At 38.0% G+C, this 72089-nt stretch overlaps 4 protein-coding genes and 1 long non-coding RNA gene across 6 annotated transcripts in view; 2 read left to right on the top strand and 3 right to left on the bottom strand.

The window, feature by feature from the left end:
- LOC139115377 (prostasin-like) overlaps nt 1–9371 on the top strand; it is a 9674-nt gene extending 303 nt beyond the window's left edge. The window contains exons 1-8 of the mRNA XM_070677446.1: nt 1–6; nt 609–693; nt 1131–1304; nt 3367–3657; nt 4652–4826; nt 5156–5424; nt 6510–6652; nt 8443–9371. The exon at nt 1–6 is cut by the window's left edge and continues 303 nt beyond it. Coding sequence (XP_070533547.1) covers nt 1–6; nt 609–693; nt 1131–1304; nt 3367–3657; nt 4652–4826; nt 5156–5424; nt 6510–6652; nt 8443–8523 — 1224 coding nt within the window. The 3' untranslated portion in view covers nt 8524–9371. The remainder of the gene's footprint in view (nt 7–608; nt 694–1130; nt 1305–3366; nt 3658–4651; nt 4827–5155; nt 5425–6509; nt 6653–8442) is intronic.
- Nucleotides 9372–22373: 13002 nt separating this feature from the next.
- On the bottom strand, nt 22374–25735 carry LOC139115375 (uncharacterized). The gene is made up of 3 exons (XR_011548112.1): nt 25522–25735; nt 23456–23529; nt 22374–23049 (listed from the first exon to the last, which is right to left on the bottom strand). It is a non-coding gene; the product is annotated as an uncharacterized lncRNA (long non-coding RNA).
- Nucleotides 25736–29276: 3541 nt separating this feature from the next.
- On the top strand, nt 29277–36812 carry LOC139115374 (acireductone dioxygenase-like). The gene is made up of 4 exons (XM_070677444.1): nt 29277–29540; nt 33323–33442; nt 33844–34023; nt 35537–36812. Exons 1-4 carry the CDS (start codon nt 29421–29423, stop codon nt 35657–35659), a joined length of 543 nt encoding a protein of 180 aa, XP_070533545.1. The 5' UTR covers nt 29277–29420; the 3' UTR covers nt 35660–36812.
- Nucleotides 36813–40743: 3931 nt separating this feature from the next.
- LOC139115373 (alpha-tocopherol transfer protein-like) lies at nt 40744–61001 on the bottom strand. Of its 2 annotated transcripts, none has more exons than XM_070677443.1 (6): nt 60920–61001; nt 51550–51689; nt 49584–49958; nt 47275–47468; nt 46482–46592; nt 40744–44088 (listed from the first exon to the last, which is right to left on the bottom strand). In XM_070677443.1, the coding sequence occupies exons 3-6, from the start codon at nt 49945–49947 to the stop codon at nt 43834–43836; spliced, it is 924 nt and encodes a 307-aa protein (XP_070533544.1). In that variant the 5' UTR covers nt 49948–49958; nt 51550–51689; nt 60920–61001; the 3' UTR covers nt 40744–43833. The 2 variants fall into 2 exon arrangements, with proteins under 2 accessions (XP_070533544.1, XP_070533543.1); XM_070677442.1 differs by lacking the exon at nt 60920–61001 and adding an exon at nt 54373–55250.
- Nucleotides 61002–63488: 2487 nt separating this feature from the next.
- On the bottom strand, nt 63489–70463 carry LOC139115372 (uncharacterized). The gene is made up of 5 exons (XM_070677440.1): nt 70009–70463; nt 67856–68146; nt 67583–67674; nt 65855–66200; nt 63489–65138 (listed from the first exon to the last, which is right to left on the bottom strand). Exons 1-5 carry the CDS (start codon nt 70409–70411, stop codon nt 64729–64731), a joined length of 1542 nt encoding a protein of 513 aa, XP_070533541.1. The 5' UTR covers nt 70412–70463; the 3' UTR covers nt 63489–64728.
- Nucleotides 70464–72089: the final 1626 nt, after the last annotated feature.

The raw sequence follows: 72089 nt of genomic DNA, 5'->3' as shown, positions 1-72089 counted from the left end.
TCTGAGGTGAGTATACGTAACTAAGGCCCATGGAGGCACTCATTTGAAGGATATACACATATGTATAGCTGTTTTGACCCCTTTTTTCGCGTCACTTAGGCTTTTGGGAAATTTTGATCAAATGTACTTGTAGACATTTTGACTCAGTACACGACATTGACATCCCAGATTTGCACTTTTGACCCATCATTTTATATAAAATGTAGAGTTTTGACAGTGTTTGGCCAAATGTTGACTTTTAACACCCCATTTCAAAGAAGAATTGTTTGAATTTGTGGTTTGTAGTTCTAATTCAAGTGACAGTGTTTCACCTTTATCAAATTCAGAGCCAAATGTCCCATACTGGGTAACCATTGTAGTTTTTATGTCATAATCGATATGAAAATAAATAAAAATATGAGTGCGACCTCGACATGCTGCCAGATTAGAGAATTCGGCAGAAACATAAAATTGACACGAACATCGTAATACCACTGCATCTGCTCTCCCTTGTGGTATGTCCAAATCAAATACAACGATGGGTTTTAAGGAGAGAAAACGCTGAAAAACCGAAACAAAAATGAAAAGATCGATGTTTTTTCCTCTTAGTACATTTTTATTTATTTTAGGTCAAATCAGTCGACATGACCATAAGGAATAATGACAGGCCGATGTCAGAAGTCAATGTCCGCCAAACAAGGGATACCGATTGCGGTAAATATATCGTATAATTTAAACTTGCACAGAACGCATTTCTGTTATAGTATAAGTCTAGGAGTTTTAGCTATGATTTACAATGTATCCAGAAGTGTACTTCCTGTCGGAGCATGTCGATGAAGTGTCAGAGGAATCGTATATAGAACGAGAGATTCCGGAACGCTGTGGCAGAGACAAACAGACAACGAGACTGTAATAACAGTACTGAGGTAGAAGACTGTAAACTACTGACAGTATATATACACAGAAAGATGCAAAGACAACGTTTTTCTCTTGCTTTTTACGTTCAAATTGACATGCTAGAACGGCTATAAAATGATTCCGTATTCTGTTTGACACCCAAGTAAGGAACTTATGTTTTTCTCCATACCGGCTTATAACTCTAATCCGATCAAAAGAGTTTTGATGCTCCCTTTGTGACTGATGTCATGCAGGTTCACGGCCTCTCAAAGAAGGTCAATCGAAGGACGAACTGTATGCAAGACTTGACTTCAAATTAGAGGAAATTGGAATTTTTCAGAAGATAATCAACTATTGGAAAGCATTTTGGATGGAGTCATCGTATGAGGACTGCGAAGAGGAAGCCAAACGAAAATTTGCAGTCACAGGTAAAATGCATCGTGTAAATACAAAGGAGCTGAAATACAGTAGAATTGACGTCATTTTTCACGACTGTTTTGCCTTTCAAACACTACCCTGGACACATGCCAATGGCGCCTCGTAAACATCGACACAAACATGCCCCAGCACATTCTGAACGTTTCGATTGTGCGGCGCGATCGATTAACCTCTCGAATATCCCGGATTGAAGTTGCTTGAGGTTGCTAACGCAACTAATGTTCGAAAGTTTTTTTGCAGTGAACACCCCAAATTTCTGTATGTATTTTATGCTTACGGTAACTTCGTTGCGTTATTGTTCAGCTAAAGCGTGAGAAAAGATTCCTTCACGTTGTCAAGTAACCAGACTTTACTGATGGCAGCACTTTTTCAGGTATTCAAACAAATTAATTGAAAAAAATTGTATATAGGCCTATACGAGCACCGAGTTGTAACAGTAGGAAATTCGGAACGGAATTCGATATAATTCACTATATACCGTGCAATTGAAGTCATTCTCAGATCAAAAGGATAAATTTGTGGCACAACGGTTATCAGGGAATCCAAGTTTGTCGTGTTGAGATTTAGGTCACAAACACCGCCAGGGAAATGAAGGAGATCAGAGCTTTCAAAAAGTGAAGGTACATTTGGAGGGGGACTTTAAAATGCCATTGGACTGATAGGGGAAAAGCTGCCGTTTGGAATTATCATACTGGACCAATATCAACAAAAAGTAACCAAAAATAAATTAACAAATTCCCAGTTGTATACTTATTGTACACAAATATTAAAAACAGGTACATTCGCACGCCAATAAAGGTTTGCATGAATCACATGAAATTTAAACTGCATGCTCAGTCCGGCCACTTCACGCCGTCAAGGGAGTATTGCTTCTTTTAGTGTAGTATCAACATATTGCTTTAGATTACAGTGAACTCACCTTTAGCACATTATTTGGAATGCCCCTCCCTCAAACCAGCGAAGGAAGTTAACACCCTCCTCTGATTTTCTTTACAAAACACACATAATGTTAAATAACCATGCATGTAAATACCATGTTTAATATAGTATTCTGCATGCCATCCATCATTCAGTGGGGGTAGTCATCTACTTCACTTTTTTTCCCAGTGTTTAGCTTTGCATTTTGTACTAGAAACAGTCGCGGCGGACCAAATATATAATTCATATTCGAGGGAGACTTCAAAATTGCCATCAATTGGAAGGGAGACTTGAAATTTTGGGGTTGTTTAGGAGTACATCAAAAACTAGGAGAATTATTTTCAGATTCTTCTTCTCCCTCCCACCCAGGTGTTTGTGAGTGCATCCTAAATTAACATTTTCAGCAACAGGTAGAAAGGGGAAGGCTTAAACTTACACAACCAAACCACGAAGTGAATGAAAGCACTTGTTTTAAGGCGTAAGCAAAACATTTCAGCTAAAAAATAAAAATAAAAAGTGAAAGTTTGCCTGTCATTAACGTTTGCTTTAAAATGGAATTAAGAAAATGACGTGCGCTTTCTACAGCAGAAAATGTCCGTGTCTATATAATCAAGAATGCTTACACAGCTGTGTTCTCAACATGAACTTTAATCGTCATCTTGCTGTGTGCCGCATCGTTTCGGCGTCACTACGTTCACAGAGCCCAGGTTTTGCTGTCGTGTCAGTAGTTGCATTAGATCCTGTGACCTCAAAGTACACACAAACAAAAACCCCGGCCAAAGTAAAAAGCTATGTCTTCGTATCATTTCTGTGAAAGACTTTGGATGAGAGACAAACCTCGTGGAACTTTTTGGCCCTATTCATTGAAATAACGTTCTACTCATTAATTTAACCCTTTGAGCGCTGTAATTCTCTCCCGCCAAAATTTTAGTGATTTTTTTGGACCAAATAGACATCACATTTCATTGGCTACAGTTTTTTCTCAAAATTTTGGTAAAAATATGAGAAATATTGACTGGGCTTTATTTATAGAGGGGACAAAAATAGACTTTGGCGCTCAAAGGGTTAAACAACGGTAATTGTACCATTATTGGAATCATAGACTTCATGAGTTATTCTAACTGATTTCCATAGATGTAAACCGCGATGATCGAGCCAAAGCTTTCGTTCAAGCCCTCTGGTCTTACCGTGTCACAAGAGAATACGACACGGCGACGGCAAAAGGCTTCGGCGATGTTCGTGAGATAAACATTGACGACCCAGGACCACTTTGGAGACAAGTCATGAACCTTTATAATAATGAAGTTGGAAGATGTCTGGCATCTAATCAGGACAGTACTGATGAGGACGTCGACATTATCTACAGCGCCCTTGAGTCAGGAAAGCTTCAAACAGATAAAGTGGAACTTAAGGACCCTCAGCCAGGTGAATATCCGAAAAAACTATCATCGATGTAAAACACAATGTAAAACATACATTTTGGCTAATTATATTGGTGATGCTGACCTCAGAAAAATGAAATTTTAATGACTTCCTTATACTCATGGAATAATCATAATCAGGGGTCATCATGACATTTTGGTAAGAGAGATGAAATTACTTCAGATTTTCCGGCATTTAAAATTCAAAGTGGCAGCCAATGCCTGTCTTACCTCTACAGGGAAGAAATGGGACTGACTTGCAGCGATTTGGCAGCTGTCCCATTGTTTGGCAGAATCTTACCGTCATAATTGACTAATGCAAATAAACTCCCTAAGTTGCTGTGAATAGTGACAATCGACTAATCAGATATAACCTTGCAAACACGCTGCAAGTCAGCCGAAAAACTGTGTGCTGTTTTGAAAAAAATATGCAGGAAACTACATTCTCCGCAGCTTTGCAAATAATCCTTCCAGGCTCTAGATTAGCAAATGAAGCTTCTTGTTTGTATTGATCTTTTAAAATTGAAGCAGACTTCCGTCACGGAAGTACATAGCTGTAGCTTTTTGATAACGCTTTCAGTATTTCGTTCTTGTAGAAGAATCATATTTTCTTCTTCCAAATTCCTCTCTAAATTCATATGAAATATGAGTCTAGAAAGTACAACACATTGAGTACCAACCATATGCAATCTTATGTGAAATCTGGTGAAGACTAACATACCCTTGTAAATAATAACACAGAATATTACACACATACAGGCTGTGTCGAATAGGTGACTATAAGCACCTCGACAATGTTGGTCGGAGTAAGTTCGAGAATCTGCTTCTAGCAAACATATGAAAAATTATGGAAAATAATTCAAAAGTTGCAGCTAATTATCAAGCTCGTAAAGAAATGCAAAATCTTAATTTCCTGCAATTTGCACTCACATCAAAGATTAATATCGGTTTTGCTTATTTTATTTAAGAAAGTACAACATGTAATCGTTGTTCTGCAGATTGCGGCACCGTTACCGTGGCAAGGTCTCGTATTGTCAATGGTGATGACGCAGACGAAGGTGAATGGCCATGGCAGGTCGCTCTGAAAGATACCGCCTCTGGAATAGTCTACTGTGGAGGAAGCCTTCTTACACAAGAATGGGTTGTCACTGCTGCCCATTGTGTTAAGGGAGAGTAAGTAAGACTCACTTCAAGCCAATAAACTATAGATGACTGAAGTTTAACTTGACACTCTGGATTTCTATCTGTTTTGTAGTGACAAACGAACACTAGTAGTGAAATTGAATATCTATTATCACGATTTCTTGGTATACTGACATTTTCATGATATCGATGTATACGTGTTAAATTAACAGTTTGTCACAATTATCTTATTATCTAAACCTGCCATCCAGCTAGATAAATCTGCAACACAGAAATAACTCAGTAGGGATAAACATTTCATGAAGAACAACGCTTTACATTTTAATCATTCAATTTCGCCAACTACTATCATTAAACAGGCAAGAATCTGCAGTTCAAGTATATCTTGGTACAAGGAACAGGAGACAACCAAAGGAATTACGATCTGTCGATAAAATTATCTTTCACCGAAATTATAAGCGATGGTTCTGGTACAATCATGACAGCGATATAGCTCTACTGAAACTGAGTCAACAAGTTCCAATCACCGACTTCATTCGCCTGGCATGCTTACCTCCGAAACAAATGATTTTCCAACCTGGAGCCTCCTGCTATGTTACCGGATGGGGACTTCAGAGTAATAGTTCAGGTGGGAGACATTAGTCAAGTAAAACTCTAAAACAAAATTTTGCCAAGAATTGTAACAATATCAGTTCTGCTAAGATGTAAAGGAAGGTCAGTGCTCATGAAAACTCTTGCAAGCTCAAAAAAATCTGCAAGTTTTATGATTCAATTATTGCAAAAATCATCATTTAAAAATACCCATATTCATGGTATTCTGCAAATCGCAGCACCGTTCAGATAAGCAGTCTTTTATTACGTTTATTTGATTGTTTATTATTTACTGCGGTGTGTTTTTTCATAACAGCACGTTGCACAGATAAAAAAGTAAATTTCCAGAATAGTCCAAAGAAATACGTTGATTGTCAATACTGCAAACACAACGGCTGAGTGGGCAAAAAGTAAAAAAACAATATTAATCCTGTATTATAAATATTAAGCAAGCAATACATTTTACCATCATGATTGAAAGAATCATATTCTCGAATAGCGAATCCAACCTGCAAGATTTGTAAATATCGCAACATAGTTTAAAACACTGTAAACATTCGAAATGCATGCACTTTATCGTATATTTTGGTTAAATTCAAACCAGAACTTCGTCGTTTGATTTTTGTCACGATAAAACTTTCGTTTATTCGGGGAAAAGGCACAGGGTTAAGGTCAAGTATAATGGCTTTCTTTTTCTTACCAGGCCGGTGTAGTGTAGCTAACTATGAAGATCCCACTAAAAAGATATAATCTATTTTGGGAAAATGAAAGCTGTTGAACTGTTTCCGGTTTTCGTCGAATACAAGATTTTTTTATGAGAGACATCAGCGTGCTGACGATTGCACTTTTTCAAGAAAATCAATTTATCCTCTTAGATTGTCATGTTCCAGATTTTACGATTTGAGTTAATTGGATCTATGGCCCAAACATTTGTATAATTGTCCCTGAATTTTTTTGTATCTCTTAAAGAAGAGCAATTTAATGTTCCCTAAGATTAATATGATGAAAGGCTTCAAATTTGAAGTGAACTTGAAACTTTTCTTTGGAGACCAAATCAGAAAACAGAAGGCACTCTTCCACATTTTTACGTCAATGGAATATAGTAGATGTTTTCATTTTCAGAGAAGCAACCTGATATTCTGCAAAAGGCAGAGGTTCCAATACTTGCAGACAGTGAATGCAGATCGAAGTTTGGCGAGTCTTCTTACTCTGCTGGCATGATATGTGCCGGGTACACAAAAGGAGAATACAAGGGCAGTTATAAAGTGAGTTTAATAATAATAATAATAATAATAATAATTATAATATTTATTTCTTAAAAAACGCCTTCCATGTAAAAAAGACATCTCAAGGCGCTGTACAGTACTGTGAGTTGATAAAATGTTGCAACAATCTAAAAAACTCTAAAAATAGCATTAAAACTTTTCTAAAAATAAATGTGTTTTAAGTCCAGACTTAAAAACATTAAAACTTGTCGAACTACGAAGATATAATGGAAGCCTATTCCACAGCCGTGGTGCACAGATGGCAAAAGCTCTATCACCGTAAAACTTTGTATTTCAAACCGGTTGATACAAACTGAGTGAATAATTCGTGGTTGACCGAAGGGTTCGACCCGGAGCACGGACATTTAAAAGTTCTTTCAAGTATAACGGGGCCGTATCATGCAGACTCTTGTATGTTAAACATAAAAGCTTGTACTCTATGCGCTTGTGAACTGGAAGTCAATGCAGGTAATGCAATACTGGTTGTATATGAATTGATTTCTTAGCTTTTGAAACAAGACGTGCTGCAGAGTTTTGAATAAGTTGCAATTTCGTAATCTGATACTTTGGAAGTTTCTTAAATTGTTGCTTCAGGTTTTGCATTCTGTTTTGCAATTTCGGCGATATCTTGATTATTCAACTTCTATCAAACCTGTTTTTGAAATTTATGGCCTTTGCGGAAGAAAGAGTTCAGTGGTCTATAAATTTAAGCCGACATGTTAATGTGTTTCTGCCAACTAAACTCACGCCTAGTTCGCCCCACCCGTACTGAACTTTAACGCTAAAATTGTGCGCGACTTCAATGGTTTCGTGCAATCCAAAATTGCTTCTGCAAAATGTTTCACGGAACAGTTTTGAAAACGCGATCACATACCTGAAAGACTGTCAACGCCTTAGTGATTAGTATGTCGCATCATCGTGACTGAGTACAAACAAGGGTCATTGCGAGCGTCACGTTTCGAATGTCGCTATATAGTACGAGAGGAAAAAGTTACATCCCGATTCCCGAAGTTCATATTATTTTAAAATTGGTGATGATAATTTTACATAATACAGTATCACAAACATATGTTGTCTGTCCGTTCATTTGTCGCATTGTTTTGACCGACTCAAAAGTTTGAGAACCGTGTTAATATGATGAAATCATTGTACAATTGTACAATTATTGACTAATGAACTTTTCGAGGCCTGGATTATGCGTAGCCTGTAGCACAAAATCTAACAGCCACTGATGGTGGGAGAACTTCCACATCTGGACAAGTACAAATAAGACATAATCGATATGCAGGTTTATAACGTTTTCTTCTGCTGTATGAATATATTTCTTCCTACCTAAACCTTCCTACCTACCTACCTACCTACCTACCTACCTACCTACCTACCTACCTACCTACTTATCTACCTACCCATCCACTAATCCACCTATCCACTCTCCCAGAGGACTTCTGAAAGCCATCCATGTAATAACAAGAAAAAACATGGTTTTTTTTTTGCATTTGATAGGTTTATATCATGACACTGTTTACATATCAAATGTTAGAGTGCTTGTTGTTTTCGATACAGATTCTTGCTGACTTACGAAGCTGGCTTCAAATTGGTAAATAACATGTACGGGGTTATAGAAACAAAATTGAAAGTTGATCATACCTTGGTCTCGATCTGTAGCTATTCCTCTTCCGTGTCGATCTCTTTTCACTATCGTCTTCCCTTTATTTCCGAATCTTTTGTATCTTCTCTCCCTATCTACCCTGTCTCATTCTCATATGTTGGCACATTCCGTTTTGTTACAGGGTGACAGTGGCGGACCATTGGTTTGTCAAATGGAAGACGGTAAATGGTACTTGGCTGGTGTTGTAAGCTATGGTCACTGAGATGCCGAAAAGGTTTTCCTGGCGTTTACGCAAGAGTTACTTCTTTCAGATATTGGATAGACCAATATATTTTTTAATCGGTCACAGTTTACACTTAAAACATGCAGTGTCTCTTTCAGAATGTAACCAGGCAGTGCTTCAACGTAACTATTTTTCCACTAAATTTTATCATTAATCATTGTACATTTTCAAAAGTGAAATCGGTCCTGACACTCAGTCACTTGAATGTTTATTTTACTTTCGAGGAAAAAATACAAGAGAAACTAAAAGTAAAAACGTTTCGCTGTTTCAATTTAAGGTAGGATGTGCCTCGAAAGTCAAAGACTTAAACTTTTGCTCAAACTTTCCTTAAGGAATCTTTCAACCATTGTCTTTCAAAATCAAGAATAAAATCGGGGGTCAACGAGCAAATTTTGGTACTAGAGAAACAAATAACCCAAGATTTTATACCGATATTTAAAATTCAAAATGGCCTCCGTCCTTCTGTTAACAATATGGGGGAAAGCGTAATTTTCGATTTTAGAAAAACTAAGCCGTTTAAAAGTTCCTACACCAAGAGCTTTAAAACGAATCCCCACAAGTGGTATACCAGAAAAGAATTTTAAAAGTTTGAGAGTCCGAATATCTCAGTGTCCCCGGGCGCATTCTACCTTAATATCGCTGTCGGTATGTGATATGGTACGATTCAAATTAAAATATTCTGCCGTGGCTGTTGCACAATAAAATTCTTTTCAATACCTTTGTTTTTAAGAAAGTCGATTATGTAGTTAGAATGTAAAAATATAACACACGATTTAATGTTTTCTTTAAATTTTATTCTGTTATTTTGCTTGTCTATTTCTATTTTACTCACAAGAGTCTGTTACCACGGTGCCGTATATCAACGCGAGATATATACTTTTTACGATCATATTCTCAGTACCACATGCACAAATTGGGTACATTTCGCTGACAGTACAGACAATTTTCTGTCTGAAATTAAATTCAGGAATGTGCTTGATGATTTAAGATCAGGCTAAACGAGGTATGTGAACTTGGTGACTTTAATCGATAGGTCCGATTTAAGTTCACTAAAGAAGGTTAGTTCGCTTTTGAGATATTCCTCCAGTATAGAAGTTTACATTGTACTCGTTCTATATGAGCGGTTCAATTTCAATTGCAGTAATGTTAATTTTAAAGTCACTTTTTTCTGAGTTAAATGTACCCGAATGTTTTAATATGCATAATAAAAACACTTCAATACACTGACGAAATGTGATCCAAAGATCTGGTTCTACTCGAAAAAGCAAACGCATCGCCACGTATATATAGTTCGACATTATATCATGGTTCACTGAAAATAAATACGCGGATAGCTTAATTTTGTACAAAATGACAAAACAATCATGTGTCTATTTTGGTTATGGTTATATTGGGGCAGTGGAAGAGGGTGAAAAAATTCTGACGTAACGAAGTATATACTGTGGAAATAAAAAAAAACAAACTTGAAACATATTGACATATTGACATATTGACCCCTTCTGTCAAATTCTTTAGACTTTAATTCAGAAAGCAGTTGATAAACAGGATCAATCCTCGTGTTACATGTTGAACTAATTGGATCCTCATATTTTTCAAATTTCTAAAAAATGTTAGGTGTCCTATAGTTGAATGTCGCAATATTGCAAATTACTCATACAAACAATGGTGTAACTTCAAAAGAACAGCTGATGAGCTTACACTTGCAGATTAAACCGGCATTACTTCACCATCCAATTATCCCAAATTAATTCCTATAGGGTTAACAATTTACAAGCGAATTTGTGAAGAGCCCGCAAGTTGCAGAAATTGAATCTACCAGGACGAATGTAACGTGCCAAATTCATCATTGCAAATTAAGCATGTAGACTTTTGTACTCCTCGATCTCTCGTCAGAACGCCATTGACCCCTTTTTGTAAAGTTATATTAAATCGTATTTCAGGATATTCTTTTCTAAGACTGTCTGAGTAAATTTCGATTTCTATATTTCGTTTGCTGTATGGGATCAATGTAAAACCTAGGTCAATATCTGATGACATTCAGTCGCCAAATGTCGAGAGACTAGACTACCTACATAACTCGAAATTATTTGTAAAGGTAGTGTTAAGTTTTTGTTTTTGAACAAAATGCTAGAGTGATCATGGAGCGATCACGTGCATGGCAAACCTAATCAGCTAGTTTATCATGAAGTCATTTGCAGTACAAGAGCCTGATTTCATAATTGCAAATTGTTCGCATGGGGGCGTACATCAAGATGGGAATGCTTGTAATAGAAGTTTTGATATGATATAAGTGTGGGTATTCATCTAATGTGCCTTATATTGTATTTTTTAAACTGGATAATTCCATAACACAATTGAAGTATATCATCGTATCAGTATGTTATAATAACATTCTGGCGTAGAGTGTTTCATTTTAAAATTGAATCACATCATTCCCCCGCTACAGTGTTACATTGGCGAACTGCAGTATTGCATATGCGCCTTTTTGCAGGCATTCTCCGCCCCCTATTTGTGCAATGAAATCTTCCTCAACGGTCGCGCACTGACATTCATGCATGCGCAGGTAGCGCAGCCTCACGTACATCAGCCAGAGGATATTTTGAACTCTTAGTCTACTCTCATTTCAAGTTGTAGTTGCGCGACTGCTTTCAGCTCTGAAAGCAGTCTCACAATTACAACTGTATGAACACATTATTCATAACCTCAGCCCTCAATATCCGTGAACTGTAATGTAAGTATTTTATGTATTTTTTTTCAAGTGCGTCTGTTCCATCTGTAAAACCAGATATGAACTGAAAATGCTCACGTGTTTCATTATATATTGCATTTATGTGCAAGTTTGAACCTTTGCTACATGCTTTGCTACATTTAAAGAGTTATGATCAACACAATGAATTCACCACAGATCAAATCTAAAGGTCATTAAGTATTCAAATATGTAATTAGCTGAAATAAAAATAATTAATTTCTTTGAGTACTGTCATTGTATCACAATATAGCATGTGTAATTACCTTTGGTCAAGTCCTTCAAGCTCTATATGCCAAACCGTGAAAGCTTGTTAGCTATTTATGCAAATTATGAATTAGCTGACATGAAAATGCAAAATGACTTTCAATACTGTTATAACCTGGTATAATGATCAATGTACACAGCATGTTTCGCCAAATGTTATCAAGTAAATGCCAGTATATATCCCTAATTTGGAAGGTTCATTAAATATGCATATTGGGATTGGCTGAAAAAAATGTCAAATGACTTTCAATAATCTTGTATCATAGTATCTTTAATGTACATAGCAAGTTTGCCAACTTTGGTCAAGTCAAAACAGATAAATATCGCTAATAAATGCGGGATATCGGACCGCAGGCGGGCGAAGATTGCATTATAAGCGCGCCAACCCAAACTCACTGCATGGACATCACATTTACGAAATCGAAGTCCAAAGTCAACTACGTCATTGTTAGAATAAGAGAGGTTTTCCATCACACGGGAGCATACCACAACAAATTTTGCACAGATGGCGTTGCACTGGCATTGAAAAAGGGTGCATGGGAGCATGGGAACGCGGGCAGTTTCCCTCGCTATGGGTAGGAAATGCATTGAGCAAGACACACTTCCGGGTTCGCAAAAAAACGAGGATCCCATTTACGGGGCGCTCAAATATAACTATTTGCTGTGATACATAGCAGAGGCGTATATGTTTGTGATGCTGAGAATAACATCAGTAAATAAATGACGGGTTTAAAAGTTGACGTTTTTTGCGATGAAACAGACTTCTGAAGGTAGCTCGCTTGGGGAACACGTCATCCCGGCCGCTGTCCGCTTTGACCCCAGTAATTCACACTGGTTTTGGTCGGCCCCAGGTACCCAAGTCACTTCGACCCCGTCACACTTTTGCCTACATGTCCACGGAGACGATTCAACATATTCCACAACAAAGCCAAGACAAAAATTGAAAATATCAATAAAATGGCTTCACAAAGGCTGAAATACACGATACTCGATGAAGTATGAAGTTTATGAAATGAAATCAAAATTGACAACACAAGTGTTTGTCTCGGGTAATACCACTGAGGTTGAACTATTCTACAGACTGTTTTTTCCATACAGTGCAGTATTTGTCAGTGACAAATTAATCTTTGCAATACATTTTTTTGCGATGAGCTGGAAATTTGATTAATATCGAGTTAATGTACATAAATATTCCGTTATTTACTGGGACACGTTTATTTTCTCGATCCGCTATCTGCGGACTACGTGCTGAAGTACATTGACTGTTCATGTCAACGATCGTTTCTCCCTCTGCAGAGTTTCTGTATCCCGTTCAACAATACTGTACCTCGATCACACGATAGTGACGCTATGTAGCTGTGCAGTATTGAATCATAAAATGGCCACCTCGTCTAACAGTAACACGTATTGTGGGATTATCGTACGGAAAAAAGACTGCAAAAGTAAGACTTATGAATCTTCATCAGAATTGAACACATCATGATTGTACACGAGTATCAACCGTGAATGCACGTTGAGCTCGGCAGTTACACAAGCATGGTACGCTACATGCGTAGCCCTACGAGTATGGCGACAGTGTCCGGCTTTGGCTACGCCGGGGGCTACGCGCCTGCCGGAGGTGGGAGGCGGCGTAGCCAAAGCCGGACACTCTCGCCATACTCGTAGGGCTAGCTACATGCACTGCCGCGATGCCGATCGTATGCATTCCAAGGCCTATCCCGGAATTTGTTTCACAAACAACCTCAAAGGAGAGCAAACATACTTCTATGGACAATGACGAATACGTTTCTTGGCGAAGCAAAATCAAAACAGTGCAGAAGTACATGAAGTAGGTCATGGCCTTGGACTCTGTGCACGAACCTGATTGGACACTTCAATACCTTTGACCCAAAGTAATATTATTCATCAGCACTTCCATGCCATGAGGCTAGGTAGAGAACGTATTAGCCCTGCGTACGATGCTGTGTGTTCCGCTACAGCTAATAATAGCCCCGCTCACCACAGCCCTGCAAAGACCCGTACGTAGAGTTGGTGACTTCAAATCCATTTTTGGACTTGACGTAAAAAGCCAAATTACTGCCGAAATTCAGCGTTCTTGGGCCCAAGTCGTATCCCTGCCTACCTCAGCTACTCGATCGCTTCCAAAAATGCCAGTCTTTTATTCTTTTTTCGTAAATAACCGTCGATGTCGGCAACTCTCTCGCTAGCCCTGCGTACGTACGCAGTGTACGCTGTGTGTTAGGAACGCACACAGGGAATGCACAGCGTACACTGCGTACGTACGCAGGGCTAGCGAGAGAGTTGCCGACATCGACGGTTATTTACGAAAAAAGAATAAAAGACTGGCATTTTTGGAAGCGATCGAGTAGCTGAGGTAGGCAGGGATATGACTTGGGCCCAAGAACGCTGAATTTCGGCAGTAATTTGGCTTTTTACGTCAAGTCCAAAAATGGATTTGAAGTCACCAACTCTACGTACGGGCCTTTGCAGGGCTGTGGTGAGCGGGGCTATTAGCTGTAGCGGAACACACAGCATCGTACGCAGGGCTAAGAACGTATGTACTCATTTCTGGCGATCGAGCAGCGAGGGAAACAATCAATTACCAAGGATAAAGCTAATTTGCTAAACGATATTTTATCTTGAATAGTGAGTTGAATGAGTAATAAAATATCATATTTTTAATGTTCAATACGAGGTTGAAACACGGAGGGACCGTGGTTGAAACCAGAGCTATCCAGCTGCAGCTGTAGCCAACCTGGACAAGCACATTTCACAGCGCCCTCAAACAGTCGATTGTTTTCACTTGTCATACGCGGCGTAACAGAAAAATTAAAACTTTCATAACTTCATTAATATCCAAGCCACGCCCACCAAAACCTTTTCAGTTCTAGCCATTTGAATTCTGAAGATGTCTACCAAATTTGACTGAAATACGTTCAGCCGTTTTTGAGAAAATGGACCAACAGACAGACAGACACACAGACAGACAGACATCGCTGCGACATATGCCCACGTGTTCACACGTGGGCAAAAAACTAGCTTCTTGACCTCATCTTCCGAAACCATGACAAAGTGCTTGCTGTTGACTTTTCCACACACGTCTGTTTGTATACGAGTGCAATGTCGCACCCTTTCAAAATCATAATGCAAAAGTTCCCGACCGAAGAAACTGACCAGTCCCTTATTCCCCACCACTATAGGAAACCAGACATGAACTGAAAATGCTCACGTGTTTTCATAGATATTGCATTTGTCTGTAAATTTAAACTTTTGCCAATAGTTTTAAAGTTTTTTAAGCTGTGATGATCAAGATCATGGACATTATCATGACAGACCAATGACAACGGCCTTTTTATTTACAAATATGAATTCGGTGGAAAAAATGCTGAATGTCTTTGGCTTCTGGCATTGTATCAGCATTTACATAACAAGTGCAATTGATTGGTACAGTGCTTCACACTGTATAGGCCAAAGTGATATCACCATAAAGTAATGAAAAGCCATATACGCATTCTTTCAGAAAACCATTTTATTTTTAAGAACTCAAGTAAAAGATAAACAACATGGCTATTTTGATAAATCTTTCAAGAAAATAGATTAAAATGAGCCATTGAGAAGGACATAGTTTAAATAGCAATAGAGAGTTAGTATGAGTAGTACGGAGAAATAATGGAGTGTTTTTGTGTAAGAGTAGTAAGGAGAAATTCCTCTGTATGAAAGTGGCTAACCAGTACTGGTCTTGCAAAGTGCCCTTGCTGAGTAATCCTTAAGTGTAATGACATCACTGCAGAAATCTTTCAATTTTTTTTCTTTACAGTTGATTGTGAGATCATACCATTCAGTGCAAGGGGTGGTAAGCTGTCAAACTGTGAGCGTTTGGCGAGATTATTGTACCATCTCTCGGACTGAATGGTATGAACTCAATGTCAAGCTGGCGACGTCCTCGAAGTCCGGTGTCTTCAGTGTTTCAAAACGGCTGGAGAAAACATCAGGTTAACGTCAAATCAATGATATTTTGGGTTGGCTGGGCATGAAATAAACTGAACCTGTTTGTCCCCTTTTTCCTCGGGCAGTTCTCAGGCAGCTACGGGTAGTCACGGGCAGTAATTAGTATGACCGCAGTTTTGATTTAATTCTATTTTACAATGCAATCCAAATTGGTTTGTGGTCACTATAGTATGACTCAAGTACACCACTTTGCATGCAATGGATGTTAGTGTAAATGTGATCAAGGCATGATCCATAGTTGTTGTTGACTCCTCAATAACTTGTGTGTAGTTGAAGTGCTTTGTCATAAGTTCAGATAGTTGTCTTGTAGATTGTGTTTGCTTTTGTAAGTCAACATTGAAATCACCAATGATCACGGTTGGTAGATTGTACTCAAGTGTATGGATGAGCTGAAGAAGAGCATGTTGTAAGTTTGATGTAGGTGATGATGGTGGATTGTAAACACCAACAATTTGAACTAAACAAATGTTGTTTTGTGTATTGCAATTAAGAAATCTGTATTAAAACAATGCAGTGTCTGTGGGGTAGCTTCAAGAGTGTTTTCTTTGCTGTACATAACCATACCATGATATGGTCTGGTGTTGTTTTGACGGTTTTTATCATCCTGTCTGAAAAGGTTGAAGTCTGCTATTTGAAGTCATCATTGTGATCGCCGGTTTGTAGTCTTGATTCACTGCAAATTAGTACATCAGCTGAAGTTAAGCTGAAATCACTAGCAACATCTTGAAAATGGCAATGAAGAGATCTCACATTTTGATAAGTAATAATGAATCTGTTCGATATAATATATGGTAATGTGAAACAGAGTTGTAGCATGGAATGGGTTCTCATGCGTTGCATCTCTTGTGTAACATCAGTGCTAACTGATATTTGATTTCTTGTAATGTGGTTATGTTGAGACCTGTAAGTTTAGTCACTCTGCTTAAAGCAACATAGTGTACATGACACTGATTTCTCTTGTTTGCTGTACTGAAGTCCACAACCACATTGTTAAGTGTATCACCTTGACAACGATGTATTGTTTTGGCACTAGCTGGTCTGAGTGGAAATTGTTTTCTCACAACTTCTGCATTTTTGTGTCTTCCCACTCTAAATTGCCGTGATATCTGTAAAACTGGCGTCCATCTGTGAGATACTTTGTCATGTATTAAATGCCGTTTTTCACGTCGCAGGTTTTTGCCAACACAATCGTCATCAAATAAAATCCATAGAATAGTAACATGATGCAAATCAGGTCCATCGATGTATTTGATTACTCCTGGAGTACCATTTATCAATCCATCATTTACAGACAGATTAATGCAAAGCTCAATACGCTGATTTGTTCCAATGATAATTTAGAAACTAACCCCATTGTTTTTTGAGCAGGAAGCATGACAACAATACCTAATGTTTTGTGTTTTATGATCTCAGAGACATCGCCAATGACTGTATCAGTAGCAGGTATACATGTTTTTATTCTGTAAGTCTGTCATATGCTATTGCATTGTGGTCATCAACAAGTCTGTTCTCGCAATAAAGATGTACTGTCGACTCATCAATAGATGAAGTTTTTTTATCAACACTGACTATTCGAGTTTGCAGAACTTTTATGTCATGAGATGTATGCTTTCCCTCACGTATACGGTTGAGTAATTTAGCAAAATTCTGGTCATCCTTTTGCCTCATAATATCTGTTAATTCAAACATTTTGAACAGGTCTTTCCAGATGTTGACAGCCAATGGCCCATAATCATGTTGAAGGTCGTTAAATATCCAACCATCAAAGACAGGTTTAATTGATATAAGTCGCCAAAGCTAACAACGCTGACACCACCAAAGATTTTATTGTTGGCCATTATCTGTTGTAGTCTGAGATTGATATAGTTTAACATACCATTACCAACCATGGAGATTTCATCTATGAATATGACTTTTCAGTTCCTGTATTTTGCTTGTAGAGTATTAAGTCTTTCTGATGTCAGTGGTCTATAATGAAAACCTTGGGATGCAGGAATTTGAAAAGCTGAATGAATTGTAGTACCCTTAATATTGTAAGCAGCTTTTCCAGTAGGTGCAACTAGTAATAAGTGTATGTTGTCAGGATTTTCACCAGGAAGATTTGAAAGATATTTTAAAAGTACTTGATACAATGATTTGAGAACAAGAGATTTCCCTACACCAGCGCCACCTGTTACAAAAATATTTAACGGCTCTGTCCTTGTTTTCATCCAATGTACTATGTGATAGAATATTTCTTTTTGTTTCTTGTTGAGTTTCTGTAAAAGTGGATATAATTCATTATCAGCCATTCGTGGTTGTTGAAGATCTTCAATAATGGGATTATTTGTACTGATGCCAATGTCCTGTCCAATGTCATATTTAGAATGACTCTCATCACATGGTGCAAACATACTCAATGTGTCACTTGGCCTTGATCCTTCTAAAATGTCTTGATGTTCCTGATGTTGTGTATTTGGAGCAACATTATCAAACATATCAATGGCTGTGTTTTGTACTGCTTCAATAGCTTGATCTAATTCCTGAGCATTTTTATTGTACTCCTTTTCTTTAGAATCTACTTCAAATTTACTTGCATGTAACGATCATAGTATGTTTTGCACCCTGCAAGGAGTTCATTTCATTTCGCCAAGGATAAAACAACATTATTAACTCTCTGTAATGATTTTCTTTGTCTTTTTCCCTATGGAAACGAACATATCTGATAACTTTACTTTTGGTGCGTTTTTTATACACAAGGCCACGTATCTGATATATTGTGTTGTTTTCATCATCATCATCCTCTTCATCAGTTTTGTAGAAGTCATCATTATCTTGATAATGATCTTGCGGTTATCTTTTAACTTTTGAAAACTGTACCATGCTGCCAAGTCTGCCAAGCACAATTTCTCAAGGGCTTTTGGGCGCCTCTCATATTTTTTCAAGATGCTATCACTTTCTATGTCAGTAGCATTTGGACGCATGTTTTGTATGTCATCAAGAGGTTTCAATAGGATAACTCTATCATCAGGGGGTGATGTGTTAATAAATGTGAAGCCGCGTGAAGCTCTTCTTAGTCTCATTTGCATAACAAGGTAAACAGCTTCTTGAGCACTAACTTCAACATGATTAAGGAATTTGTTTCCTATATGCCTGACACTTTCTCTGATATCATGACATCCTTCCCTTGCTTCTTCCACAGCCCTACTGAGCAAATTACTCATTCCACGTTGAGCTTTACTAATGTAAGATGCGATGTACATGGCACATGCATATGGATCAAGAATGAATTGAATGTCCATGTTTGCTCTCCAAGCTTTGAGTAGGGTTTCATTGTAGCTGTTAATTCTTATTTCATTTGGTGACCTCTTGAGGAATATTTTATCTGATGTTAGAGATGACTGTATTGCATTAATATAGGTTTGTTCATCAAGTTGTAGTTTATTTAAGAATTCAGAAAAAGAAAGAGTTTCTCCAAATTGTAAATCAGTAACAACAGTCTTGATATTTTCATAGTGCTTTTGAAGGATCTGTTCTGTGCTTTCATCAGTATCCATTGGCAATGGCTGCAATATCATTGTTCTTGGCATAGGTGGCACAGGAAATCCAAATCTGCAAACACATTGGCCTTTTTTCTTACAGGTTTTTGCATGTCTGTGCATTTGATAATTTATCAATTCAGCGAAGGATTCATTACTGGTATCATTTGAACATGTAATATACTGATCTATGAATTGTGTGATGTCATCATCACTATTTTCACCATATTGTGGTGCATCTTTAATCCATACAAGCATGTGTATATGTGGTGATCCTCTTTGTTGGAATTCCACTCTGTAAAAGTAATCGTGTATTTCACCAATTGGATGATGTGAGCTCATTAGGAAATCATGCATAAATCGTTGAAATGAATAGTCAAAGTGTCGAGCACACGTAACAGGGTCAGATTTTATCAAATCAGATTTTGTATTCCAAGACATGTTCAATACATCGTCATCTGTGTATTCCTTGTTGTGAACTGTCCTTCCAAGAATTTTCAATAGATGTATCCATTTAGATTCTGCTGATGAAAATGACATGAAAAATGTTGGAATACCAAGTTGACGTATCATGGCAAATATATCTTTCTTTGCACTCTCCCAGTATGGTGGTGAACCTCTAAGTGTCTTCAACACTCTGAATCCCTCATCAAGTCGAACAATTTTATCAACATTTTGTGGTGATTGAAGCTCACCAGCTGTTAATTTGCGGCCCTTCAGATTACATTTTCGCAAACATAATGTTGCCTTGTCTTTAATCTGCTTGATTTGTAATTTTTTAGTTTAAAGAAAATGTTAGGCATCGACTTTGCAACTCTCCTATCTTTGTGTCGAAGTTCCCATTTACACAATGTACTATATAATACAGGGACTATGCGTTTCTTTTGTCTGGGTTGACCACAATATATTGTTGGAAATGAGAGCTCCTCAGAATATTGTCTTGAAATATTCCTAGTGGTTTATTGTTCTCGCCTGGTGCATAACAAACTGCGCCATCAGAGTCTGTGTGTTGATCATATAAAGGTGACAGCATGTATCCAGTGTGCCAGCAGGATGATCTTCCAATTTTATTTCTTCAGTCCAATTATCATCATCATCATGATCATCATGATCATTACTGTCATCTTGTTTACATGTTTGTTTGTCAGACATGTGAGAATAATCATGATCGTCATTTTCCTCACAAAATTCCTGCCAATTGTGGTTTTCATCCTTTCTGCAAACAACCCAATCTGTAGATATTGTAATCAGTTCTGCTTTATATAAGGGGCTATTTTTAACTAACCAATTAGCTGCTTGTAAGACTTTCACTGGTCTGACATTCTCTACCTGATAGGCATGACTATAGCTAATCTTTCTTTTAAATTTGACAGGTATTGTCTGCGATTCATTTAAAGTTCTAGGTAATGTAGAGACAGTAGTTATACATCAGCTATAACATTGACTATGTTACCTCTGAGACTAACTTGTCTACCTCTTGGCAATTCTCTTATTTGCATGAATGGAATGCGTAAGGCAACAAGTCTTTCTTCTAGTGGATGTAACTGTAACTCGGGGGGAATTAATGGAAATGACATGTTATTGGCCACAGAACAAGGAGGCAACTTTGACTCTTTTAAATATGAATAACAAGTTTTACATAATGGTGCCATATCATTATCTGTAGCCTGAGATGATGCAAAGGTGTTTAACTTTTCTTTAACATTATTGTAGTTCAAAACACTTTCTCTGTACCACAGCTGTTGGCAGCACACACATACAAAATTTGGGCCATTCTGAACTGCACCGTTAAAAATTTGTATCAGCTCTTCAATAGATTTGGCAGCACTACATCTTCTGTTGTTTAGTTTGTTTAATCTATCTCTCATTTGCTCTCTCTCTCTCTATGATTTATCAGTTCTTTTAATACTTTTAATATTGGCATCTCTGATCTTTTCGCTTTCCCTGAAGACCTGGTCAGTTCTCTTTGTCTTTTTAGCATTAGCATTTCTTTCCCTTTCATTTTCTCTGTACTCATCATCACACCGTCTCAATTTCATTGATGTCCTGTTTCTCTTGTTTTCAGTTTGTTTATACACATCATCAGCTCTCATAGTTTTCTTAGCATTGACATCTCTTTGCCTTTCAGTTTGTCTGTACAGCTCATCAGTTCTCATAATTTTCTTAGCATTCATATCTCTTTGCCTTTCAGTTTGCCTGTATGCTGGATCAGCTCGTTTATTTTGCTTGGCTGTTAAATCTCTTTGGTTTTCGCTTTGCCTAAACTCTATTTGTTCTCTCTTTTCTCTCTTGGCAATCATGTCTCTCTGTTTCTCTATTTCTCTATAATTTACACAATGTTTCATTTTGCGGCATAGATTTCTCTGTTTGTACTGGTCCAAAACTGTTTACATTTATTGCTTGTGACAAATTTGCTCTGTGCTTTGCAGAAAGTCATAGTGACCACTATCAATTTCTCCTTCAACACGGATTGCATGATACAAAAGATGTATACTTACAGAAGAATTACCAACAGTCTCTAATGGTTCACTTAAAGTGTCAAGATGAACTGCAATATTAATGTTATATGCAAGCGCTGCAGCATTTATTTCAATGTCCCCTCCATAAGTTGCATTACCTGGTTCAGATCTGGACATATACTGCCTATAGTCATCTTGAGAGACAATATGCCATCTTTCATATTCACCTTTAATTGGATCCTCATATCTGTCCCAATGTTCAATTACATAGTCAACAGTATGTACTCTTATTGCATGATGATGATCTTGTGTTCCATAGAGTCCTAGACTTATAGCACGGAACAAGCAATTACCATCACCTTCGACATTAACCTTTGTGTAACATCTGTGAGGAGTCTGCAACTGTCTTTTTCGTTGCATGTACAATTTACTTCTTTCATTTTTTGCTTTTATGCTCAGTTTTTTTACTCTCATTGTACTTTTATAGTAACGTTGTGTTATGGGTGTGCTTAATATTATAATAAGTTCTTACAGTCAATTCAAGCACTTGTATAGGAAGAAAAATTAATAATTTGACTGATGTTGCTTATTGCTTCCTTGATTTCTTCTGATGCTATGAAAAGTGAAACCTTAAAAGTTGAAGTATTGATGAAAGAATGATTGTGTTTGTTGAGATTGTAGACTATGAATGTGTTATTGCTTGTCAATATTGTGCAGTTTAGACGTTGAACCCTTTCACTACAAATTTAGGTCCAACTTTATTGGGAAGCTGGACCTAGACAGAAAAAAGCAGTTAAAAGGGTTGTCAGTAATAAGTAGACAATGATAGAATGTGGTATGACTGTTCTTGTTTATTATGAAGTAAATGAATGCCAATTTTCAGAAATTGTAGAGAAATGTCAGTCTTCCTTATATATTCAGTACGCTGAAGTAATTCTATTTGATTGCAAATAATCTGCCTGTAAACAATACTCTTGTTTCCTATCAGGAAGTAAATGATAGAGCACTAACTTGTGTGCTGTTAAATATTCACGGTATAATTTCACAATGTACACTGAGGAAGACAAAGACAAAACTTTACTGCCTATTTTTTTTCTTCTGCAAGTTAATACTGAATATTATCAATGTCAAATCAGTTGTGATCTAAATGCAAAATTAACCACAACAGTGTTTGCTCAAAGTACTATCAGCAATGTTGTAACCAATGCTTGTTGACTATCAATTTGTGATCTTGAACGCGCCTCTACAGGCAGTCTGTACCGTCTATGGGCAACTGTGCCTCAACTGGGCAGTCTGTGCCTCTTATAGGCAAGTGATTGTGTTGTACCCCTTTGGGCAAGTTATTGTTTGCGCCTCCTATGGGCAAATGATTATTGCGCCTCCTATGGGCAAGTTTTATTGCGCCCTTCCTATGGGCAAGTTATTATTGCGCCTCCTGTGGGCAAGTTATTGCTGTGCCTCCTATGGGCGAGTGAATGTCACCACGTATATGGCCTCCTGGTATAATCTGTTAAAGAAACAAAAAATCAAAGTAAGACATCCATTGCATCCTGTTAAATGTACATATTTGTACCAGTGAAAAAAATTGGCAAAAAGATGAATTTGATGTTTTACAACATGTAAAGAACTTATTCCATTTTTTTCATGGAAATTATTGACCAACAAGTTCATCATTGATGACACGACACCATTCCTACAAAGGCAAGTTTGCATGACATTGGTCCAGGTATGTCAGACATATCTTTGTGAATGGCCACAAAATATAACATAATGGCTGCCTGATGGCATTGATAGTATCAAGAACAAATTGAAATCGGTTTGGGCATTCTGAAATATCTACCTAGATGCCTGAATGCACACACAATGAAAAGCTGCATGGACTAACAAAGAATGGCAAAAGTGAATGAACTCACACAAAAAATATGTGGATTTAATTGGAATGTCCTAATGAATGCCCTGTGGTGATGTAATCATCAATAGACCACTTCTGCAAATGAAAAAAAACATAACACCAAGGATTAAAATGACCACTGTCATAAATTTTGTTGACTCCATGAAGTGCCATATCATTTACTAGAACAGTGATACAACATTATCGAAAGCTCTGTTAACATTTCTCACACAACTTCCATGTCCAACAATCTCTTCAAATAGCTATCTTAATGTTTTTGATGTGTGTATGACATGTCATTTTGTTTTAATGAAATATAAGGGCAACACACGGATGTAAATCTCATCAAATTAAGTTTATCTTTTAGGACCCATTTAAACCTCATTAGTTCACTCATAGAGTATACTTTTCATGAATAATAAATGAATTCATGGTTTATCATCACTTGTCCTGTGACATTTCATCACATTACCATTTTGTCCTCATAATGATTCATTCAACACTCAAAGCTGGATAAAAAGGGCACTAAAATTAATCTGCATATTACTAAACTTGTGTAATTTTTTACAAGCTGTACTTTAGAAAATTGTCAAAATTACAGGATGGAAAGTCAGGAAATCTCCACACTACACACACACACTAATTGATCAGTTCCTACCAGCCGACAGGCTTTATTGATCTATCAACAATTACAGTGGTGGCCTACTACCAGGATCTTGCAAGCAATATTTGTCTGGAAGTTATGAATATGATGAATAAATGTCATTTTTTCATTATACAAGCCTTCCCACCTATGGGGTGGACCATTTGATATCCTGGGGGGGGGGGTCTGGAAGATTTTTGGGGGCATTTTACATTCTTATTCGCTTTTGATGGTAACGCATTTTCCGAGCAAAGTCTTTGCCACTGAGTACCAACCATCGAAATTCAGTAGCTTGTCCCACATTATAGGAAACTAAAAAAGTATGTAAATGATCAGACATATTATTATGACGATATCATGAAAATATTACCTGAAACCCTTTCGGAGCACCACAACAGACCCTATACACAAACAATAATAGTAACTATTCATCATTGCTACCAGTGTACCTAGAATATCCATGTCCCCGCGACATCTACGAGAACGAAAACTATTGCCCAATCTAAAATCCCTAACCCTAATCTATGGCTTTGCCACGACAAAATTAGGTGCCACGACAAAATTAGCCTAACCAGCCTATGACTCTCGTCGATTGTACAAAACAATCTTTACGTGGACTATTTTTATGAAATAGTAATAACATTGACACCAGTCAAGTTGTTATTCTTCGTGCAGGACCTCTCGTGTACGCTAAGGGATACGCTGTCGGGCCGGACCCACGTGGGTTTTGGAGACAGTGCAGCGTACACAGAAATCTACCCGACCTAGCTAGCTCTGCGTACCGTGCTGTGTGTTTCAGGTGTTACACGGCCCCACCACATCTAATGGATGATTCTACAGAGGAGCCAGCGTAGCTGACATTGGCGCACGCCAAGAAAACATTTAATCACAGAACAGTGAAGCGTAAAGTAATGGATCTTTCAATCATGCTACAGACTTTTTAAGTTTGTGACAGAGGCCTTGTCTGCCTTCTTACAATGAAGCAACTACAGCTGTCATCTCTGAACAGTCGACCCCAAGACTCACTTTATAATGAGCCAACAAATGTGCGCCAGAAAATCTCAAAAGCCGTTGCTCAAAAAATATGGGTCTAAATGAATACAAAGGATTTGGAAGACCTCATTAGACTAGATGAAAGATGTGATGATGTAGATGATAGTGGCGGGGGCCGTGTAACGCCCGAAACACACAGCAGGGTACGCAGGGCAAGAGCCGACCGTACAATCTATGCCATGAAAAGTCAAGTTCGGAACTACAGCTCCCAGTCGCGATCGAGTCACAGTCGCGCTCCTTCTCAATTCTTTTGATGCATGTACCGTACTATTCACTTTCTCAACCGTAAACTCAAAGCGTCCAAGTCAAATCGTGGTATCGAACAAAGGTGCATACATCAAATCACGACATAGAATCAACACATCACACACAAATTACTTTGAATTACTTACCGACACCACACCGACAGTCCATCAAAATCACGCTTCAGAATTTGTACACCAAAAAGCCGGATAAGCGTACTCACAGCACAGAAAGGCTGTGGAGACAAGCGAAGAACTATGTGCTCGTTATGATACGGCGGTATAACTTGATTTACGCGACGATGGCGGGGGGACGAAAAGTACAAGTACAGTAAGTGCAGTAAGACTGGCTTTATGCCGCTAGGGGTTGTGGGGAAAATGTATCCCGCTGTAGCCAACCTGGACAAGCACATTTCACAGCGCCCTCAAACAGTCGATTGTTTTCACTTGTCATACGCGGCGTAACAGAAAAATTAAAACTTTCATAACTTCATTAATATCCAAGCCACGCCCACCAAAACCTTTTCAGTTCTAGCCATTTGAATTCTGAAGATGTCTACCAAATTTGACTGAAATACGTTCAGCCGTTTTTGAGAAAATGGACCAACAGACAGACAGACAGACACACAGACAGACAGACATCGCTGCGACATATGCTCACGTGTGCACACGTGAGCAAAAAATTGCGAGACTGGAGCGAGAAAGTGACACTTTCTCGCAATTTGTGAGAATCTCTTGTGAGAATTCAAAAAATTCTCACCGGTGAGCAGGGAGAAATGCACTCCTTGGTGAAAATAGTTCTCACCGGTGAGAATGGAAATTCTCACGAAGCACTGTAAGAATGGTGCATTGGTGAGAATAAGCCAGACTTGTTGTTCACTGGTGTGAATCTGGTGAACAATGAGTTGGTTAATTCTCACCAATGAACGAGTCTGCTTGATTCTCACCATCAAAATTACCATTCTTACAGTACTTGGTGAGAATTTCCATTCTCACCGGTTTGAATCTGTTATCTCACCAAGGAGTGCATTTCTCACTGCTCACCGGTGAGAATTCAAAATTTCTCACTGGTAGCAGTGAGAATGACAAGAGATTCTCACCAATTGCGAGAAAGCGTGATTTTCTCGCTCCAGTCTTGCAAGTTTTCCCACAGGCGACCCAATAAGTACTACTGAGTTTTTCAGTGTTTTCTCTATCATTTTCTCTTATTTCTTCATGCTCTGAATGATCGGATTAAATAAAATAAATGGTTTATATAACATAACCTAGCCTCTGTGACTCTTTATTTAGTTTACACTCCATTACAAGGACATATATCTCGCATACACACATGCTGTAATTAATTAGTCAACACAACTAATTATGCTAATCCGTGGACTTATCAGGGATTTTACGGGTTGGTCAACATCGCGAAAGATAGGAATGGTTACTAAAACGGGAAGGTAAGAAGCTCTCCTGAAATGTGTCCAGAAATTACCAAATTGCGGCCAGTCATGACCATTTATCCAAAATCTACTGCAGCCAATGTATTTCGATGGCCGAGGAGAGCCAGCTACTCTTATTTCAAACGTTTAAATGGTCGCGAACAGTGCAAACCCTGCCAGTGCCTTGCCTGCAGTTCATGGCATGAGGACGTCCGTAAAGCAGGAAGTCGGAAGTTGAAACCTTTGACCTTTACGTTGTTTATATGTGGGCAAACTTGTAAACATATTTCCCAGGGACAAGCCTGATTTTGACTAGGGTCAAAGTTCGTGTGGTTAAGCGTGGTTCGGGTGGTGTTGCTAAGGTTTTGTCTGCCCACCGTCCGTGGGTGGAGGGACGGAGGTCTGCCTAATGTTTGCTGTGCGTTCTCGATAATTTTGCTGTATTTTTTCTCACAAACATTGGAAATTCGTTTAAGTTTTAAGAAACATTTCGTTCATGTAAGGAAATCATATAGCAAGTACTTCTTGCGCTGGTGCAAACTCTACGAAATATTATGATATCAACGATGTTTTCCATGATAGTTTACAAGGTTTCTTGTCTAAATTCGCGGAAATCATCAAGAATATCTAAAAATACTACACGTAATTATGACTACATTTTGTATGTGTAGAGGTGTTGTTTGCCGTTCCGAACGTATGTTCTACACGTACGCGACGTTCGCGACGTATGGTTATCACTGATCAGCTGACGATGGAACGTAATTACGTGTAACTAAACTTCTCCATAACGATATGTTACCGGCAGACATGGAGATAATAGCGAGTGAATAGAAATGACGGTGACTGGTTTAAAAAATTCACAGTGCTGGCAAAAATTCTCACAGGCTTCTTAACGTAGTGGCCGACATCATCGGTGATGTCAGTTTGTGTTTCGATGTTGCGAGGTAACCGCTCAGGTGACTTTAGAGACGCGACGGGCTACACTGCGCTTGTACGCCAGAAAAAGAACGGTCTGCGAGTAGCCATGTCGGAAAAAGCTGGAAAAATGGCGATAGCTTGGTGATTTTCGAGCGGATTTCTGGTAGTGGTAGGCTCCTAATAACCATGTTGTCGATGAGTGTTGGCAATTTGGGTGGAAAATATGGACCCAAAGCTAGCCTAACAGTATAAACGAAGTTTTATAGCCCGTGCGCCGCTTCTTTCGGGAATTTTGTGCACTAACACTGCATAAGGCACGATTGAAAATCGATGAATTCCTTAGACTTGTAGCGACCATGGAGCTAGAAACTAGCTCTATGTAGCGACCAACTCTCTTTTACTATGCGAAAAAGTAACCGGCGACATTAACTCTTTGACGCCGTACAGTCATTCTAGTCATGAGCTTGGTTGCTACCGTACACCAGAAAATAACCGACTTTGACGTCAAAGGCCTGTTGCTGGTACGTACTTTGAGACAGAAAATAACGATATGTTACCGGTAGACATGGAGTTAATAGCGAGTGCAGAGAAATGAAGGTGACTGGTTTAAAAAATTCACAGTGCTGGCCAAAATTCTCCAGTGTGTGCTCCTGCTAATGTGTCACCATTGTGCCTTGAATCACGACGCGGTTTGTAAATTATACTTGGTATATACACTCCCAGAAAACGACGACGTGAAACATACATCTATATAATTTTGTTGAAAACATCATGAAACGGCAACTCCGGCGATCTTTTTCTGCTTGGTCGTCGATACTTTCTGGGTGGCATTTGTTACATGGAGCAGGACCATGTCTGCTTAGTTATGTTAGAATTTGGCGCTTGGCAACGAAAAGCATGCGCGTTTCCAGTGTTCCTTTCGATCTAACTTCCCGTTTATTTTTGAATAATGAGCAGTGTTTGTTTGCGCATATCATGAATATATAAGCGTCCACTAGGTTTACGGACGTCCTCGGGACACGTTTCCCAAGATCTTCATACCTTCTCCTTTTTCATTAACATCACTATCTTTCCGATGTTGACCAACCTCTGATAAGTCCACGATTAGCATAATTAGTTGTGTTGACTAATAATTACAGCATGTGTGTATGAGAGATATACGTCCTTGTAATGGAGTGTAAAATGAATAAAGAGTCAAGAGGCTATAGGTTAGGCTATATAGTCATTTATTTTATTTACTACGATCAGTCAGAGCATGAAGAAAAGGAGAGGGGCTGACAGTGACAGAGAAAACTGAGAAAAACTCAATAATAAGCTTATCAATATGTATGGGCCGCCTATGGTTTTTCCTATAGGCCTAGTGCACGTAGGCCTTATTTTTATGTAATTTTCAAATACCCTTTTTCCACGTCGATAGTGTTCATGGATCAAAGTGTGAATAGTGACCATGTCAAAAAGAGAACCGTTTACCGAAAACCCGTCTTAAAACAATTTTCTGAAGGAAGGGGATCGTTGCGAAGTGAATGACCTGGCGTTCATGAGCGCTTCGTGCACCGTAGCCACGTGTGGCGTGCGCATGCGTAGTTTAGACATTACCTTGAGATCGCCCAACTGCATCAAACGATTCAAGAGAGGGCAGCAGAGGACAACGTTGTTGTTTTTGTTTCGTGGAAGTGGATTTAGGCCTAATTCGACTCAAATTCGAAAATGGTCCGTGCATGGTTTATGGATGACTCTGACGCTGACCAGCGCTTGGAACACATGACTGACCCACCTCAATTCGTAGATTTGGATTACCTGAAAGAACAGGGCGTTCTGTACTGGAAGGTAGGTGAAAAACGCAACTGTAATAAATCGAAAATCCCTTGTTAGATTTTAAAGCAAGTCTTAGTGTTCCAGACTGGCTAAAACATTAACTGATGTATTCAGTACGCCGGGGAATAAGATCCGCCGCGGCCCCGACTGCGCCAAGCGTCCTTCGTGTGACCTATTTTAGTATAATGTACGAAGACGCACAAACTTTGTGCCATGCTGTGTATTGATTTATCTTGCCACATTTATCTTGTGTTGACATTGCAGTTTTCCGTTCATCTTGTTATTTTGCGGACTTCACAGAATAATGTATCAAAGATGATTCTTAAAGAAAGCATGGTTGCTGCCTTTAGCGTGTTTATGTGAAATGATACACAGCTTGTATGCTGTGTGATATGACTCACAGTGAGGTGAAGGCCGCGACCTCGTTGCACGCACAAATCTACACAATTCTCTTGTGTTATGAGAGTGTTGTTAACAGAATGGGCCAATATAATGCTAATGGAATATAATCGCACATCTACAAATGTTTATATTTTTCATGCACGGGCGGTGAAAGCGCTCTGAAAATTACATGTAAATTTAGCGAGCAACGTGTGGTTGTAGCGTGATGACCTTGTTTCAACCTCGACCCGATTTATGGCCTCGATTAATAATAGACAGAGGGCTTTTGCGTCAATAGGACTATGGTCCAGCGTGCACTCCAACAACAGGAGAAAGAACCACTTGCATTGTTAAGATACACAGGATATGAGATGGAAATGAATGTCAGGTTTCCATGCTGTTCGACGTCACGAGATGGGTACCATCGCAGTTGTCCCACAATGCATCGCTGTGGCTGTATCATTGAAAACGTCGTACACACACTGAAAACAACAAAAACATACTGATTTTGTGTTGTACACAGGTTTGTTATTCAAGAATGACGCAAACACAAGTCCCTATGCTGCTGGAAAGGGAAATCTTGCTGTTTTAGAGAGAAGCTAGTCGCTGATCCAGAGCGCTCGTCAGGTTCTAGTCCATCCTACATTGTTTCAAAAGCTGCAGATGACACTATGGTCACGTGACCGGCCACTTTTCCAAATTTGGCTAAAAACTATTTCTATAGGGAAATACTCTTTCAAAAGTACCCTTGACGTCACTTTTATCAATTCAGTGGGGACTAGATATGCATTGCTCGTCACAATAGCAACGCGGAATGAGCACTGATGTGGCATGTTATAAAAAGTTTTATGAGTAATGTATGCTTTACCCTATGAGGCACTGCATCATGAAACCAGTAAAAGAACTATAGCAGAAACAGCAATACATGTGTGCATGCCGAGCATTCCAACCTCTCACTGCAAAGAAATAATATTAAAGGAAAGCTTGCGTGTTGTGCTGAAATTCATTTTGCGACCATAGAATCTAAACTTTTTAATGGTGATTGTAATTTGTTAATTTGTTCATGAAAAAGAGGATAAGACCATCGAACCTCAAATTTGTGTTATCATTTATAACACTCTGGTATATATATATATATATATATATATATATATATATATATATATATATTACAAATTTCACATTATCAACTCAGACAAGTCAACACTGCTAAACAAAAGTACAGAATTTCTTTCGAAATGTAGATACAGAATCAAATTCCTTCTCATTAACACTTGAACGCGCCAGAACAACCGTCTCGTTTGCATATACACCTGACCCTAAATATAGGTGGCAACGAGCCCGCCAACATCACTCCTGACGACTGCCAAGCGCATGAAACAGTCTGTAGAGTAATCACGACAAGTTCCACGTCTAGAAACGCATCGAGCACTATACATTGCCTGAATTGACACCAAGCCACTGCTTATATATATATATATATATATAATATATATATATATATATATTGTTGTGCTTTTTTGGTGTGTTTTATTTGCCATAGAAATACGACGTACTATGTACAGAATGTCAAGAGTGGTGTAATATTTAAAAAATATATACCAAAAAAAAATGTAATAGCGACATTTCTGCAGAAAAGGTAATGCTATATAATCATTGGAATGTGATCTATGGCTGGAAAACAGGAAAAGCTTAAGTGAAGCTTGCATCATCTGTTTCCCATTTAACTGTACAGAAAGTAAGCAAACGTAAAATACAGAGGGCTTTTACAATAAATAAACAAAGTAAACTTGTAAATTAACGCACGGTAAAATACACTGTGTTGTACTGACTAAAACAGATTAAGGTGAAGTACTACGAATTACGTCAAAATCAAGTTGTGGGGTCACTTTCTTGAAACTTTGCACAAATATTCTTGGAAGTTGTGCAAGTGCAAAAATGAAATAAAAAATGGTGGTCACTACGCTCGTTTCCATGGAAACGGACATTAAAATGGCGTTGTTAGAAATAATAAAATGATAATAATACACTTAAACTAAAGAAAGCAATTATAAAAAGCTTAGCAATGAGTTGATTTTAATAAATACCAAGACTTAAGATCCATATCTATCGAATGTATAGTTTTCATGTTTGTAAAGAAATTTTTACATTAAAGTATCGATTACAAAATGACGATATCGAAATTATATCACTACATAATTTTCGAACTTTCTTCCTGTCGCTCTGAATGGTGTCATTTTGACCAAACTTGGCGAATAAAATCCTGACATAATACCATTTTGTTTACACTTTTAATAAAAGGGTGTCACCACGCTACTTTTTACAATATCTCCAGGTGAATGGGTAATATGCGCCATATAAATGGGAGAGAAATGTTAATTTTGTCGCTCATATTGAATAAAAAACAGCTTCCTAGGGGGTCAAAATATGACAAGGTTATAGGTCACATGTATTTCTAAGAGACTGGGTCAAAAAATTAGGTAAAAGCGCAATTTCAACAATGACAGGTGATGTTAAATACATGCGCAACAAAATAACCCATTTGCGGCAGGCTGGAGTTAAATCTGCGCAGAAACGTTCTAAAGCGTGTGCGCGTCCGAATTCGTCGTAATTTACCTTAATGTGGAGAACTGAGGCGAAAAATGAGCTATCAGAAAGAACAATAAACACGTAACAAGAGAAAAAGAATAAAATGTAGTAAGGTAAATTTGGTGGATCACTGACTGATTATCAAGTAGTCTGTTAATTTCGCTTTGAAGCCGTTTCTATTAGGTATGTTACGGATATCATGTGGTATCTCATTCCATATTTTGCCACCGTGATAGTCAAAGGAAAATTTGCCCAAAGTGTATTTCCTTCTAGGGATTAGAACATCCCTATTTGTAATTAATCTTGTTTGGTAATGGTGTAAATACTCATCAAAACGTCTCGGCAATCTGTTGTGAAAAAGATCATGAATAAATGTACAGAGTTGGTATTTAAACTGGCTGTAAATGTCAAGAATACCGAGAGATTGAAAAAGTGGCCTACTATGAGTAAAAGAATCCTTAAAACAAATGATGTGAACAAGTTTCTTTTGTGCCTTATAAATTGAATCAAGAGATGAGCGATAAGTACTGCCCCATATCTCCAAACAGTATGAAATTTGTAGGAGAATAAGAGCATTGTAAAGAAGTAACAGAGTGGATTTGGGGAGATAATGCCTTAGTTTGGAAATAACACCAATCTTGGGAACAATTTTATCAAGAACCTTCTTAATCTGTGGTTTCCGTGTAATATTTTTATCAATGTCAACTCCTAGATAACTGGTATATAATAACACAAAATTACTTCAAGTACAAAGTAATGGTATCTGGTATCTGTATCTGGTATCATTACCTGTAACCTGAAAACAATTGGTCTTTTTATTTCAGCTGGATGCAGACAATTGGGAGAAAGAAGGAAAGCTTACCCAAATCCGAAGTGAACGTGGTTACTCGTATGAAGATGAAATCACATGCACTCCTGAAAAACTGCCTAATTATGAAGAAAAGGTATGTTTTTACTACTATGCGCTACTGTATTGTTACTACAGATGAAAGCACAAAAATTCAAACTTGAATAACTGAATAATTTATTTCAATGCATGAAAAAATGCCCCTATTTTAACCAAATATATGCCATGAAATTTGAATTATATGAACTGATTTGACAAAAGTTGGTCATTTAAAATGGAAGTAGTGTTAGGGAGTATTATACCATATTGTCTGTGGCGGACAGAAGATATGCCAAACTTTAACTGCTGGGAGGATATGGAAATGAGGGCCTCAAGAGACTCTCCATTTCAAACACAATTTCATCTGTTGGCAGATACTCAAATCTTAATACCAGTGTACAAATTTTACAGTCTATTCTGAGCTATTGTCTCAGAAAATTTCTTTAATTATCATTTCAGCTAAAAATGTTTTACCAAGAACATCTACACTCTGATGAGGAAATTCGATTCATTGTTGACGGCAGTGGATATTTCGATATCAGAGACAAGAATGACAAATGGATCAGAATTGAATGCCTTAAGGGAGATCTCATCATCTTGCCGGCAGGAATCTATCACAGATTCACCCTGGATACTAAGGTGAGCATGTCATAATCTCGAACCAATTATTACAAGAGTCACACTGTTTTAAGGTAGAATGTGCCTTGGGGACAGATATTCAGGCTCTTAACCCTTTAGAATCTTTACCGATCTACCACTTGTGGGGGCTCTTTGTAAAGCTCTTGGAGTAAATAAAAATTCACCGTCTTAGTTTTTTGAAACTCGGAAATTTTGTTTTTCTACACAGAGTTAACACAGGGATGGTGGCCATTTTGAATTTCACAGATATTTGTAAATCTTTGGTAATTGCTTTCTCTACCACCAAGATATGCACGGCGACCCCCGATTTTTATTCTTGATTTTGAAAGAAGATGTTTGAAAAACTCCTTGAGGGAAGTTTAAGTCTTTCACTTTCAAGGGACATACTACCTAAAGCTCATGGAATGTAAAATGCAGCTTTCATAGCCATTTTAACTGGATGGAAGATTTAAAATATCTTAACAAAAATTACATAATGGTTCCATATTTATTACAGTCAGCTGAGTCAAGCTTGTATAGTGGTCACTCTTACAGAGTGGCCACTTCTTTATATTGGCCACCGTGTGGCACTCCTGAAGTAGTTTACACTTTAAAAACCCTCAACAGGGGCCTGTCATGTATCATGATTTTCAATATATTTGTGGCATAGGATTTTGTTATCACAGTTATCTTTGCTAATTTGACCCCTCAGTACATCACGTACACTAACATCCATCTAACACCACCCTCCATGGAAAGGCAACCCCAGTATGCTGGTCACCTTTTATTGGCCCCATTTATGAACATCATGCACAGGTTTGAATAGACATACATTTGAGCTTATTGTAAATCCTCTACAAATGCATCATCAGTATCTAAACTTGATGTCTGCCATTAGTGATTTATGTTTGAATTCATTTATTATCATAATGACCATATTCAAAAGACAAATATTTCATAGAGCATTAATAATTTTATTAGATTGCCTTTCCCCAAGGCATTTTACGGTGACCAAGGTATCAGATATATTAATGATTAAAGGGACAAAGTCGGCCATTTTTCATTAATTTTGTTTGATACGAGATACTACTTATATTGTTTGATATGTTGAAAGATACTGAATGAATGGGTGACCATGTATTTATTCGACCTCGGTTTTAGACAAATTAAATGAAACCATGGCAAAAAATGAATTAATGGTCGTGACCATTAATTTATTTTCGCTATGGTTTCATAAAACCCGGGTGGAATAAATACATAGTCACCCATTCATTCAGTATCTTTCAACATATCAAACAATATAAGTAGTATCTCGTATCAAACAAAATTAATGAAAAATGACTGCCTTTGTCCCTTTAACAAGTGATGGACATTCAAGCAAGCTGTGATCTTCACAAACAAATTTAAAAAATGAAATCGTTGCAATTATAATTTTGACAAATTCAAGACATTATAAAGACTTGAGAGGACTAAATATGTCCAAAGAGCATTTTATTGTGAATGGAAAATGACCTAATCTTTCTGGTTATTGCAGGACTACATTCAAGCCAAGCGCTTATTTGTAGGAGTACCCGTATGGACTCCTCACAACAGACCCAATGACGACCATCCTGCTCGTCTGGAATACCTGAAAAGTTATCTGAGTCAAGCGAAGTAAAATCTTGTTGCCAGAACTAGCAGTTTACAGTTCACATTCCTTATAATATCTTCTCTCTTCAAAGCTTTTGATTCTGCTCCCTCAATAACATTTCCGCATTTTTGTTACTCTTTTGGGACAAAATTTGGTTCACGATATTTTTAGTCATATAATTGCTGACACATTTATGCAGATTGAAATGCTTACTGGGCTTGACCAACAAAGTGTTGCTTTCATCGTACTCTGATCTGTAATTCATTTAGCCTTTTATATTTTAAGCTGTTTTTTCCAAACTTTACATCCCTTGTAAGACGTAATCTTACAGCCTTGTTACAAATGTGTGTGATACATAGTTTTTACGTATTTAAGATATATCATTTTTAGTACAAAGTGGAAAAAACGGCTAAGTTACAAAATCTGAAGAAAACCAAGTGAATTAGGGCAAGAAAAAACCCGCAACAACTTGATACTTCCATTTAAGTTGATTTTTTTTCTTGTGTTAATTGTGATAGGCAATAGTATGTTTACTTTCTCTATGGTATAGTATTGACCATATTTTTTACAGAATGTAAATATCTTAGGAGTTTAAAGTACAGAGCTTTTAGTTGTTTGCAAGAACGAATTGATTTTCCGAAAGAATGGTTTCCTTTTTTTGCAATTAGATCATGACTAAAAACAAATGAAGTTGTATGAAATTTGATATCGATATTAAAATTATCAATTAGGTATATGTGGTAAAGTGTCTCAAAATGCATTTATCACCAAAATTGATGTAATAAAAATCAAGACGTTTGACGCAGAAGTTACAAAGCTGGTTTACACCTTTGTGTATTTTCTTTAAAAATCTCTTGGAGCAGTTATATCTAAAGAGAAGATTAAATTGGAAAGGTTTTCTTGTGGATTCAATAGTACACTTATATAGAATACTGACGATCCTTTTTTTAATCCGTAGTATTAATCTCAGCAAATACTTTGTCCAAAATAATCATAGTCGGTTTATAGTAATAATTAATACAGCAGCGATCGTATTCGACTGGTACATCATATCGAATGCTTTCTTGTTGATATTACCTTACTGTGAAGTTTGAAAGGTATGTATTAAAGGACGAGTCTCGTCCACATTTTTCTTCTTTACACTAAACTATAGTGTGAAATAAACATAACCTGAATATTATATCGATACTAAAAGCACCGTGTTTCATTAATTTCCTGAACAATTTTGTCGTGAGTTTTTTCAGAGAGGCGCAAAAAATTGTAATTTAGATCACGCAAACCTCTTCGGAATGACGATTTTCTAATGTAAAGAAGCTGAATTGACTTGTTCTTAGGTGTGTAATTCAAGGCTAAATATTATCGATCACTGTTTGTGAAATAAGAACAGTAACATATTCGTTTGGGCTGTGTGATCAAGCAATGCAGCATCGTCCGCTCGCTCGGGTCCGTTACTTCCACTAACTGTTTTCGGGAAGCATCCAGCTGCCCGGACAAGAGACCTTGGCAAGCGAAGATGGCAATGCAGTTGGTTCTTTGATAGTTAATATTCTGTAAACTCAGGTGCCAATTTTGAAAACGTGCTTTTCGTAGTTTACTCAGGAAGTACGTCCGCATCCGTTCTTTGGTCTGTTGTCGTTCTTGTAAGCTAAAAATACAAATGTCAAATAAGTACCAACACGTCATCATCATTAATTGATATGTTCACATTTACAAAACCGCATACATGAGTTTCTTTTCTAAATGAACGAGACATAGATGTGTATAAAAAGACATGGCTTTTTATCACGGAAGCACTCTGTCACTGTCACTGCACGGAGTCAAAACTTTGAAATAATGGTGGGCTGTCGGAAACTTTCTGATAGACAAGGAAATGACTTTACTTCTTTATGTGTTATATGTGCGTGTTAACTATCCTTACGAAAGCCTGAATTCGTCAGCTCTTTATGGCTTGGAAATAAGTCTTCCTTTTATGAGTCTATTTTTTGCTCCTCCAGAAATTGTCATCAATGATTGGGTTATTTTAAATGCAAGTTGAATAGTCTGTTCCTGTATGTAATTAGATGAGACATTTCAAATTTGTAAACAAGAAAACTTGTCATGGGTGCAAACGAATGCGGTTTCTTCACCATGACAGCACGATATACTTTTGTCACTTACAAATCCTTATGAAATAATTTTATATGCATAGTCTATATAACAAATCATTGTACGTCATCTTACTTTACAGTAACTTGGTGATTTTTTGTTGTTGTTTCATTTTTTGCATTTCTTAGAACGTCCGTGCATTCCAGTGAAACTTTATCATGCTTGTGTACTCTTTGTTTCATCCTCCGTCGTTATTGTGTTAAGTCTAAGTATACAGAAATGACAGCATTGATGTTATCTATTAGTTGTAAACAATGGTAGTAATTGTGAAGATTTATTCACATCAAACTATAATCAGCTGTAAATAGCTGAGCGCCTAATTGTCCGATATAAATCCTTGGTCTCAAGATTTCATGACAAATGCTTCTGTCATGACGTCGTAATGAGAGGAATATGTTGCACCGTTTTGCTTCCTTTCCCTTGCTTGAAAGTCAATTTCTCTTTTCCTCTATACTTATCTTTTCCAAGTCACACTTACAGGGTGCGTTTACATCTGGAGCGATAGATAAGCCAAGATTTGTTGGCTTAAGAACCTGTTCACCTACGCAACTATGCATAATTTAACCGGCTTTTGATGTATCACGACAATAGTGTCAACGTTGACACCATAATTTTAACCCTGGTGACTCTCTAACAAAGCTAGCGTAACCTTAGCCACAACTTGGTAACATTTCGTTGGAGATTTGCGGGAAATGAAGACTAAGTTATTATCGGATGATTTATCGTGCGAGAAAATGACCGCATTAAGGAACACTGTATAAAAATGAGTTTTAGTTAGATATCTATCCCGCCGTTGAACATCTAGCAAGAACTTATATTACAAAATTATAACAACGTCATACGAGCAGAAGTGTTTGTGCACCCTTCTGATGCTAGGTCACCTTATAAGTGCGGTAGCGGTTTTTTAAGGGCTAAGAGTTTACTTTGATATATAAAAATAGTTGACCCAACCTCGGTCATTGACTGACCCCGATATGCAATTTTTATATCTAGTGATATATATGTACATAATAAACAAATTAATTTTATAAAAAAACAGCTCTCTACATGTACCTCGTGAAAATCTTGAAATCACTAAAGTAGAAGTGAGCAAAATTACATGAAGCCATGTTTTTAAATAGCACCGTACAAATTCATAACAATCTTTTTAATGTTTGAGTAAACCACCATTTCTTAATCGATGTGAATTCGGTTTAACCCATTCGCTGAAGGGGAAAGGGACGGGTACTGCCATGACACGAGGTCGTAGTGAAAGCAAAACGTATGTGTGTTGAATTGGTGTTGTGTTGTTACAGTAGAATTATCAAAGTTGAATCCCAACATTATATTAAGAAGCAGACGTCATTGGTCTGTCATATTATCAGTTGAGGAAAAAGAGTGCCAAATGGTTTACAAATGTGACAATCAGGGCCGACCCTGACTATGTGCGATTCTAAATCAACGACGCAGTTTAGGTAGTATACAGCAGGGCTGTCACAGTGTCTTATGGTAAAGTGACAGTGCCTTTAATTGAATGCTGAAGCTGTTTCAGTCTAGTTGGTGTTCCCAACAATCGGGGCAATTGCCTATTTCCTAGCAGGTGCATCAGTTAGGTTCGTGCCTGCCAATAGATCATAGCACAGCGATTGATTCTGGTATGTAGAAAATGCTGGAAAATATGAATGTGATTTTGTCGATTTCTCGACACTTTCACATGAGACGACAGCCCTCTGCTGTATACTACCTAAACTGCAGAACAAAATAATTATAATATAATTGGGAGAAATTTTTACTTTTGCTATGTCATTCGCCCTGAACGCCAGGTCCATTTCTCTCAGTGACTTATTGGTTAGGTATTCACATTAGGTAATTATCTATGGTGTTGAGAGACAGCCATTAAAACACAGGGTTATTAGGCAATTTCATATCATTTCTTGTAACAATGGACAAGGAACATGGTTAAAAACTGTCACTAACTACAGGTCGAAACTCACAAGGGTCTGAAATATGAAGGAAAATTGGTCGTCCTCTGTTGTAAAGCGCCAACACTGGTACGTTCGAGACATGCCTTTGTCTTTTAAAAAGCAGAAGAGACCAACATAGAGAAGAAACACATTCAGCATATTCAGGTGAAAGTGTTTACATACTTTGTGAACATATAAACTTCACTTTCCTCGAAATAACGGCATATTGCTACAGCTGTATGTCATATAAAGCCAAAAATCAAAACAATCGACCTAGATGGGGTAAATACTGCGACCAGATTGGTCGAGACGTGGAAATAAACGTGCTACATTCGCAATAGCACGTTGTGAAAAGGCACGAGCTCTAACCTAGAGAAAAATTCCTTGTTTTTGCGTTTAATGCCATGTCAATTCTTTGTTATGATACAATAGACCACCTCAGTAACGTGTATACCAATTGATTTTGACCAGTTCACTCAATATAAGCACTCGCTATCGTTCTTGCACATATGTCTCGTTCTGGTCCAAAATCGCGTGGTATACCGTCGCTGAGTGTGGTATATTGCTTAATGCTAACAACCCTCAAGTATATCTTAGTAACACATTTCAACTGAGTCTATTTAAGAGTGATGAGTAATTTTATATACAGATACTTTGACACACAAGTGCAGTTTAGTGCGGGAGTAAAGCAGATACATCTATCCGTAGTAAGGGAGCAGACAGGAAGTAAACGGATACACTCTTTAAACACACTATTTGATCCATATGTGAGTATACTGTACTTATCGGTGCCAGTGCTACCGCATGTATAACTTTCGGAGTGTACAAGATGTGATATTCAAAATACTTCGGTCGTCTTTCATGGTTCTTTGTTAGTTGCTCTGTCACCGATAACAGAGTCATAGTTTTTCAGAAGTATGAACGGTCATAGCTTTCGCTGGCTGTAACAATTCAAAACAGTTCAATACTATAACATAGACTCAAAGGGACATTACCATAAAATCGAATCATACTGTATTATCACCAAAATTCCATAGCATTTATTATTCACAGGTTACTTTAAATAATGTACAATAATTAGAAGCCTTTTCTTGAAATTTTGAATATAATACACCAATAAATTTTAAAACAGTTAACTTGAAACACAAATGTCCGTTATGTAAATATATACAAAGTGTCAAAGTTGAATCTCGATAAAAAAGCAATTGTTATTATCTATCTGACCTGTAAAAAGGGAAAGCATTTAGTTTTTTGCATCCTATGTTTATTATATCTTGTTTATATTGAATATTGATAATTATTCAACTGTATAAATAACCTGTCTTAACACGAAAACCGCCATCATCAAAAAGGCAAACGCCCAATGAAAGGATGAGGTAACCATAAGGTACCCATAACCCACTGCAGTGAGAAGTACAATGCCTTGCTCAAGGGCACAGCACAGCACAGCACTGTTCTGGAGTCTCGAACTCACCATCCTCCAAGAGCTAGTCCGTTACTCTGGACTTAGCCGGTATAGAACTCACCATCCTCTGACAGTGAGAGTGGTACCCTAACCACAGACCCATGGTGCCTTATGTTGACAAGAAAAGCAACTGAAATAGTAATAACGTCAACATTAAATTATTTTGTTTACAATAGTGTACGTTTAGTAAGAGGTATGAAGCTTTTGGTTAACATGACCCATGCCTGGTAGTCAGTAAATAACTGTTTTGCTAACTTTACTTGAATCTTGTCCTGCGATTTGACGACCTTTCATAATGTCTTGGTTTAAAACAATAGTCGTGCCACACCAATATGCTCTTTTTAGGGACCCGTCATGTTAACCAGCTTTGGATAATTGATTGGGTGAGGCATCGGCTGAAAGAGCATAAACGTTACTATCACAGGTAAAAAACAACAAATATGATGCAAAAACAATGGAAACCTTCCTATAGCCTAAAATCTATCATCACTTAATCTATACATAGTATACAGCATGATTTCCCTAAAAGTGAAGGGAGCTATTTCTCTCGTCAAAAGATTGTTTTGTCTACAGACGTAGTTCTGTTGTCACACTTATTATACGCTATTGGAATCACGCGCCAACTTGGCTGAAAATGATTTCCCTTTTCGCCTATCTTGCTCCGCTAAAGTATCAATTTCATCATCTGTTGCATAACTGCCATTGTTTGGACTGCTATCGTCGGGCAAAACTTGATAAAATAGACAAAGAAAATGCCGAAGGACATGAAAACACAAGACAACCAGATATGAACTGTAAATGCTCACGTGTTTCATTATATATTGCAGTTATGTGTAAATTTGAACCTTTGCCACAAGTTTGCAACTTCATTGAAATAATTATGATCAACATAATAAACAATATTCACCACAGATTAACTCTATAGGTCATTAAGTATTCAAATATGTAATTAACTGAAATAAAAATTATTGATTTCTTTGAATGCTATCATTGTATCACCACTTTATATAGCAAGTGTAATTGCCTTTGGTCAAGTCCTTCGAACTATATATTCCAAACTTTGAAAGCTCATTAGATATGCAAACTATAAATTAGCTGACATGAAAACTTAAGTGTGAAATGATTCCCATATTGGTATAACCAGGTATAATCATCAATGTACAGCAGTAGCATGTTATGCCAACTTTGATCAAGTAAATCCAAGTATATATCCCTAATTAGGAAAGTTAATTAAATACACACATTAGGAATGGCTGAAGCAAAAATGCTTAATGCTTTTCAATAATGTTAGCCTACATAATAGTATCTTTAACGTACATAGCAAGTTTCATCAATTTTGGTTATGTAAATTCAAATATATATCCCTAATTTCAAAAATTCATTAAATATGCAAATTAGGAACTGGATGAAGTAAAAATGCTTAATGACTTTCAATAATGTCGTATCGTAGCATCTTTAATGTACATAGCAAGTTTTGTCAACTTTGGTTTAGTCAATACAGATAAATATCCCTGATTATGAAAGTTCATTAAATATGCAAATAAGGAATTGGCTAAAGTTCAAATGCTTAGTGACTTTCAATAATGTTCTATCATAGTATATTTAATGTAGTATATTTAATGCGCATAGCCAGTTTCATCAACTTTGGTCACGTCAAATCTGATAAATACCCCTAATTAGGAAAATTCATAAAATATGCGAATTAGGAATTGGCTGATGTAAAAATGCTGAATTACATTTAATAATGTTTTATCATAGTATCTTCAATGCACATAGCAAGTTTCATCAATTTTGGTCATGTAACTTCAAATATATATCCTTAATTTCAAAATTCATTAAATATGCAAATTGGGATTTGGATGTAGTAAAAATGCTTAATGACTTTCAATAAGGTTAAATCATAGTATCTTCAATATGCATACCAAGTTTCGTCAATTTTGATCAAGTAAATTCAGATATATACTCCTAATTAGGAAATTTCATAAACATGCAAATTAGTAATTATCTTTCACGTCACCCCTTAATATCTTTCAAAGCTGATATATCTTGGTGTGATCAACATTTGTAGCGAATCTCATCAAATTGTGTGTGGTCGTTGTCAATATATATCAGTTTTTTCTAAAATCATTAATTATGCAAATGAGCAAAAAGTAAGCAAGCCACACCCACCAAAAACTAATCAGTTCTTGCCATTTGCAAACTAAATCTATGTACCAGATTTGATTCTGATCTGATGAGCCGTTTTTGAGATATTGAGTACACAGACAGACAGACGGACAGACAGACAGACAGACAGACACACAGACAGACAGACAGACAGACAGACATCGCTGCGACATATGCCCACGTGTGTCAACACGTGAGCAAAAAAGCAGCACGCGTATAAGAATTATTACAATTACTCTGATTAGCATCAATGCATCTATCCTGATGAACGGCGGTGACGCAAACTTCAACATCTAACGCATAGAATGAATTAGCTCATATGGAGAAACTTGTCCTTGAGAATCATTTTATAATAAATAAGTAAAACCACCTGGTTAATTTTGTGTTATTTTCGATGAAGTGTATAAAAGTGGCAATATAGTTACACCTCCAGTAATTATATGTTAACCTGAATGTTTGAATGAAAGGGCGCCAGCTAGAGGTTACACTTCAAGTCTCTTGAAAGAGCCTGCTATACCAGCACCGGGCTCCTCACCAACGTCCGCCACTCCTAAGGAACCCACAGCTTTTGGAAACCCGTATTTGTTGTTGATTTCGAACTCTTCGTTGCTAGCTAGTAGTCTCTCCCGCCATTCTTTGTTTTGGAACTCCGGCAGCTGTCCGCCCAGGTCTGCTGGTAACATCGAGGAAGGCACGTACTTGTGAAGACTTCCATACTCTTCACCATGAAAGTACAGCTGAAACAGTAAACGATAAAAATCATATAATCGTGCAATCCTTACGTTGATTTTGCTCAGAGTAAGTACAAAGCTAACACGTGACTAGGGTTTTCTCTTGACTGCGCGATTGCGCAAATTGCGCATGTTGAGTCATTTTCTGCCCTTTCAAAGTTACTGATTTAGCGAAAATCGCGCACAAAACACAGCAGGCAAATACGCCCGTATGATGGTGAACCAAGCGCACAGTGTAGTGACCTGTACATTTGCTGTTATTTCTATTCAGCATATTGCCCCGGAAAAGACAAAATATCGCCTGTCATTCAATTTTGGTGACGTGCGTAACGTAGAGTATACGCATCGAAAGAAAACACAGTAAAAGACATAGTTGTGCTTCAGTCTCCATGGATACTAGTGCCATTTTTAGCTCACGTGTGTAAACACGTGGTCATAGCGATGTCTGTCTGTCTGTCCGTGTGTGTGTGTGTGTGTGTGTGTGTGTGTTGTTAGTGTGTGTGTGTTTGTGTGTGTGTCTGTCTGTCTGTTTACACGATAACTCAAAAACGCCTGAACGGATTCAGTCAGATTTGGTACATAGGTACCATGTGCTACTTGCAAAAAGTGATTAGATTTTGATTAGTGTGGCTTGCATATTAATGAAGTTATGCAATATCGTATTTTTCCATACAATGGTTTCCCTATGGAGACAGTAATGACAGTGTAGACATATATCAAGAAATACTGCACAAAATTTCATGAAACTTTTCACAGATGACAATCTAAGAACATTATGATGATACTGTAAGTGTCATGTCAATTATCTTCTCATTTGCATATTTAATGAACTTTTGTTATTAGTGAGATAACTCTGAAATTCCTGCACCAAACTTTATGATACTTGCAATAAATATTGATCTAATATATCTCTAATTACAGTTAGAAGCATTAGGCAGTGTCAAGTTAATAAATAGCTCATTTGCATATTTTATGAAGATTTGTAATTAGTCATATAACTCCGATATAACTTCACCAAATGTGATGAAATCTGCTGCAGACACTGATCCGACTGATATTTAACTGTAGTGTAAATCATTTAGTAGTGTGAAATTAATAAAGGGTCATTTGCATATTTAAAGAACTTTGTACTTAGGTATATAACTCTGAAATTACGGCACCCAAGTCAGTGAAATTGGGTACAGATATTGTTTTGAAAAATATCTTATCGTACTGAGAAGCACTTGGCAGTGTCAAGTTAACAAATAGGTCATTTGCATATTTTATGAAGTTTAGTAATTAGTGATATAACTCCAAAATAACTGCACCAAATGTGATGAAATCTGCTGCAGATACTGATCCGACAGATATCTAATTGTGGTGTAGAGCATTTAGTTGTGTGAAGTTAATTAAGAGTTCATTTGCAAATTTAATGAACTTTGTAATTAGTGATTTCACTCCAAAATTAAAGCATTAAATTTGATGAAACTTGCTACAGATGTTGATCTGATAAATATCCAATTGTACTGAGAAGCATTGAGCAGTGTCAGGTTAATAATTAGCTCATTTGCATATTAAATGAAGTCTTATAATTAGTCATATAACTCCGAAATAACTGCATCAAATGTGATGAACACTGCTGCACATACTGATACGACAGATATCTAACTGTGTTGTGAGCATTTAGTAGTATAAAGTTAATTAAGGGTTCATTTGCATATTTAATAACTTTGTAATTAGGTATATAACTCTGAAATTTCGGCACTAAAATTTGGTGAAACGTGCTACAGATATTGACTTGATAAATATTTAATTGTGCTATGAATCATTGAACAGTGTCAAGTTAATGTAGGGTTTATTTGCATATTTAATGAACTTTGCAATAAGTGACATTACTCTAAAATTACAGCATTAAATTAAATAAAACGTGCTACAAATGTTGATCTGATGGATATCTAATTGTCCCATAAAGCATTGAGCAGTGTCAAGTTAATTGACAGCTCATTCGCATATTCAATAAAGTTTTGTAATTAGTGATTAAACTCTGAGAGTACTGTGCGAAGTCTAAAAAAAACTGCTACATAATGATAACATATATCTCATTGTTCTGTGAAGCGTACTACTATTAATGAACCTGTTGTAAAACACGTGAGCATATTCAGTTCATATCCGGTATGTTCATGTTTTGATAGGATATGTTGTTTAATGTCATTAGCAACCATTAAAAAATCATGCCCCCTAAAATGCCAAGTTTGCCCCCTAATTTTGATGAATGGGGCAGAAATTGCCCCAATCAGTGAACATGCAGAGAAAACACTAACACCCTGGCATCTAATAGCAGAACCAGTTATATTTTCGTATATACTTCTTTTCTCAGATACATACGCTTTTGTAATAATGTACTGGTTGTTTTTACTCACCCGTTTTGTCAATTTTTCACTCATAAATGATTTTATTATGGAGTATAATTTACTGAAAATCTCCGGCTGCCGAACGAAGTGAACTGCTTTAATCCTGAGCGGTAACGCATTCTGGAAAAAGAATTATAACCTCCTTAAAGTTATTTGTTTTTCTATATCGACAACCTGACTTTCTAAATTCTCAATAAAATAAAGATGTATTTCTGTTTATCGACAAGCAACTTAGTTTGAAAGAATGAATAAGAATGAAGTAGTTGATATGTGAAGCAACCGTCTACTGCATTTTAAAACACACTGCAAAACACTACAAAATAATGGCGAAAAGTCAGCTGACGACGACATTTCACTGATTAAGCATTTAAGGTCGTGTGCACCCCGAAAGTGAAATACATAAACTTTTGCTCAAACTTTCCTCAATGAAGCTTTCGACCATACTCTTACCAAATCAAAAATAAAAATCAGGGGTCACCGTGCAAAATTTAGTACTACAGAGACAAATTACCAAAGATTTCTCGATATTTGAAATTCAAAATGACCGCCGTCCCTGTGTTAACTCTATTCGGAATAATAAACTTTCGATTTTCAAAAAACTAAGGCGGTGAAAGGTTTTCTTACACTTAGAGCCTTAAAATGAACCCCCGCAAGTGGTAGATCAGAAAGGAATTGGAAAGGTTTGAGAGTCCGAATATCTGTCCCCGAAGCGCGTTTTTTTCTGAGTTGGAGCGGGCAATAACGATCCAATAAACTAACGACTACGTGACGAAACCAAGGCCTATGTACGATAAATAACAACCTCATATATGTCTGACATTTTCTTCATTATCGATGGTTTGGATTTTGTAAAATGTTTCATCGTGTAGCCCTCGTAGTCAGCAATGAGAACAACTCCGTTGATTTGTGTTTCCTCCTCCTGTAAGATCGTCTCCATCATCATCAGTGAACCTCTGAAACCTTCAGCTACGTCATATCTGTCAACATCCCATCTAGCTGTGTGTGAGAGAGAGAGAGAGAGAGAGAGAGAGAGAGAGAGAGAGAGAGAGAGAGAGAGAGAGAGAGAGAGAGAGAGACAGAGAGGAGGAGAGGGAGGGAGACAGACAGACAGACAGACAGACAAAGTGAGTGAGAAGATTAGAGAAATAGTGAGACAGGGAAAGATATGAAATATCATCGCATCACAGTCAGTATAGTAAATATCAATACGTTAGGACTTTTTGTATCACCGTATTGAGAGTCACCATATTCAGAACATTTGATGCGGCTAGCTGATAATTTCATTTCTTCACTTTCATATGATATGACAAAAATCAATTTAGCCGTGATTTGAACTACTATAATTGATGATTTCGATTATACTTGCGTTACTACAATATATCAAGTACATCAGATTTTAACAACCGCGTCAAACCTGTCTGTTACTGATATACCATTACCAGCTAATTTAGTGTCGTAAGTTTTTTTATTTTATAGACTGAATACAGTAATTCACCCACAACTGTGATTGGATAATCGTCACATAATAAGCAGCAAACATTCACTAAAATAATACTACTGTATTTTATTTGCAAATCCAAAATCACATCAAACTTAATGGACTCTGTACGCCGAAAATGACATTCGTACAAGCTAGAACACCAATTTTCTAATTTCCGGCGTCTCTTTCTTCAGTTTTACTATAAACTTTCAATTTAAGAAGTGAAGAACACAAACGGTTTCAGAAAGAGGTCGTTTTGCTATGGTTTGGAAATGGTCCATCTCAAAATGAAAATGGCTCCCCCAGTGACAGCATGCTTTTGACGATATGTTCAAATTAAAATTGAGGGCCCCCCCCTCTCTCTCTCTCTCTCTCTCTCTCTCTCTCTCTCTCTCTCTCTCTCTCTCTCTCTCTCTCTCTCTCTCTCAGACATAATACATTTTGATAATTCCGGACAGTTTCATTCAGTTTACTTACAGACTTTGACAATAGATCAGTTAGATATATAGCTTTACAGGCCGCCCACACGTACATATAGGACCTTATCGGAGGTCATTCATGTCAAACCGACCTAACTGACACTGAGTCCATCATGCGATGACAATTGACGGGGTCAAACTTTCCACTATATGCTTCTTGATTTTGTGCACCAAAATTAGAAAAGGTGTGACCTTTAACACATAGTTCTCTTCCGTTCAGGCATTACAATTGACCTAAAAGGGGGCTGTAGTACACTTATCAAATTTGTCATATCAGACTCGTGATAGTACTGAAGTTTATTATAATACATACATCGAGCTTACAAACAGATTTATTGTTATTCGGATGTTCGACGAGTTTCCTCCATACCGACACGTTGATATAGCAACTACACACTTCATTGCGACTTTATCTTGGACAGATTGTGTCTAAAGGTTATCAGACTCGTGACTGATTTTACCCATAGTAAGGGAGCTAAATTCATTGGCTGTAAAGTAAAGTTTCAACCTGGTCAACATGTTCGTTAGAACTCGTACACTGACAAACATTCAAGCCAGCAAAACACCTAGTTTGCGTTATAGGACGTTCCTGATTTGAGATAGACTTATTGCACGATCTTGTACAGTTCATTGGTTTTTGAGTTACCCTACCTACCGCATTTTTTTCAATTCGCACTGTAAACATCGTACGCCTATCGTTGCAGTGTCGCAGTACCACGAAATTGCAAAAAGCCATAGTACAGTGTTCACATTTACGAAAAACAAAAAAAAAGAGCGAGTTAAAGTAGTTTGCGCCTCGAAATGAAACGACTTAAAGTTTTTTCCTCAAATTTTCATCAACGAAACACTACTAAACCATTGCCTTTCGAAATCATAAGTAAAAACACGGTGTATGAAGGACTGTGGTAAAATTTGGATCTTGAGAAACAAATACGTGATATCTACCGACACTTGAAATTCAAAATGGTCGCGATGCCTCTGTTAACTCTGCAGTTAAGACAAATTCCGAATTTACTAAAAATAAGCCACTGAAAACTGCATTTACTCTTGATGAGCTTCAAAATAAGCCCTAAATAGCAGAAAATGCACTCAAAAACTAGTCCAGAGCCATAGGGGATCGCACAGTCACACCGATTTTATGAAGATACTTACAATTCCTGGCTATGATAACTTTCCTTCCGTCGGAGTCTCTCCCAGGGCAGACCATCTCCATTTCCGCATCAAAAATGTATTTGTAATCGAGCGGTTTGAATGTTCCAAAGAGGTCCGTGTAATCTCGCCGGACTTCGTAATAGTGGACGATTTTCTTGAAGGCTTTCTGGACATCGAATTTTTTATTCCGCAGGAACCGGAGCAGGAAGGCGTCGTCGTTTCGGAATAGGATATCAGGCCGTGACTTGAACAGATGACGTAGCTGGTCTAGCTTCTTCTGTCGTGTGTCGGGATCCTCGTTCACTTCCAGTTTGGCTTTCTGCTGTAGCTCCGCGCTCAGGCTGCACACGTATTGCTCGGACATCTTGCGGATCTCTGCGAAAGTGCAGAAGGAAAAAAACCCGCCAAGCTTAAGTAAAACGCCTGAAAACGTTTATTGTACCTATACTTCTTGATTTGACGAAATGCTTTAGTGCTTATATCGTTATACAGACACGATTGGAACTAATTTGGGATAATTGGATGGTGAAGTAATGTCGATTTGATCTGCAAATATAACCCATCTGCTTTTCTTTTTAAGTTATACACTTGTTTTTATGAGTAATTTGTAATATTGCAACAATCAGATATAAAGAGCACTTAACACTTTCAAGAAATTTGAAGAATATGAAAATCCAATTATCCCAAATTAGTTCCAATCGTGTTTACATTATCTACAGCTGTAAATTACTTTTAATAAGCTGTATATTTTTGAGCGTTTTCGGCTTTTCATTGCATGGGGAGGTTTTAAAGACTAACCGTACTGAATAAAGGGAAGCATTGAAATAAGCTGCATCTTAATATAATGGATAGACGTAGCTTAATTTGCTAAAAGGATACGAGCTAAAAAGACATGCTGAAGTAATATCGAGTCTTCTCGATTGTTACACATTAACGGCAAAACGTAAGAATGGCGTTTCGTTCGTTTACAGTTCTATTACTTTTGATGTAGTAACTCAGTTATTTTTGATGCAAAGTCCATCTTTTTCAGTCGTATAGTCTCCTTATCACTACTCAAAAATCTTGAATTTAATATGTCAACGACAACACGTGTGTAATGTCCGACCCTCAAACTTTTACATTTCTGTTTTCAAATCTTATACCACGTGTAGGACTTTATTTTGAAGCTCTTGGAGTAAATAATGTTTTACCGTCTTAGTTTTGTGAAAATTGGGAATTTTATTTTGTCCTATAGAGATAACGCAGGAATGGCGCCGGCGGCCATTTTGAATTAACACCGGTAAGTATCGGGTGATTTGTTTTCTTGTACCAAACTTTTGACGTTGAACCTCGATTTCTATTCTCGATTTTGAAAGAGAATAGTTGAAAGTTTGCTGCGGAAAAAATGAGTCAAAGTTTAAGCCTTTCATTATCGAGGCTAGATCGAACTATCTTAATGGACAATTCTACCGGGCTGGAGTTACACGTTAACCATCTAAGAGCACAGACAACTCGTTGTCTGTGCTAAGATCAAGTACATACATTCAATATTCCAGTCAAATTTTAAAAGAAGGTTATTAGTAGTGCCCAGGCACTATGACTATTGTGACATTGACATTTGTAACATCATATTGGTTGACCTTGATATTTGTAACATTATGAATGGTGAATATGTGCTCAAGCCATTGAGAGTCGGACTTCCTACAACACCCACGACAACACAGAGAGGAAAAACGAGGGTCTCTCTCTCTCTCTCTCTCTCTCTCTCTCTCTCTCTCTCTCTCTCTCTCTCTCTCTCTCTCTCTCTCTCTCTCTCTCTCTCTCTCTCTCTCTCATGCATAATGATGAAAAAGCATAGAGAAAGGTTGAAATCTAGGTACGCTTTATCTAACGTGTTGACTTACAAGAGCCCCATTTAAAAACATACTGGGACAGGAAATACGAGATTTAGAAAATGACTTCATCTGGCTAATTACTTTGACCGTACCTGTAACGGCAACGATACAGTGGGTTGCTCGTAAAAGCACGAGGGTGGCCAATTAGTGCATATCGCAGGCAACGATTGTCACAAGCTGCTGCTTTCTCCGACCTTGTCTTACTTTTCCAAACGACACCTCAACACTGCTCCTGCAAAGTTGATAAAACCGAGACCATTGGGGCTGAAAAGTTGGCATTGATAAAAAAAGTTTAAACCCAAGTTGCACGCAGATACATGCATTCAGGGTCGTTATACCCTGAACAGGTAAAAGCGAGCATACAACCACTATTATTGTTATTTGAATCTTGGTCCACACCAGGGGTTTCATTAAGTTTTGAAGTAAGGGGCCAGAATGATAAAGTAGGCGGCTTGCAGCTGCCATGACCACAAAGCGGTCGTCGGGGGAGGGTCCGGGAGGGGGTGTTGCCCCTTCCGGCCGAAGGCCGGAAACTCTAATGAGCTGAAATTCACTTTTTACAGCTCACAGTCACTTGAATTTCTAGTACTTTCAGCAGAATTGTCAGCAGTGTTCCAGGGCAATTTGTGCTCATATCATAAAAGCCATTTTCTTGGGAGATCAGGCCTAAATATGATGAATGTGATAATGTTGACGATATCTTGAACAAAGAAAACTAAAGTCTTAGAACCTAAGAACCTCCATGCTGCTTTTTGGAGATAAACTATAATAATGCACTATCATTAATGATATAAATGTAATATTGTAGATGATATTATACAGTGCTACATCTAGACAGGGCGATTGGGGATTCCCCCTCTGTTGTAATGTTGGCAACCCAATTAATTTGTCAAGGGGGAACCAGCACCCCCTCACCATGAAATGGTGCCAGTCACACCTTATAGGTACAAGTAGAACACATGAACTGGTGAAATCCCCCCGACATTTGCTGTAAAGGGGGAAACTCCCCTTGTTGATGCCATCCTGGATGAAACACTGATATTTTAATTTTATTTATTTATTTCGAGAGCCAGCTCATACACAAAAAATATACAGAAAAAAGGGGGGACACAAACTATTAAAAAACTAATACACAATGGAAATGGAAAATATCAGACAGAGAAAAAAACTTTAAAAGCAATCAGAAAACAGTGTTTTCCAGAACAGGCTACCAAACATAATGTATGTATTGATACAAGCACTAACAAGAGAATTGTCACTATTCATCAGCCTCATATAATATATGAGCACAGTAAACGAGAAACGTTTCATTAATGTACTATAATATGCTTAAAATTAAGAACCCTGATGTTATGTACGGAATCTGTACATGAAGAACTTTTATACCTCTAGGGAGGTAAAAAGGATAATTTATTTTTCAAGAATGATAAAAAATGACTGTGATTACATATTTCGCATATAGAATCAAAAACCCTCAAGGTTATTTGACTATGTGGCTATGCAAAGTAAGAACCTTGATATAGGACATGAAAATTTGTACTTTCAGAAGCTCACATTTGGATTTAATCTGACGATCGATTTTGAATTGAATTTAGAGGTCTGATCGTATTTTACACCACTTTGGGCGAGTTATTATTGGCGTCGACGTCGGCTTACTAAAATTCGAACTGTAATCGGAAAGTTTTTTTGTGAGAAAAAATCAGGCCATTGCCTTTGAAAAGAGTTTAAATCCACGTAATTATCCTACTCTTGTTTCTCGGTGCACTTCAAAACGGAAGATCGTACAGCGAAACTTGACCTTGCGATCGCTTCCGTCTTCATTTGTTCATCGACCATTTTGAATTGAGCTTATGACGGCCGACAGGTGTAGTACGCACGTTTTCATTGGCGAACTTAAAGCTGACCACATACGAATGAGCAATTCAAGTAGCCAATGGAATCGTCCGTTACAATTCCGAGTTTTATTGAGGCAGTATACGCAAGACCGTGCTAAGACGTAGTACACGGCGATCGTAGTAGTCGCTCGTCTTCTAAAGTGAGCCGTTGAATAGTTTGATTACACAGCTTGAGATACTTGTTCGTACCATTTCAGAAGGTAAAACAATATTTTAGCGATGAAAGAGTTAAAATTTTCCAAAAAAGTAGCCGGCGAAATCGTGAGAGTAACCGGTCAATTTCGCCGGCTGCCGGCTCTTAATGAAACCCCTGGTCCACACGAAAAGGTCGCTTGCAGTGACTCTATTGTGATGTGATTCTGCATAGATTTTGGGTATTCACCTCTGTCCCAAACCCTCGTTCAGGTCAATTGTTACAATTATTTTGAAATGCCACAGCTCTACTCACAATACCCCCTCGAGCGAGATTTACATTTACTGTGTGGCACGACCGTACCGCCACTGTCACCTGGCTTGAAACGCTTTCATACCATCATACCGCAAAGACATATGTTATCTTGTCAATGGAGTTATGTATGTTGAAATGTCACGATTAAAGATAACCGAATAAAGTGCCATTTCAAGATTAAAAGGACACGCCGTGATATATCGATAGTACTTGTGTATAAATAATATGTTATCTTTTATGCAGTTAAAAATGTGATATGATACTAATTGTGTTTACATCATGGTCGATAGCACTTCTAGGACGGAAAGATATCAACTTGACATGTCATTCAAGCTCTCTTTCGACAAGCCGAGGTGCTTACAGAGACGAGCGCTGCGTAGCTACCAGTGAATAGCGCGGAAGGAGCGCTACGTCCTCGCTGACCTCGGCCTTTAAGTGCCACCGAGAAAAGTCAACACCGAGCTTGCCAATAATTCATGGTGTTTTGGGCGTACCGATGGACTCCGAGCTTTGAAAAATGTCCATACAACTTTCAAAAAGCCTACATGTACGTACACGCGTCCACTACTTACATTCAGTGTCCAATATTTCGGGCAAATAACTCGCTCTGTCAGCCACGGTCGAAATGGCGTGTCCTTAGAATAGACGTGTACTTAAGGTGAACCCTGCCCATGTGCCGAACAAATTAACTCCAGTGGGAGTGGGTCAAAGGTAACAGTGCGTTATGTTACCATGGTAACAGTGCATTTCGACGCGAACGAAATTGCTTAGAGGTTATTTTGGGGTTAATCATAATTATGGGGCTTATGTTTGCTCAAAGATACCCTAGGCTATCGCAATCAGACTAGTCTTCGGATTTTGCATGACCTTTTTACTTTCACTTTAATCATGAAATTTCTTCCTGACAGCAACCAGCTTTTCCCTGACAGTACTTGCTTACATGTACTTACAGTTGCTTCTTTATCACTGTGACTTTAATCATTCCTTGCTGGTAAAAACCAGAGCTCTGAAACCTCTGTTGATGTGTGTAAATTGTGCCAATAGCCTAAATGGTCTTATCAGGCCGGTGAGATTTGATATTTATAGTCTCCTGCGTTCGCAGTCTTGCTGTTTAGGGCCTTTCAACTGTAACAATCTGATCACTGCAGTCGTTGGCCGTACTAGGTGGTTGTCACACACGCACACTTGAACCTCCTGAGCGCATGCGTATACGTCCGTCCACGGCTCTTTAGCATGCGTCATATCTAAACTTTGAATGCTGGAATTTCAGGGTTGTAAAAATGCCGGTGTACCAGCCCTCGAGACGAGATCTTATCAGCGAAAGAATTTTTACGGCGGAGTAACAGAACCACCTCGACAGGTTGCTACTTTCTCTCAGTTTTAACGCAAAACAACTGTGCAGCGGTGGTCACCGTTTGCCAGTAAGGGCCACCGCCATTCCCCGTCGTATACCTGCGTATAACGTACGTGCTATTTACACGGACGCGAAGTAAACATGTGATCATTTCGTTAAAAGGACAAGGTCGCACGTACGGGTTAATCAGAATGCGGTACTGCTGTATGGATTGCTCCAAGCAACGACATTCCGGAATCAAGGGTTGTTTAGTGCGTTTTCCGAACTCAACATTCTCAAAATAAACTTTGAGGATTGGGTACGATTTCATTACCTGCAAAATAGATGTAACCAACTCGGGAAGGTGACGAACAAACACCTCGTCATTTTGTTATTCCTGATAGTAAACTATCACGAGTGCCACTCCTTGTATTTCGCGTCGAAATGCCTCGCCTTCAAATTGTCAATACAGCCTATACGTGCCCGATGTTAATGTCGACAAATTAATTCCAGTCAGGACAATTAATTTACTAATAGTAGCATTGTAAATCGTGGCAAATTGGATGTGCTTGCGAGAAGGCTACTGGGCATTTCAGTATACTTTCTTTGGAAGGGGGAAAGAAAATAGACTTATTTTCTTGAACAAAAGTAAGACAAATTTCGGCAACCTGTTGCCCGCATAGAAAAAGAATTATATTTTTGTCCTTTCTCTAACTACAGTTACTTGGTCTACACGCTAAAACATGTAATGCCTAGAGCATTGGCAAGCCACGATAGCTTGTACATTTGATGTGAATTTTTTATTGTCGTCACTTTAATTCAAGAGGGCAATAACGTCATAGGAACAGGTGTGAAATCCCGTGCTATGTGTACTCATTCACTTGTCATCTTTAAAGTAATTTAGGACAATCTGATACCAATAATTGTATCACGCTCACAATAAAGACATAAATAAACAAGGGCTCCACCGTAAACTTCAGTTTGTTCCGTAGCAGTTTATACGTTTCGGAATTTTTAAAATGATCGATTGGACTCTTACACGGAAAGGAATTCTGCACAGGTAGCTGTAAAGTTCCGGTACGCTTCAGATATCGCCCTTAGTGAGGTGTTTTATGACTGTGACAGATCAATGTGTAACAAGCACCGGCTTAAACATTTCAGCATACTGACCTATATACAGAGTAATTAAGAACACACCTAGCCTGGTGTAGCAAGGCCGAGGGTAAATTCGGGTCACCGAACTGGTGTAGTAAGTATAGTTAGTAGACGTTTCAGGAGAAAATAATATCATTAAAGCGTTGAATAACTATTTTGTCAAAATAGGCCTGATCTAGCCAATAACATCACTAAAACAAGTAGCAGTTATACAGATTATCTTCAAGAACCCAGTTCAATGTCCTTTTTTATGACGCGTAGAACCGAATTAGAGGTTAAAGCAACGATTATTAGCACACTTGATCCAAAAAAAAGCTTTTGGTCATGATGGAATGTCAGCCAGACTTTTAATTGATGCATCTGTGATAGCCAAACCACTTTCTTATATTTTTAACAAGTCTTTTCTATCAGGTACTTTCCCTAATTTACTAAAAAAGTGATACCGGTCTTTATGAAAGGGTCCACCAAAAATCCAAGTAATTACCGGCCTATTTCAGTTTTGCCTCTACTAAGTAAAGAGCTGGAAAAAATTGTCAACGCTCGCTTGATAAATTTACTTGAAATAAATAATGTATTTTATGAACATCAATATGCATTCCGCAAGAAATATAGCACAAAACTTTCTCTAATTAATCTCATAAATTATATAATCAAACAAATGAATGAGGGTAGAGTAACTCTTGGCATTTTTCTCGACTTCTCCAAAGCCTTTGACACTATTAATCACGATATACTTCTTGAAAAATTAGCATACTATGGAATACGAGGAATTCCACTTCAGTGGTTTACAAACTATTTACAGCAAAGGTACCAATACGTGTCTGTCAATAATAACACTTCACCAAGTCTTAGAATCGAATGTGGAGTACCACAGGGGTCAGTTTTGGGCCCTACATTGTTTTTACTATTTATCAATGATATAGCCAGCTCATCCAACTTCTTCAATTTTCGTTTGTTCGCTGATGACACAAATATTTTCCACACATTCCCTGAAAACTACTTTAATATAAATCTACATGATGTCGAGTTGCAATTCAAAAAAGTTACAGATTGGTGTAATGTTAATAAACTTACCGTAAATCGTGCTAAGACTAAGTATATTTTCTTTAGAAGTAATAAGAGAAAAATAACTCAGCTAGGTTCACTCCATATCAATGGTGAGATTATTGAAGAAGTGGAAGCCACATCATTTGTAGGTGTTCTTATTGACAGGCATCTGACATGGTCAAAACATATTGAACAGGTTAAATCTACAGTCAGGAAAAAAGTAGGCATTCTTTTCAAACTAAGAAAGTACCTTCCCAAACACATTCTTGTACGGTATTAATCTACAAAGCTTTCATTCAACCTCATATAACCTATGGACTAGAGGTCTGGGGATCCACATACCAGTCTCATTTGACATGTATTCACCTAGCACAGAAAATGGCAGTTAGAGCAATGACCTTTAGTCATTTCACAGCACATTCATCCGATTTATTTCGACAGTTACACATTCTTGATATTTTCAAACTTCACAAATTACAAGTTAGTTCTTTTATGTACGAGTTAATTAACGATACCTTGCCTCATCATTTTTCAAATTACTGTTCCATTCCATCACACTGCTATAGTACTCGACATAAAGAGACAGGAAATCTTTTTGTACCAACTATCAACACAACTATGGGCAAACATGCAATATCTTACACAGGAAGTATTTTATGGAACACCCTACCACATGATATTAGATCAAAACCATCTCTTAGCTCCTTCCGACAATCCCTCAAAATAATATTGTCAAACACATAAAAAAGATGCGTCCATAGACATGACGGAGAATTATTTCATGTTGCACAAGAATTGATGTACTATCGCCCTCAAATATGTGTTTATTAGATTAATCATAATTGTATTCATAGAGGAAATGGACTTTGACTAGCAGTTTTGCTATTTTTCCATTTCCTATTTACCCTGTAACTTATGTATGAATTATATTGGAAAAACAGTTTTGTATATTTACATTGATAAAGGGTAAATAAATCATCATCATCAATAGACGTAGAATTTGACTCAGCACCAAGCCGGCACAGCACAGAGCCATTTTGACTTTACTTTTCCAGCCGGCAATTCTCAAAAGCGCCGCCGTTGTCCGTAGTACCGAAGTCAGGGTAAAATTAGAAACACGGGGCATTTTCTTTCGACAATTTCTCTGTCAGAGAATTAACTGCGCATGTTATCGATCGGCTAGCGTGTCCGCAAAGCATTAGAGAGATTTTACAAAGCACTTTGTCTGGGTAAACATGCCCTGCTGGGGTCAGACATGCAATTATATGAATCCATATCCATACAGCGTGAACCCATACGACCAATGTAAACACTGTATGCAAGGTACAATGGTGATTGATGAAAGTTAAAACATGTCTGTCATAATCTACGTTGTATAATTTAAATGTTGCAGCTATGATGATGAGGTGCATCTAGATATCGTGCACGAAACAATGTTTGTAAACAAGAAACTCGCACAGGCGCAGTTCCGACGACTGTTTCCCTGTAAAGTACTACCTTGATCACTCCAAATATTTGGACCACAATACGGTATTTTGTGGAATGTCTTTCCATTGGAGTATTTTATAAACTGTCTACAAATTTGTTTGAAATTCTCAAGGACTGAATTGCGTGAACTACATGCAGTGGTTTTTGGGTTCTTGTACAAATCAATAGTGAGCACACAGTTCGCAAGAATGATGTGTAACTTATAGGTGTATGACCAATCATAATATCGACAATAGTACGTTCATGTAACATCCATGGTAGGGCCACAGTATTCCACCATTTTAAGTATCGAAGAGAAAAGTGAAAATTGAACCAATTTTGGCAGGGCAGCATACATAAGATGATGTAGAGTCAACGTGTGAATGGAAACTTGATAAAGCAGCAAGGGAGTATCCATACAGCGTTATCATCATATCACAGCAAACATTTCTCCTCGTGAATCGTCGCTTCAAGACAAAATGGCGAACATTCTACGCATGCCTCTTGTCTGAAACAGAGTCATAGTGAAAAATTAGGTCTGCTCAGATTCTGGTTTTGTGGTATTAGGCCCCCATTCCACTAGCACGGTATCTGGCATATAGAGCATAGATAGGTTGCCTGGAATGTTTCGCAGCCCCCAGCGAAACAAACTTAAAAAGTGGTGCAATGATACGGTACAGAAGGTACAGTTTCCTCTCTGTATTGATGTATCAACGTGTTTGCTTCACATGGGTGGAGTTGGAATTTTATGGTGTGAAGACAAGAATTGCACATCTGATAAAGCGAAATAAAAATTAGAATAATATGAACGGGGGCGCGAAAACTGCTTGTTTTGGGAGAGCAAGCACAAACTACAAGAGCTAGTAACTGTACGTAACCATTGAGGATTTTTTTCACTAGTTTTGTTCTGTATTGCAACTGCACCTTCTAGTTTAGCAGTGGGTCCATAGCTGTGGTGTTTTCAGACGGGATTCCTGCCTTTTATGGGCTGGTAAAATCGTATAAGTCAAAACCAGCCCGTAAAAGGCAGGACTCCCGTCTGAAAACACCACAGCTATGGACCCACAGCTACTTCAAGTTCTACTCTCCAAGGTATGTTGGGATACTGACTATTTAGCGTGTCCACTCAGTCTGTACATGTATTGACTGCATTGTTATTGTTGACAAGTGAATTCTAGTTCGAACTACAATTCAAATGTGAACAACGACAGTGCACTTCTTACACGGTCGGGTACACGCTGTGCAGACGAGCTAAATAGTAAGGCTTTCAACATGCTGTTGGGGTAGAACAAGAACTTGCTGTTGACATGCAGCACGAAAATAGTGAAAAAATCATTACAGCTACTTTTAGTACACTTAGAGAGTGTAAGTACAAAGGTCACTGGTAAGATTGTACATAGTAACCAACGGATACTTAACTATGAAAATAACACCCTGAAGAGAGCGGCTCCTGTTTTGGCACAGTGAAATTATTGGGGTCAGGTCGAAGGGTCACTGCGGACAAGAAAGGACACCTCAATATGATCAAGTCAAATGAAAGCCCTGGCTGAGTTAGCTTATGGTGACGCGTTACGTGAGAGAAAACACGTTTTCTAAAGAACACACACAGTGGTGTATTTCAATTGAACTATCCTGTCTTGAGAATTAATCTTAAAAGAAATGAAGGCGATAATGTTCAAAGTTACATTACATCGTGCATAGTCACTAGCAGTAATACGTTGACCTTGACCTGAATTCACTTCACTTATGCTAGATAGAAAACACGGTTACATCCCTGGTGTCAACATTTGTAATGTTACAGGTAGGGTACATTTCTAAATACAGAAAACACGGCATTGCAAATTGAGGACACCTCATTGTTGCTTAGAATAATAAGGTAACCAACCCGGTTTCTAAATCGTCCACATTGTTTAATTCCGGGTTTCAGAATTCGCGCAAACTCAGGTTTTACAGCTCGGCACGGCCAAATTAACTTACTTTACAGTGAACAATCGTGTCTACAGATCACGTGGGCCTGGCTGACACGTTCATTCTCAAGTTGGAAGCAACTTCGAAGCCACACAGAAAGAAAAGTACTCAATACATTGCTAATACGAAATACTCTGACAATGACGTACCTTCAGTCCAACAACAGCGGTCAGTCACAGTTCTACACTGAGAGCGTATGAAGTTCCGTGTAGCGAAACACCTTTTGTTATCCTGCAGGGTTTGCAGTGACTTTAAATTGTTGATGTATACATCACTATTTATAGCTGCTCAAATTTACAGCACCAGTCCCCATATACACCCACTCAGGAGTCTTTATTTATCCACATTCAATCTTAATAGATTGTTTGCTCAAATATGACTTTTATTGGCAAAGGCATGTTTTGATGTTGTTATACAAAACTGCTTAGCTTTGATCGGTCACTTACAAGCCAAACCATACACCATTTTGTAAGTATCATTTCGTTATTTTCACCTTGATGATTTCTTCTATCAATAGCGTAGCTTAGTGTTTTCATATTACGCTGTTCATTCAATGTCAAGGTCAAATCTCAAGAACGTCTTCATGTTGTAAGTAGAGCGAATGGTTACTTGGTAAGTGTAGTGGTGTATGATGGGATAGCGGATTTGACATGAGCCCGAGCCACAAGGCAAGTCAAGTACATACGACAAATCTTAACAGCAGAGCGAACTCAATATTTTGTTGGGTCATCATTTCTTTGATAAATGCAAGATAAAAAAAATATTCATTTAAATGCTGTAAAAGTGAACGGTCAATTCAAAATAAAGATTAATTTCTTTTCACAACTGTAAAATCGGCCAGAAACGATTGCAAAGATAAGTGATAGCGTGTTAAAATGGCAAATCGTAAGCTGCGATTCAAATTTAAACTGCAATCTGAGATATCAAGTACAAGAACACCAATCGTGATTCCAGTACATGTATTTTCAGATTCATAATCCCGAAAGGAGTTGAAAGTGGAGCGTGGCGCCTTGGAAAATTTGGAATACGTGTAGTATGTTCCAGAATGTTTAATGTACAGTACCTTGTGTCTCAACGCTCTTATTAAGATCACCTTTGTTATATTCATGTCTTAAAGATTAAGTTAGAATGACATGAATGTAACAAACATATACTACTCAATCCATCTTGATCACTGTCGAAACAACAACAAAGGCTGTGAGGAAAGCAAAGTATCTCAGAGAAATAAACGGGGCGAGGCGATTTGTCCTGGTTTTTTTCAAAAGCAAAATCTTTCCTCATAAAGTTAACACAGGGAAGGTGGCCATTTTGAATTTCTAGTGTCGGTCAATATTTAGATAATTTGTTTCTCTACTTCTCTAGTTTCTCCTGATTTTAATTCTTGATTTTGAAGTGTTGAAAGTTTCCTTGAGGCATATTGGAGCAAAAGTTTATTGATATGAAGTCGTTTCGAATCAAATGCGAGGCGCTTACTCCCCCCCCCCCCCACCTTACAGCTCCATTACCTGTAACCAATGGTGTATTTTCTTGTACTTTTATTCAGTCACATGCAGTTTCCTTTGCTCGAACAATAACCCAGCTCAAGCGCCCACTGTTCGATGTATCCATAGAGCCTGTTATACATTTGTAATGTCCAATATAACTTTTAACCGATATGATTGTTTACAGTGGAGTTTTCATCCGGACTAGAATTCAATTTGTTAAGGTAGTATGCGTCCGGAAAGTGAATGACTTCAACTTTTGCTAAAACTTTCTTCAAGCAATATTTCAACCATTCTCTTTCAAAATCAAGAATAAAAATCGGGGGTCACCGTGCCAATTTTGGTACTACAGAAACAAATGACCAAAGATTTACCGATATTTAAAATTCAAAATGGCCGCCATCCCTGTGTATACTCGTGGGAGGATACTCGTGGGAGAAAAATAAGATTTTCGAAATACTAAGACGGTAAAATTTTTCTTACCCAAACAACTTTAAAATGAAGCCCCACAAGTAGTAGATCGGAAAAGAATTGTAAAAGTTTGAGTCAGATTATCTGTCTCCGAGACGCATTTATGAAAAAAAACAAACTCGCCAGGAGCTTATAAGCACTGCGTCAGCGATATCACAATATAGCTAAACCTGACATGTGTCCGATACATTTCCGTCTGTTGTATTTTAGTAGTGCTAATGAAAAAATGGTGTACATTTTCAATAATACTAATAACTTGTTCTCGTATTCCGAAACTGTGAAAGTCATTTTTAATAATAAGACATCATAACCGGATCACACAGTGGTCAATTTACGGAATGCGCGTCTTTTGTACATACATATTAAATCTAATTGTCATCATTTATAATTTTCAAATATTTATCAATTCTTTCTTCGCACGATAGAATTCTAATTTAGAGAGAGAGAGAGAGAGAGAGAGAGAGAGAGAGAGAGAGAGAGAGAGAGAGAGAGAGAGAGGGGAGGGACAGACGGACAGACAGATAGACTTGCTCTAAGTCTGTGGACATATAAATATCAATAAATTGAAGAAATAAACTTCAGCAGACTGTCGTGTTAGTGGCAAGCTGTCGCATAGATTCATGGGTTGAATGCGGTGGCCAGAAACTGGCCTGCCGAGAAAAGCCAAGCGACTTGGGGCTAATATAAGACAGAGACAGAGACAGAGGAGCAAGACAGACACAGACAGACACGGGAAAGGAGAAAGACATACAAGGAAACAGAGGTTAATTGATTCTCTTTAATATTTTATTGCGAGAGACTGGGTATATTCAAGGTAATAATCTAACATCGGTTGATTGAGTTCTAGCGTAGATTGGTAGAAGCACTTACGCTGGAAAGCAATGCTTCAATTCATTGATGGTTGATAAATAAAGTAGAATTTATTTGTATCTGCAACATACATATGATCGTCAAATTGCACATGTACTTCAAGCTTTTGGCAAGTGATGGTACATTATACGAATTAATTTTGATCAACACCTTATGAGTCAATCAAAATGTAAAATTTTTATGTTTCAGTATTCTTAACATTTAGAGGGTATATTCTTAAAACCCCTAAACTGGTGATCTCTCTTGCACCCCCGCGGTTGAAGAAACCAGTGTAGCTTTACAACAATGTGCATATCAGTAGTTGACATTCAAATGAATAGCTCCTTAAATCCTAAAAGCCAGACGATTGAGTCTTAGTTGCGTAAGAATCAGCGAGCTTAGTAAATCACATTGAACACACATATATACAAGTCATTCTTCAATAAACTTTAAAGAGGAAAAGAGCTGTGCGACTACGCTGGTAAGCTTTCTGCTTCGTATACTAGTCTATGGGTGAGAATTTTGCCAAGACTGACAACGTAAGAGGGTTTTAGAATGTGCATGTATTGTACAAACTTGTCCATTGGTTCCTCTTGATCAACCGGTAAAGAGATAGCCCACCATCCTCAAAACCAACGCATTGGTGTGGAGTTTGCATTGAGTTCGAAAGGAATTGTCTGACCGGCATTATTACACTGATGTCATATACCATTTGCAATCTTTGTATCAGATATAAACAAGTTCAAAGTCAGCCATATGCAATAATTTGGCACGTGATGAACGAATATTTGTAGTGTTTTCAAGAGAAATATCTGGTTGACTATTCCATGCTTTATTTTCGACGAAAATAGTCATCGTAGAACAACAAGTCTTGTTGTAATAAGGTACATCGAAGAGCCAAAATCTTGATTTGAAATCAGTAGATTTTCTATGACCAGACTGTACGAAGGAGTAAACTGAAGTGTTGATAAGCGGCAAAAGAAATTGAAAAAAAATAAACCCTTCAAGAACGACACTGCAGTTACCCATGGCAGCTGTACATCCAAGGTGACTTTTCAACTGTGAGCGGCCAACGCTATGAAGAAGCAGAACTCCATTCAGATGCATCACAACACATCTACTTTAATTCGACAAAATACGCATTGCCTATTAACAAGTCACGATATCGCACAAAAGTTGGTGTCACGTGGGGGTGAACGTCGCCCGGGTTCAGGGTAAAGGTAGGGGTGTTGATCTTCGTTTGTCTGCCCTTGCGCAGTGCTTTGTGCACTCTCCTCCACCCGCTCGGGAAGGGCGTCGAAGTCCACCAATGACTCGCCAATCCGAACACGCCCCCGCGTTTTGTACGTGTAGGCGCAGGAGAGAATCTGCCATAGAGTAGATAACACATACTCATCTCTCTGCGGATCGTCCCTGTACATTGCGGAGTGGTCATAGTTGGAAATGGTGAAAATGGCGCTTCTGTCGACTCCGAACGTCTTTGAGACCTCACTTATCTTGTCCTCCACTTCCGATGATTCCATAATGTCTTGGTGAGTTATGATGAAAAATACTGGCATGCTTCGACCTATATGTTTTTTTGGGAAAAAAAAATAACAGAATCAATGAAACAGTTCAAAAGGAAATAAGTGTCAGTTAAAAGCAATGCTAACATCCAAACATATGAAAATATGAGGCTCTTCTTGTCACGATTTCCTCGAAAGAACAAGTTTCACGGAGTTTGTCATAAAAAACAACAAAATAACGGTAGAAGCCCATTCCACCATCTATGGCATGACGTAGACAGCGTTACGTCGATTTCAAAGCAAAAATCTGTTACGGTAGTATGCGCCTCAGGGATAGTTTTTCGGACTCTCAAACTTTTACAATATTCTCGTTTGGTCTACTACTCGGGGGCTGTGGGCAGGGGGCCTAATGTTAAAGCTCATGAAGTAAGCAACATTTTTTTTACCGTTTCAGTTTTTTTGACGATTTGGAATTTTATTTTCCCCGTAGAGAAAACATAGTAATGTCGGCAATTTTGAATTGCAAATATCGGTTGATATTGAGTAATTTGTTTTTCTAATCAGACTTTGCATGGAGACCTCCGATTTCCATACTCGATTTTGAAAGAGAATGGTCGATAGTTTGCGGAATGCGCCCTCTGCGTATTAAACAAGATTGTAAGATTTAACGCTTGAGGGCGCTGCTTTGACTGTCGACGCATGTCACAGCTCCTCCTTGATTAGCCAGCAGTATGTAAACCCTAAAAATTGAGAACAACTGAAAGTTAGCAATAGCTACCTTGTCTCCGAGTTGCTTCAAATACCATGGAATGCATACGTTCGAGTTCAGCAGTCCCTTTCTGAACACACACCGCTGCGTGGATGCGGTCTATTTCAGCACTGCTGCTCCGGTAAGGCCCCTCGATTGAAGAGTGCGCCGGTAGCCTCCCGTCCAGGATTTTATTGATGATCCCTCTACCGTCAGTGTTGTGCCGACTTATCTTACTGGAGAGTGACGATCCAGGCACATCCCACAGCGTGAAGTTTCTGTTGTTGACATCGATCCTGTAAGGAGTATAGACTTTGGTACCGGCCGAAGCATTTGTGAAAGTTTGCGCCAAATTTTGGTGGAAACCTTGCAGTGACTGTAAAAGTGCGCATACAAAGAAGAGAGAATTACTAGAATTATCGAAGAGATATCCACTCGAGTGAAATCTATATATTTTATATCAATTTTTGAATAAGAATATTTGTTCAGAAGTTCAGAAGTTCTTTGCCATCATCATCATCATCATCATCATCATCATCATCATCATCATCGCCATCGTCATCATCATCATCATCATCGCCATCGTCATCATCATCATCAACATCATCATCATCATTATCATCATCATCATCTTCATCTAAACCATGGCTCCCGCATCTACAATAACAACAACGACAATAACACCAACGCAACTGTCGTGTGTCGCAATGCATGCCAATGACAAGATGATTTCAGGTAACATACGCCTCGAAAGTGAAAGACTTAAATTTTTTTCTTAAACTTTCCGAAATGAAACTCTAAACAATTCTCTTCCCAAATGAAGAATATGGGGTCACCGTGTAACGTTTTGCATCAGACAAACACATTACCTAACATTTGCCAATATTTAAAATTCAAAATAGCCTCAATCACTGTGTTAACTCTTGGAGGTAAAATAAAATTTTCGATTTTCTAGAAAATAAGACATTCAAAACTGTTCTTGCCCCTATAGCTTAAAATGAGCCGCACGAGCAGTAAACCAGAAAAGTATTGAAGAAAGCGGTAGTCTGAATATCTGTCCCCGAGGCACAGTTTTCACAGCTATGTAGCCCGTAACTTTGCCTAGTGACTCTCCTGTGCACACTCTGCAAATGCTATTGGATAACGGCACATAGGCTACTGCAGGGGAATCACGAATCGACAGTTCCTAATACCCTTGATCACTATTTCACATTTGACGATAGAAGGATCATTCACACGAAACCATCTAATTCTTGCAGACTGTAATGTCACGGTCGGCATCAAAGTGAAGAATCAGCGTGGGAAAATTCAAGTGAAACCTCAATATACATTCAGTAAGTTTAAGGCAGTACGAGCCCCGGAAGTGAAAGAGTTAATCTTTGCTCAAACTTTCCTCAAGGAAGCTTTCAGATATTCTCTTTCGAACTCAAGATTAAAACACCATCCCTGTGTTAACTCTATGGGGGAACATTTTTCAATAAAAATATACGATGGTGCGCGTGACAATTTATTCTTACTTCAAGAGCTTTAAAATGAGCACCCACGTGACACGCAGTGGATCAGAAAAGTGTGCTTAAAAATAAGAGTCTGATATCTCTCCTCAAGGCGTATTATTACTAAAAACCTCTTGCCGCGAAAGGTATTTGTCAAATTGATAACATAATAGCTACAGCGAAAGTGCTTTCGACTTACACGGTATACACTACATATTTTGAGGGGCTATTTCTTCATAGGGTACTAAACCATTTTCTAACTTACCTTCACTATAGTGTTTATCAAAGATGATTTGCCGTGAGAAGGTCCACCAAAAAAGACAATGTTCTGTCCACAACACTTCTTGGTGACATATTCTGAGAGAGAGAGAGAGAGAGAGAGAGAGAGAGAGAGAGAGAGAGAGAGAGAGAGAGAGAGAGAGAGAGAGAGAGAGAGAGAGAGAATATTAGTTCAACTGTGTTGATCGGTCTGTTTCTAGAATAAATGGAATGCTATCAGGGACACATTAAAGCATTTTAGGAGTGTGACCAGACTTACCCAAGTCGACTGTTTTGGAAATAACGTCGAAAAGTAGTTCTTCACCTTTCAGTTCATTCAAGTTTTTACTGTAACTAAGAGGAGTGTTTACACCTCCGAGCAGTTTGGCTTTTCTATAGATTTGGAGTCGCCCTTCGTTCAACCACACTCGTTCTACGTCAAGGGGCGGCAGTCCAAACTCGTGCAGTCGTTCTCGTAACTTGCACATGAGGTCATACACGGTGTGTTTGTTCTGACAGTTGAACATCTGCACGCTTCTCTGACTTACATGAGCGACTTGGACATCGAAATCTGAAAAGAAAACGAAGCAGGAATAACAAGTAAAGAAACTTTACGTTTTCAGTGTTGCGGCTGATCATATTTACGGTAGAATGCGCCTTGGGGACAGATATTTGGGCTCTCAAACATTTCCATTTCTTTTCTGATCTATCAATTGTGGGGGCTCATTTTGAAGCTCTTGGAGAAAGAAAAATTTTCATCGTCTTAGTTTTTTGAAAATCGAAAATTTTATTTTTCTCAAAAGAGTTAAAACAGGACGGCGGCCATTTTTATTTTCAAATATCGGTAAATATTTAGTAACTTGTTTCTCTAGTACCAAAATTTGCACGGTGACACCCCCCGATTTTTATTCTTGATTTTGAAAGAGAATGGTTAAAAGAATCCTTGAGGAAAGTCTTTCTTTAATGAATTGAAAATTTCCGTAAATAATTTTAGAATGATGGTAGAAGATATTATAGTACTTTGAACGGCCTTTTCTTCTTATCCCCTATCGACCTGCGGATCCTAACTTTTCATGGCTTTATTTGATTTTTTTGCATATAATAGACATTGCGGCAATTTCTGTCAGACATTAACATGATCTGCACTGGTTGAATTTTACATATTGCCGTCACTTACAGATACTTATGACGTCACGTGACCTTCATAGTGACCCGTAAGGATGGCCAATTAACACTTGGTATTATATCTATTGTAATGCTGACAAATTGTTGTCACTTTTTTATTATAGTATTCGCATCTTATAACTGTCTAAACCATAAACAGTTCACATAACCGCTCTTAAGTTACAGTAAGTTGTACACTTATTACACACATAACCACCACGTTAAAAATGTTTTAATCAAATTATTGTTGATGGTGTTCGTTGGACGGTGTACGTTGCAATTACTGGCTAATACACCCAAGGCATCGGTTGTTCGCAATGATAGTGTGACGAGCGGAAATACAATGGCCAATCAAAATTTTCAGATTCAATCCTTCACAGAAGCCGAATTACGATTACCATGATGTGTGCAATGCCCCATGGACGACATACGGAGGTTACGGTAAGTTGTAGGGGTAGAGGTTTGGCCGACATCGTGAAATTCGAGTAGGATGAAAGAATAGCACGGGGGAATTTTTATATATATTTCTCGTAGTGCAGATACGTCGTTTCAACTTGCAGTCTCAAACTTTTTTATGATCCATGCGGAATCACGAGTACCCGCGCACAATTAATGATGAATCCTATATTCAGTAACCTTAGTCAGCTAATTCCAGGTACAAAAGTCGTACCAATTTGCATTTTCTACGGACTGAACGTTGTACTCTTGGAACGTTATGATCGTACACGACGGCTCTAGCTTTAGTTTGACCGTACGAGTATTTTTTCCGCCCTGACCCTCATTATTTATTAGCGTCCTTGCTGTATGGATGTGTATTGTCAACAAAACACCCACCCCGGCACACAACTAGCTCAGCGCCGTGCTCTGCCAAATTAGTAAACACGCTTGTTGTAAGTTCGATGAACGATTTCGCCACAGTATATTTATACGCTTTCGGACCTGTTATCCCAATTCAATGGTCATTTGAAATCATCTAACGTAGCTCACATTATCCCATAATTCTCAAAGTATTTATGTATCCGCCCATTGCTCCATTGCCCTCAGCGTCATGCTCCAAAGGTTGCGACAGGCTTTGTCTAGGTAACCTGTGCGGCCATAATGCATGTGAGATACATAGGAAATATTCTACATTGCAGTAAACACCGCCGATCATAGGATCTGGTTCTTTAAGAGTTCGCTGCTTGCTGTGTAAGGCATTAGAGTTTTGTGAATATCGCCACATTCTACACTACTACTACTACTGCTACTTGAAATGATAGTAGAACTTACTACAAGTATCAAATACCAGTCGATCATGGCTTACTGAAGCTATTTTCACCCTTGGGTGAAGGGTGGTTTTCTTTCCGCTTTCACTGAGAGTGTATATATCTATATCCGACTCATCAATGTCATCGGCAGTCAGTTTGAACTTCTCAGCGTTTACTTTCAGTTTGTTGGCAAGCTCGTACACGGTGTCTGTTGGCAAGCATTCGATTGGGGCAGGATTTTTCCCACCTCGTGCGTATCGCACATAGGCGTTGAAACTACTTGGTTCAGTCGATGTTGCTCTGTCTTCCGTGCTCTGAGTCTCTTGTGCTTGTGCTGCTGATGTCGATGTCGCTCTGGTTTCCGTGGTCTGGGTCTCTTGTGCCGGTGCCGGTGATCGCCTTCGGCTGAAAAAGCCGAAATTCATAATGCTTAAATAGATGCAACCGAATAATACTTGAACTGTATCTAGCCAAACGTTATGCGCAGGCGTAAAAACATGAACTCTGACCCTATTCGGGGAAATGATTAAACGGGCACGCCAAATAGGATAGTTCCTCACATATATTCCTTACATACAAAAGCATTTTTATCATGAAATTTTGCACGCTTTGTGTGGTTGTTTTATAGACCCTGAAAATCACTGGATATGACTGTGAAATAGAATATCTGACTACGAGTTTTATGAATTCAGTACAGCATTTCGATATTGGGTTGCTAGAACTGAACTCTGAATCGAAAGACGCCTGGCTGCATGAAAACCCAATAATCCTTACTGTATTTGCATGGATTATTAGCTGAAGAGTGCATGTACAGATGAATACAGTCAATGATCCATTGCTTGTATTCAGCTAGCCTCTATTCATGTGGATTCATGTGAATTTACGTGTATTATTCTATAATACAGGCAACTCATTAGTGTGAATTTATCTGTATTATTGCGTTTTAATGCAGTATCAACTATGTATCTCAAAACTTTATAAGTATAAAGACTTTATCGATTCGACACACGGTTTCTTAAAAACACAATCTAAAGTATAGGTCTTATGATTTTCATTTCAGATCAAATAGAAAAAAATGGACCGTGCTTACGATACCCCCAGGCACTTTTTATTGGGCTTTGGAAATTAGTGACGTCATCAATCGCGAGACCCTTCTCACGAACTTGCATTTTTATTGGATAAGAGATAATCAATCGTTGACCTATTTAGTAGTTCTCTACGTTCTACCTTAGTGATGTTGTAACCTAACAATTAGTTATTTGAATTTTCGCAGACGATATCTAAATATTCATATCTTAACTTATAAATGTGATGCAGAAGATAATTCGATTAATGCAACGAATTATATTACCATGCCCTGCCCGTCGCATTTTGATTGGTCGAGCTGAACCACGTGACTGACCACAAATACACAGTAATGGTCTGTTTACATGCCCGTGAATATGAATAATAAGATTAACAACTCAAAGTATCGTAACTTTACAGCTCAAATGTAAATCATAATCAATAACAAAATAAAATGGAGCACTTGTAGGTCAAGGTGAGATACTTTTTTCTGAAAACATCTCCAGATTTGCCAATTTTTACAGCGCGCGTGACAGTGCGTCGCGTATTGCTCAGTTTCTGGGGCCTAGTTGTCGTTCGCTCCGGAAATTTTTGCAATTTTTGACGTTTTTCTCGGGTTCGCTGATAATATAATGGAAATAACAGACTCCGCTCTGACCATTAACGTTTATTTGTGGGCGCGGGCTCGAGGAAAGCCAAATTAACGGGCTCGGCAAGCCTCGCCCGTTAATTTTGGGCTTTCCTCTCGCCCTTGCCCACAAATAAACGTTAATGGTCAGCGCGTCGCCCGTTATTTCTATAGTCATTGGCGTTGGCACATAACCAACAAAGTAAAACCATGCTTGATCAACAAAAAAAATATTGCCATGACGACAGCCAAATATACATCACACTGGAGGCAAATTGATCGATTGGAGGTGACATTATAGTTTCATCTTTGTCTCGAAAATGTCACATTCAAAAATATCGACGTTTGTACTCCCAATATTGGTGTTCTTTCACAAGCCTTCATGAATCTACATTCACCTTCAAATTTAT

Source organism: Ptychodera flava, chromosome 17, assembly GCF_041260155.1.
Source record: "Ptychodera flava strain L36383 chromosome 17, AS_Pfla_20210202, whole genome shotgun sequence".
Classification (NCBI taxonomy): domain Eukaryota; kingdom Metazoa; phylum Hemichordata; class Enteropneusta; family Ptychoderidae; genus Ptychodera; species Ptychodera flava.
Note: the sequence above shows the minus strand (reverse complement) of the source record. Positions and strands in the feature narration are given on the sequence as shown.

Excerpts from the sequence above, each read along its gene's own strand:
- LOC139115374 (XM_070677444.1), top strand. The coding sequence starts at position 29,421 with ATGGTCCGTGCATGGTTTATGGATGACTCTGACGCTGACCAGCGCTTG. Across the intron at positions 33,443-33,843 it reads TGCCTAATTATGAAGAAAAG|CTAAAAATGTTTTACCAAGA; the intron begins GTATGTTTTTAC and ends TTATCATTTCAG. Across the intron at positions 34,024-35,536 it reads GATTCACCCTGGATACTAAG|GACTACATTCAAGCCAAGCG; the intron begins GTGAGCATGTCA and ends TGGTTATTGCAG.
- LOC139115373 (XM_070677443.1), bottom strand. The coding sequence starts at position 49,947 with ATGTCCGAGCAATACGTGTGCAGCCTGAGCGCGGAGCTACAGCAGAAA. Across the intron at positions 47,469-49,583 it reads AGTTATCATAGCCAGGAATT|CTAGATGGGATGTTGACAGA; the intron begins GTAAGTATCTTC and ends TCTCACACACAG. Across the intron at positions 44,089-46,481 it reads GTGAAAAATTGACAAAACGG|CTGTACTTTCATGGTGAAGA; the intron begins GTGAGTAAAAAC and ends TTACTGTTTCAG.
- LOC139115372 (XM_070677440.1), bottom strand. The coding sequence starts at position 70,411 with ATGAATTTCGGCTTTTTCAGCCGAAGGCGATCACCGGCACCGGCACAA. Across the intron at positions 67,675-67,855 it reads TTCCAAAACAGTCGACTTGG|AATATGTCACCAAGAAGTGT; the intron begins GTAAGTCTGGTC and ends TCTCTCTCTCAG. Across the intron at positions 65,139-65,854 it reads TGAAGCAACTCGGAGACAAG|GTCGAAGCATGCCAGTATTT; the intron begins GTAGCTATTGCT and ends AAAAACATATAG.